Genomic DNA, 72,089 nt, shown 5'->3' with positions numbered 1-72,089 from the left:
CTTCGGGAACTCTCCTCTCCTGGTAAAAGTGGTAGCTTCTTTTACTTGACCAACGATGACCGCTACATGATAAAGACTATAAAAAAGGCAGAAACAAAAGTGAGTCGTACTGAGTTTTACCCACATATTTGTCGTTTGAAACACTGTTTTCCAGTTTTAATCCGGTGATTGATTTGCATAGGTGCTTTTAAGGATGCTTCCAGCTTATTATAACCATTTCCGGGCCTTTGAAAACACTCTAGTTACCAAATTTTATGGTCTGCATTGTGTAAAGTTAACGGGGCCTATCCAGAAGAAGGTAAAACTGCTAGTAGTCCCATAGCAACCTGTGCAATAAATTTGCATGAATGTGACAAAGCCATCAATTCCCATTTTTTCTTTCGATATCAAGTAATATGAGTATATGAACACTATTTTAGTAGCTCCATTAGCTCGTATGTGTTTGGTTCTGCATATCTAGTAAGAAAAAATACTTTTGACTCCATCACCACTTACTACATGTGCACAACTAATGTGATTGGTTATATAGGTACGGTTCATCATCATGGGGAATCTCATGTGTACTGAATATTCCATCCATAGACGCTACGACTTGAAGGGATCTTCCCTTGGCCGCACAACAGATAAGTCCGAGACAGAGATTGATGACACCACTATCCTTAAAGACCTTGATCTAAACTTCATATTCCGACTGCAGAAGTCATGGTTTCAGGAGTTTTGCAGGTGAATGTAGTAAGGCCCTTCAGTCTCTAATTGCTTTATTCAGTTTCCATCATGTCAACAACAACCATTGCCACCACATGTGGCACAATTTCCTTTTATTTTTTCATCATCTTTGTTGGCCTTTTTAAATGTACATTTTTTCTTGTAGGCAAATTGATAGGGATTGTGAATTTCTCGAGCAGGAGAGAATTATGGACTATAGTCTTTTGGTGGGTCTTCACTTCAAAGAAATATCACCTACTGGTGACCTGATTCCTTCCCAATCCCGGACTCCAACTATCGGTCATTTTTCACTCTTTCATATGATTATCCGCTTTATATTCATAATCTCACACATACGCTTTTCGCTTACAACAATGGAATGTTGTCTTCTTGCAGGTGACTCCCAGGATGAAGGAGCTCCAGCTCGTCTTTCACGAGCAGACATGGACCAGATTCTTCTTGATCCATCCAGGTGAAATTTCTATGCTAAATCATTAGTAATAGTCAATGTGTGAGATCTTCCCGATGTAAAAGCATAGTTCTACATGTCCATGATCTATATATATACTTTCAATCAGAAAACAAAACGATACGGATCGATCACAGACTGTAACAGGAGTTCAAGTAAAATGGACTAGTTTTTGAAGGATACGCCTTCTATGTATCAACAATGACGACTTTGATACAACTAAAAGACATTAAAACAGCACTAGATCGTTGTCCTTCAAACTACAGAAAGATGTTTTGATATAATGGTGTATCTGAGTATTGCAGATGGGCTAGTATCAAGCTTGGCTTGAACATGCCTGCACGGGTGGAAAAGACTGTGAGACAAAGTGGTTATGAATATCAGATCCTCGGAGAACCAACCGGGGAGTATTACGAGGTTGTAATGTTTTTTGGAATAATTGACATACTTCAAGACTACGACATCAGCAAGAAGATCGAGCATGCATACAAATCCATCCAATACGACCCCACCTCCATATCTGCTGTTGATCCAAGGCAATATTCAAGGCGCTTCCGGGATTTCATATTTCACATATTTGCCCAAGACACTTGAAACAAATCAATTTCAAGTAGTTTTGATTGGTTCTTTTTGTCCATTATATATGCTTGAATCCGTTTTATATACATCTACAGATAATATATAATTATATGTTTCAGCTAATTACAGATATGCTATATAAACAGGAGCGCCACAGGTGTATTCAATCTAATTGTAAAACTGCAACAGAATTTATTATCTTGATCAATTCTTTGGTCTAATGAGACAAACACGTGTATGTGATTTGTTTTTTCTGCTTTCAACTGAGAATTGTATTTGGGGCAGATGAACTTATTAATTATTTGTTCCATTGACATTGGTCCTCTCCTTTATTATTATTATTTTTTCTTCTTCCTTTTTTCGTGATAAAGATGAGCATAATAGAAAATCAAACTGCAGACAGAGCCGTAAACACGCCAACATAATAATACTGCTACTATGCTTCCTCAATTTGCTCCCTCATTTTAACATCTCATGCATTTAATTTTTTTTTTAATGGTTAAGGAAGTGACTATTAATGTATTGGTATTTTTATTATTTTTTAAAAATGATTGAAATAAAAAAAAAAAATACAATTTGCATTAAGGACACACCAAGTTGTCAAATTGAAGAGGCATGGTAGCACTATTCCTGCAAGTTGCTTTAGGTCAGAGATTTTGAAATTACGAAGATATTGCTTCGGCAAGACCTGCAATGTTAACTATTGTTATGTTCCTAGAAAGAGGAAAATTCGGAAAACTTCAAAATTATGTATCCTGTTCGACCGTAATTTGGAAGGATTTTATATAGTTGATGAAACTCCAACACAAGGCAGTAAGTTATTGAACAATGAAACCTAGACATCAACAGAAATACCAAATCCCACGTATTGCCATTAACAAATGCTCGAAAAATAGTGTTCCAATACCAACAACGCTCTAAAAACCAAATAGCTAAAAACCCCAAAATGCGTCTCTGCTCGCATAACATGCTTTATTTATCACATAACATCCCAAATCCGACTACATATTTAGCCAAACCCTATTTTCCACAAACCCTTTTGAATCTGATAGATGGAAGCTTTCAAGTAGCTCATGCAAAATTGCCTCAATAGCTTTCTATCAATCGGTTGCCTGCTACAGCAATGATGCACTCCTGAACTAGCTTTTTCCTCCAGAAAGTACATGGGATAAACTCATGCTTTCTTATTTTATGTCAATCCAAACATTGGGCGGTCCCACCCAGTGCCGGGGTACAAATTTTTGTGACCAACATCCAACCATCAGTTTTCTTCTGTAAATTTTCCATTTTTCCCAACTTGCTCCCTTTTCATCATTGCCTATCCAGTCCGGGAGCTCAGCACAAGCTGATCAAGAGACACAGAAAATTTATTTAGGACATGGATTAAGATCATTAGCAAAGTAATCTACTGCAATTCTCCAATCCCCTGTATAATATGGGGAGTGGGTTGGTTTGTGGCACAAAAAAATCAGACCTAGATTGCATCATAAATGCTCAGATGGCCACCAGTCTGTGCATTGCAAATAAACTAACAATTTTTTGGAAAAAAGAAATTGTACATTCTAACCAAAATTTCACCTTAGTTTCAATTGTCACTATACCTGCATCCCATGATATATGTACATTGTGAGCATGGCAGGCAAATTACTACATCATACAGAACATGCAACTATATGAAATGCACCTGCAATAGGGAAAAAAATTATGCAATTGCACATGGTAGAAAGGGAGAAAGAGACCTGTTCAAAAGTAGGCACTTGCAAAACTCCACGACATGCTCTCCAACAAAGCTTAATAAAAATGGCAGCAGGACTGCAAAAAGGTGACGCTGAATTAGTGTTGTGCCAGCCCACAGGATTGATCACAACAGTAGATTCTTCAAAACCTGAAAAAAGGAAATGAATCAGCAAATTCTGTCCAGTAAAAAATTTACAAATGTAATAGTGACAGTGATTTTTTTAAGAGTATAGAAACTCGGAAGCAAAAAGAAAAAAAAAAACATTGCAGATTAACAATTTACCATCTATGTTCTCATAATGACCTCACACAACGAAATGGCCATCCCACAAAGTTTGTCCTTCATGCTGCTTTGGCATGGGAATAGAGTCCTGATTTATTTTACTAAGTTGCTGCTGTTGCTGCCACCTCTGGTATATTTTTAGATAATCAGGAGCCTGGTATCCCTGCCAGTTTTTCTGGTTTTCCATTTGGACTTGCAAAGTTGGAACTTGTTTTCCAGGAAATGGAAAACATATCATACCCGTATTGCCCTTGCTTGCTTGATGATACGATTGTGCAGTGTGAGTGACAGGCTTGTCAAACACAGTGTCCTTAATTGGCAATGGCAACTGATATCCATCTAGCCAGCTATAATCATCCAGCTTCAAAGTCTCTTTCTCCAAAGTAGTCTTAGACAAGGACTCGCCCACGAGTTTTGGAGGAACAGGGCCAAATCCAGGTGGAGGACCAAAGTGCCTCAGCGGCCTGCTCATTCGATTCTTTCTTAAACTTGTTGGCAAGGTCATTGATGAGTTCAGAGAAAGACTATCAAAACTGGCTCCAGTAGACATAGTTGAATCAAACTTGGATGGTATCCTGGAGTCAGAAACCTGGGCAAAAAGCTCATTGCCAGCACTGATATCCAGAGTCTGTGGGAGGGCATATGAGAGTGCAGCAGGCTCCAAAACTTTAAAATGTTCTTGCAAACTAGGTTTCCCGACAAGCCTATTCTCTGTTAAGTTCAAACTGTTCAATCCATCGGCAAGACAAACTTGTTGCTCCAGCAGCAACTTTGAATTACATGGTTGTATTGATTGCAGATGTTGGGGCAGAATGGTAGTACGAGATATTGGAGCATTTGGGTTAATTGAATCAGTATCTAAAGTGCTCTCTGATATTTTACCATCAAGTGGGGCTGAAACAGATTCGATACAACATCCCTTGTCACCCAGGGAAGCATTGCCACCAGGGGCATGAAAATTATAAGAAAACTTGGGATCAATGACATCTGCATGATTATCAGTCACAGATGGTTGGAAAACAATAATCTCATCCTCTTCTTCTCCTTCTAAATATGGCTGTGCCTCTGGCTGCAAATTTCCCACATTCATTTTCTTCCCCGGTGGATGTCCCATACCATTCGAAACAGGCATCTCCCAAGAACTAGTAAGCACAAAATCATCACATATATGAGATTCATTGCCAATCACAAACTTCTTCAGCATTGGATCAAAAGATACATATTCTTGCCCAACCCAAACTATGCTAACAAGAGACTTTCCAGCTGCTATAATCCTTTGAAAGCGAGCTTTTCTCTCCTTATCACTATTATCACTTCCCAAAGATTGCTTCCTTGAAAAATCAAGAATCATATGTGCAGGAACAAGAGGGAGAAAACCTCTCAATTCGTAGTCCTCCCACAGTGCAAGCCAATTGGCAGTTTCACCTTCATCATACGTTGTCATATTAACAAAACAAGTTTCATCTTCATCCTCAATAACAGAAATTAATCCACTTGACAAGAGCTTGTTCAAGAATGAAACGCAATTACTCCAGAAAAATGACCTAGCAGCAGCTTCTTTCTCCTCAACTTCACTGCCAGCTGCAATTTCAGGATGACAGGCTAACCACTCCATAAAAATCAGCACTCCAGGCAGTAAATAGCTTTTCGATGGATCAAACAGTTGCATGCATCTCTCAAGTATGAGCCCCATAAACTCAAAGATGGCAGTATACGCATTCTGAAGCAAAACCGAACGTTGTAACATTTTAGCACATGACTGATTCTCATTTTCCCTACTAACAATGTGAGCTGTGGCTATAAGAATGGTTATAAGCCTAAGAATCGTCATTCCACTGTCTGCAGCATTTGAACCAAAATTGTATGCATCTTCCGGCCCAGAAGAAAGAAGCTCAAGCAAATCAACTCTAACCATAGAGAAAACATCTCCAAATGTTTCCAGACTGTAGAATATATTATATCAGAAAGTATTCATTTGATAGGTATATCTTAAATACACCAGAAATATAAATGTTGACAGTATATACCTTGTACGAGTGAAAAGAATACCATTAAGTCGAACAAACTTAATGCTGAAAGCTTTAAAAATATCAGATATACTGGATGCAGACTCCTTAACAGAACTCACATCTGTGTTTTCATGTTTCAAGAGAGGCATTGCTCCACCTCTTCCTCTTCTTTTCCCATGTATTCGCACACGTGCAGTCCTGATTGAGGAAGCTTTTCCATCAACAAGCAGCTGGGAAAAGCTTTGCCGATTCTGAGGAAAAACAATGTATGATGTAATTTGGCACCAATAAATATAAAAAAGCCATATATCTGACCCCCATCCTTTTTCTCCATTTTTATTAGTGAAAGTGCTTCATCTCATCTCATCTCATCATTACAACTTCCCCAAATTTCCACACAAAATATAATAAACAATTAAACTTTTTCAAATCCCAAAACAATAATCATATTAAAAAATAATATTCTAACAATATTTTATTCAACTTTCAACTTTCATCTAAAACCATCTCATCTCATCTCATCTCATCATCTAAACCGCACCTAAATGTTTTCTAGCCATAAAAAAATTCGTAGGTACGTATCAGTTTGTATAATGAGAATAGGTATTGTAACACATAATAACAAAATAAAAGCATATTTTCCACCGTACTTCTTCATTCATGAAAGAAAACCTCATTTTAGGCCAAAGAAACAATACCTTCTCAAATGCAATAATCAAATTATCTCTTGCAGTTGAAAATGGGTTATCAACTGCCAGACTCCGGAAATAGCGAAAGATTGTCACCAATTCATCCCCGGAATATGAAGCTAATAATGCAAGCTGAAATAAGCAGGTACAAATTAGCATGATAAGGAAATCAATTATGAAAAATAGGGGGCAGATGAGATAAAATCATGATAACAATGGATTAGAAGCAAAACCTGATGATGAGGGTTGCCACTTGAAGGCCAGATTGAAGAAGCTTGCATATAATAACTTGATGCCGCTGCATAATCTCTACTTTTGGAATCAGCATCCCCATATAAACCTTTATAACGTGATAGGTCACCCAGATAAATCAGACAGCGATGACAAGAAATCAAGCATTTCTTCATCTCAGCAGATTTATTTCCATCTTTAGACACTACGAACTGATTCTCTGGATCACCTGGAAAACAATTTAGGGGTAGACCATACTTTGCTCTGATTTTCAACATCAGATCATGATAAAATCCAGTTGCTTCAGAAAGGAATGTTTTAAACTGAGAGCGTATTTTTGAGATTCGATCAGGTCTTGAAGAAGATTTCCCATCCTGGATCGTGGCTGAACCATTTGAATCCAGAGAATCATTGAGGTGTGAACGAAGCTCCTCTATTCGCCTGTAATGCAACTGCCACAGACCAAACTCTACATCATGTTGTTCAGAGAAAGTATGATCCTCAAGTATAATTCCTTCGAAATTGTCTCGCATCTGCTGCCAAGCAGTGGGATCTGAGGGAATTCTTGCCCGGGCCAGTCTCCTGCGTTTATTCTCCAAGTCGACATTCTACAGCACAATACATGTCAGTAAAAAGATGTTCGTAATTCTTATTCAAAAAGAAAAATAATTGATGGTAAAAGTTGCTCATATTAAGCAATCAGCTAGAACAGCCTAACCAATTAGCTACCAAAAGTTTAATAACAGATGCCTTATGATAAATAACTGAGATGCTTAATTATAATGCCTCACGGAGAAAACATGATAAACTCAGTCTACTATACATCCTTTAATCTTTCTTTCCTATCACCATCTTGCCAATAATAATTAGCATTTTGTCCATGAAAGATGGCTAGGTTGTCAAGTGACAAACACTAAAATGTTGGATTACAAAAGAAGAAAAAGAAGAGGAATATATTTTTTATATATACATATATATATAAAGAGAGAGAGAGAGAGAGAGAGAGAGAGAGAGAGAGAGAGAGAGAGTGATGAAGCAAAAACATATGGACTAGAATATATCTATGAATGACTATGTAGACATTGTCATAAAATATGAAAAGAAAGAGTCCAGAATTTAACATTTATAAAAAAATTTAAAATAATACATTATCAACAAAGAAGTGGCATACCAATTTGTAAAGACGTTGAGCACGTTCCCTTGATGAAAGATCCAAAGAATTATCCATCAGAACCGCCATCATACATCAAAAAAGTTTCACGAAATTCAACTCGGAAAAATGCAGTTTTAGTAGCAATATACAACATCTAACCTGCAAAGAAGCTACAAGTCGATCAGAAAAAAAATCTCAAAATGAAACCAAAAGGGGACTCAAACTTAATGAATAAACAACCACACAGCAATTATAATCTTTAACATATGACATGCCATATCACATGTACAGCTTCAGACATGATATTTCAGAAGACGGATATACAAATGGAAAACGTGTCAAATATTTTGAGCAATATCCAATTACTTTCATATTATATGTTGACTCTTTATACAAGTATTACTAGTCCTCAGTTTGCAATTGCTATTTTTTAGTTGTCTAATAATAATGTGAATAAAGTTACATGCAAAGGAAAGTGAATAAACATCTAGCAGGTCATTCGAATGTGGTATTTCAGCACAAGAAAGTCCTCCCAGTCACACAATTACAATTGATTCACCAAAGCTTTTACCTCAAACTCTTATTTTGAGATGGGTAAATAATATTTTATTGATAAAAATAAAAGGTATAACCCAAGTATACAGGACGCTTTTACATCAAAATTCTTATCATTTGCATAAATAACTTTTGGTTCTTCCATCATTAATATAATTTTATCCGAATCATATAAAGAAATCTAGTAATAGACGCCCTTTATTTTATAACTTGCCCACAAGGACCACAGAGGACCTCAAAATCAGATAAACTTCCCCTCTAATAAATTAAACGCATCATATGCAATGTCTAAGAAGCAACTTTAAGTTTTAGGCTGCAAGGACCATCAGTTCTGATGTCTACAAGACGTAATGTCCCCGGTCTTGCCAGTAATAGAACGTCAAGGAAGAGATCATGTACAATTTTCTCTCAAGAGGGAAACAGCAATGTTCCCCTAAAATAAAAGCAAAATTGGTTAATCAGCACACTCCATCTCAGCCTACAAAACACCGTAAAACAGCAACCAATCTTTTTACAAAACAATAAAAATCGTCCAGAAACGATTGCTCACCAACTTCACCTTAAATGTTCCAAGTTCCCCAAAATTATCGACGTAATATTTAAGTTCTGATACATACGTCGGTACGCGGGAATAAATACATAATGTATATAACCACCGTCATAGTTTCAAAATAAAATACTTAAAAATAAAGTCCTCAAACATAAAGTCGACATCAGAAAACATTTCGAACCCTAACCCATCAAAATTGGGAAAATAGCCTAATGATCGCATCCAACAGACGGGATAAAATCCCTTTAACCAAGCATGCATTCAATTGAAATATTTAATTGGATCGAAATAAATAGACCAAAAAGAAATCGAGTTTAACGTTAACCTCTTTCTTGAAATCAGATCTGCGGAGATATCGTCTTCCATACACGAATCGCCCTCAATGATTTAAATTCAGCGATCGTGAGGGACGCATACTCCAGCACAATGTAAATTTGAGGAAGAACAATCTAGGTTTCCGTTATTTGGTGGGCTCTGAAACGTTACAAAACTTTCTTTTCTATTCTTTTCTTTTCCTTTCCCCTCCCTTCCTTTCCTTTCCTTTCCTTTCAAGCTTCTGTAGCTGTTTTCTTGGCGCTGCACCGAGTATTAATAGGCTGTACAGGTCGGCGGAGAGTTTTTTCTTTTTTAAAATTGTTACCTTAATTCATTTTATTATTTTCTCCTTTTCTTAACCAATTTTCATTCGGCTCAGATAAAATATCATTCTACTAAAGTTCCATGTCCTATGTTTAAAAAAGTCCACAGAGAAAACATAACATTTGACAAATAAACTTAATTAGCTTAATAAAAAAATATTTTTTATATTTTCGAAATTTTTTATAAAAATAGTCAAAATATTATTATATTTAAAAAATAAAAACTAATTGAGTAGTCAAATAATATGTATTAAATTTCTAATTTTTTTCCTCGGATTTCGGAATGGAAATAAATTATAAAATTATAAAATTAAAAACTAAAATTAAAATATTGCGATCCAAACTCAAAACCTAGCCAACATACCCTTCCGTCGCCTACACAGAACGATGAGGAACCCAACCAAACGGAGAAAAGATGCAATCCAAACTCGAAAATTCTGTAATTTTTACTAGCCACTAGAAATCACCATTGGAGACACTTTTGTCTCTTTGTTTTGGACCGAGACCGAGTTTTAAAAGTTGTCTTTATTATTATTTTTCTCCTGAGTTTCTAATATGAAAATTAATTGAGGGAGAAAAGGTGTCAATCTAATACAACCTCCTTTGCAAATTGTTACTCAGCGATAATATTTTACTGTGTTTTGCTTGAGGAACTGCATCGAAATTGGCATTCTCATGCTTTTTTGCAAGCTTCTTACATAGACGACGTCGGGAATTTTTTTTTTTTTTTTTTTGTTGCCATGCAGACTCAATGCGATGTCGATGCTGGAGTTTGGGAGCAGGTTGTTGAGGTTGGGGAACATAAAGGGGCTTTCGGGATTGTGAAATAAAGGATCCCGTGTTTTTTTTTCTTCTTCTTCTTCTTCTTCCTTTTCTCTATTCTTTTTAATAATTATAATAAACACGTGGTTGTCACGTGAAAAATGGGTCTGTAGAACTACCCTTTCGGAATAACCCATACGCTAAACAAACAATTCTCACTCATCAAATAGCTTTGGCGGTGTCACGAGTAGGGTGCAAAAATTTGAAAATCTAACTTTATACCAACTCTGCTCTAGTTTCGCTATTCTGATAAGCCAGATTTTTTTTAACAAAAAAAGTCGGCATCAGAGTCGGAATTGAAGTTGGAGGTGGTGATGTACCGACTCCGACTCTGATATTATACATATTTTATAAAAATATATGTATTTTTTAATATATTAATCATATATATATAACTATAAATTATATTGTTAATTAAATTTAATAATATGCTAGTATGAGCAAATTATTATAAAACAATATGCTTATAATATAATATAAATATAATAAATTGACTAATAATAGTTTAATATATATAAACACCATACTATTAAATGTTACTACTATGTAACACTAATGAATAATAACAACTAATGTATAAACGCTAATGTATAATAACACGTAATACTAATTATATAATAACTAATGCATAGTAATATTTAATACTAATGTATTATGTATAAACATAAATATATAAATTTATAATAACATATAATACTAATATATAATAACTAAAATATAATAACATGTACTAATAATGTATAATAATTAATGTATGATAAAATGTAATAATAATGTATAAACATTAACATATAATAGCATGTAATACTAACGCATATTAACATTAATTTGTCCAATGATTTATTTTTTCAGTTTTGATTAAGTTTTAATAAAATTGAAATTGAAAATATATTATTTTTAAAAACTGAAATCTAAAAGCCCAAATCTAACTATTGAGAGCTTAAAATTGTCAAATTAAAATTTTAAATAAATTAAGAAAAAGTCCAAATCCGACTCCACTCTGACAAGTCGGAGTCGGAGGTAGGGCACTCTGACTCCGACATTATCTGTGCTTAGCCGTACATTTTGTGTCACATGAAATCCAAAGCCAACCCAGGGGTCAAAGATGCCCATGTGTCCAAGATCACACCGTCTACACAGCTACACGTTGTCTAGATCTTTCTTTCATTTTATCTCATATTGTCTAATTAGTAATTGACTAATTAGTATGGACAGTGATGTGAAATGAAATGAGTTAATTTTAGATGAGTTGAATAAAATATTATTAGAATATTATGTTTTAATATTATTATTATTTTGAGATTTTCAAATTTTAAATTATTTATTATATTTTGTACGAGAATTTGATAAAATTATAATGATGAGATGAGATAGATTGAGAGTATTTTTGTATCCAAACGGGGCCTCACTCTAATATACTCATAAATATTTGTGCAATAATAACACATCCCAACATAAAGAAAAAATTTAGGATCTATTTGGGAATATAATTATTTTTATATATTTTCAAATTAATTCACTATTATTCAATGCTATTTATAAACTATTAATTACTATTTACAAATTATTTTAATACTGTATTCTTAATATATAAATGGATCTTTAAACACGTGACGGCTCTTTAAACGTGATATACAACTCTGAGCAAATTTGTAGGTTGATCCTTTTTTCCTGGAGTGGTAAGCAGTTTCTAACATATTTCTTAAGGAAAAACGTTATTTATTATTTTCTAAATTATCATATTTTCACCGACTTTTAAGCTTTTTTGTTTATTTAACTCATTTCAACATCATTACAATTTTTTTAAATTTTAATACAAAATATAATAAACAATTTAACTTTTTTAAATTTCAAAATAATAATAATATTAAAAAATAATATTTTAATAATATTTTATCATCTCAATTCAATTCAATTCATCTTAGTTTAACATCTAAACGCAGCCTTAAGATAACATGGAATACACGACAAGAATAGAAAACGACAGACTACCATTAACAAATAGTGATTTAAAAGATGATAAAATAATATATATTTTTACCAAAACTAAGACCTCGTTTGGATTCTCAACCCATCTCAACTTATCTCATTACTATTCATTATTATTCATCAACTTTAACTCACAAATTTTACTACTATTCACAACTTATCTCAACTCATATTCGAATCGCTTATGGCTGGTTTGGTTTAGTTATCTCATCTCATCTCATATAATTATTATAATCTTTTCAAATTCTTACACAAAATATAATAAATAATTTAATTTTTTCAAATCTTAAAATAAAAATTATATTATAATAATATTTTATTTAACTTTTAATAAAATATTTCATTTCATCTGAACTGTATAACCAAACGAGACCAACTATCATAATTTTACGAGAAAATAAGAGAAAGAAGTAGAACTAAAAGCAAAATGGAAGAATTTGAGGCGTAAGGTGCACAAACTTCAAAGACGGGGGCATGGAATGACTTCTCACTATTTCGTATTTATGTTTATAAATTATTGAGCATAGAAATTATTTTGGTAGCAAAATCTTATAACAACTAACATTTCCTATAATTACCAATCGGCATAGAGACATTTATAGCAAGGAAAATGCTAGATTGCCTTTGGGTTTGTCCTCTGGATTTGATTCATAGACTGATAGTGCATTTTAATTTCTTTTAATGTTTTAAAAAATTATTTTATGGGTGTCCCCGACCATGCAACATCATTACGAATCTTCATATTTTTCGGGCCAATAGTCGACTTTCCCGTCAGAAAGGATACCCGGGATCAAGGCCACGCAATGCTAGTATCAGCACTTGTAATATATTAATAAGGATGAGAAATGATATTTGAAGATAGACTGAGCAAGTATACTTAAAAAAATAAAAATAAATAATTTATATAAAATCAATAATTGGTTAATAATAAATTCTATTCTTTTTTAAAAAATATGTTGTATTTTTGCATTTTATAACTGTATTTAATATTATTTTAAAAAATAAAGATTCTGTTAGAGATGCAGACTTTAATCCTACAGAAACCAAGCAAATCCTACAAAATTCCAAGTGTTTCTCTTCCTCAAGCATCCACGTCAGTCAACTATCCAGGACCTACTACTTCAGGCAGACAAAACAGGCATTCTACTCGCGCGAGAAAGGATATTCCTCATGGTGACGGACGGATGTCCAGAAAACACCGGTCATTGTTCCCGCTAAAGAACCGATCGGCCTGAAACGACTCGACGCTGTGTTTAATTCAAGGCACAACTGAGTTGAAATATCCCTTTAAAGAATCGTGCTACACCGTCGGGGTTGATAAGATTAATGCTTGATTTGTATTCACAATTAATTTCAATTAATTTTATTATTATTTATTATTATTTATTAACTTTAACTTATAAATCTCATTACTATTCATAATTTATCTTAACTTATTTTTAAATCTAAACGATATCTAAAATAGTCATTGAATAGTGGGATAATTTTAAATATTTTATAAATAATAATAAAAAAATATTAAATAATATAGATAGTAATAACAAATAATGAAAGGTAAGTAAAAATTAATGATAAAATAATAAATAGTAAAGTATTCTCGTAACACTCTATTATCTAAACGGAGTCTTAAATGATATTTTATTTATTTTATTATTATTTTTACATATTTTTTTATATTCTTAATTTTTTTAAAAAAATATTTGCTTAATAATTAAATAAAAAATATATAATAATAATAATAAAATATCAATGGATGACTGCAAATTTGTAGTGCTGCAAAATAATAATTTTCTCCTTGCAAAATAAAGCTAACGACGACTTTATTATAATATTGTTGGGATTCAACTCGGGTTGAGTTCGACTCAATTTTCCCAAGCAGCAGTCCTCAGCTTGATTCTCCTGGAGCCCAACATACGCATTTCACTTCCAACTAATCATTATTAGAACATTGCATTGTTAAACTCTACAAAAATAGTCTCAACTCTCAGCTTAAAAATTCGACACTTAAAATTATAATGCTATTAACATTGTTAGCTTACCTATTTATTGTCTAAATTAGTAAAAAAAAAATAATGGTGCTATTTAATAAAAAGTGGCAATTTAAGAGTGCAACATCAAAAAGTGATCGGATATAAAATGAACAATAATTTTAAGAAGTGCAAAATATATTTTATTTACTCGGACTTTTGAGAAAAAAAAAATCGTTTTCCTATTTTATCTAATAATTTTGTTCTAATTTAGAAGTGACATTTGGAAATGGTATGAGGTTGACCATCTTATTAGTAGAGTATATAAATTAATTATACAATATACTTTCCACAAATAAGGTTAATTATACACATATCTAATATACACAAATTTCAATTTATTACGTTTTTGAACTTGATATAATCAAAATGAGAGAATATTAAAATTAAAAATGACAATATATTTATTTGAAATAAAATATATTAATATAAAATTTAAGAAAAATGATTTGTACAAGTTCCAAATAGATAAGTCCCATACAAACTTTTGTAAAAAAGTAGACCCTACTTTAAAAAAAAGTAAAAATAACTATTATTTATTAGTGAGACTCATTGTTTTATAAAAGACTTGTATGAAACTTATCTATTTGGAGCTTGTATCTAGCATTACTTAAAATTTAAATTATTTTTAATAAATAAGCATAATTATTATTTGACTGTAAAATAAGTTGTAAAATAATTATAAAAGAGTTGCAAGGATATCGAAATGTAATAAACCATCAGTCACATAGTAGAAGCGTGGGCCGCGACGCACTTGAGAGAAACTCTGAACTGAGAGGCAACATCAACTAAAAGAAAAACGGAAGAGAGACGAGAGGAGTAGACGCCAGAGGTGTGTGTGAGGCTGGTAGCTCCGGACCTCTCTCTCCCTTTTATCTTCTACCACATCCCCACATTTCCCACATTCCCTTCGCCACACGACCACACCCCGATCCTCTTTCACTCTCTCTTCCCCCCCACCCTCCCCCTTCTCTATGGCTCTGCGGTCAGTCCCTCCTGTTGCTCAGCTTTTCCACTCCAATGGTTGCTCCTTCTCTCGACCGCCTTCCATTGTCCAGTCAAATGATGGACGCTTGTTCGTTGATTTCGTCGGATTGTATTGCAAATCGAAGCGAACGAGGCGGAAATTCGTAGCGTCTTCGGGCGCGAGGAGTTTCCCGCATTTTGTGGCGACGAGGTCGTCGTCTGCCAAAGCCGTCCTCGATATTGGACGTGCAAGTACGGCCTTGCATGATCAACCGGATGCTGCTTCTGATTTAAAACCGAAGGTGCGGTTATGAATGAGACTGAGTTCTGAACGTTTGCTTTGATTGCTGCTTTTATTTAAGCGCTTGGAGAACGTGATGACTCGGAGAACGTGTTTGGGCTTCATTTCCATAAATGAGTTTTTTCAATGCTAAAAAAACTGAGATCCTCTTTTAATTTTTTGGTGAAATGGAATGGAATCAAGATTCACATATCAATTATCAATCGCTTGAAGAACCTTTTTTTTTTTTTTTCGTTGATGTGTCCGCAAAACATGTCGTTTTGAAGTGAGTTTCAGAGAGAAGTTCCGCGTCGTTTTCATTTGTTAGTTCGTGGAACTAAAAACTTTACTACAGTAATATAATTCACAATTTCTTTCGTATTGGATATAGATTGTCTCTTGAGATGCACTAAACCGCTGCATACTTGATATAGGTAACATATATAATGTTTTGGAAGTTCTTTTCTTGCTTTCTTAGAAGCTAAACTCAAGAGCGAGAACATTTGTGTTTGACACACACAGCTCAATTCTTTAGATAAATAGGGTCGATTTTTTGGATGCTTATCGACTAATTGGGAATGAGGATCAGTTATATGCAATCTGGGAGTAACTCATAGTCATTCAGTAGCAGCAAAAACACTAAAAAAAAAAAACTTTCCAAACAGTATCATGGGATGTTAATCATGATCGTGGGACACCGAGTAAATAGTTATAAGACACTCAGAAACTTCTAGTCTTACCAAAACACCCTTAATTTGCAGGAGATGTAAAAATTATAGATCTATCTGTATTACCCTGATTGAGTATAGGAAGTTAGTGAATGAAATCCCAACCTGGTAAGGAGGAAGAAGTTCTTGCCCTTCATAACGATTTCAAGAGACTCTAATTATAATATTGACTAGTCTTTTTGGAGTATGGGTCCACATGTGGCTTGGACCTTCCTTGACTTGCTACACTACTAATTATAAAATTAACCACCACTCATAAAAAGAAAAACCAAATGGAAAAGTTAATTAACTCCACAATCCTAATGACTTCAAAATCATGTAATACAGGTCTAAATCCAATGTTACACACGAATCATACACATGGAAAGCTTCAAGTCAAAACTGAAAACTACTTAAATATAGCAACTTGATCTTCTTCCATCGTTGCTTCAAGAGGTAAAACAAGACAAGTACCCTTTAATTACCCTATCATTTTTTTCTTCATGTGTTTGAGGACCTCATAATAGATAAAGATGCAATGATCTTGATATGCTAGAGGTTCTACACAGATTTTGTGTTTTCTGCCAATTGTTTCAGTCAAACTTGGAGTTGGCATTGCACTTTGATGTGCTGTGATATTACTTTGTTTTTCTTGTGAGATGAACTGCTGCATGTCTGTCTACATGACCTAGTTTCATGCTCGGCAGGTTGCAAAGTTGGATGATATAATATCAGAAAGAGGAGCTTGTGGAGTTGGATTCATTGCCAATTTGGACAACAAAGGATCCCATGGGATAATCAAGGATGCTCTCACAGCTCTTAGCTGCATGGAGCATCGTGGGGGATGTGGAGCAGATAATGACTCTGGTGATGGTTCAGGATTGATGACTTCTATTCCCTGGGATCTATTTAACAACTGGGCTAACGAGCAAGGGATTGCTTCCTTTGATAAGTTGCATACTGGTGTTGGAATGGTTTTCCTTCCCAAAGATGATGACCTATTGAAAGAAGCCAAAAAAGGTGTGTTTAAGTAGTTTGATACAAGGTTTTATTTATTTATTTATTTTTTATAGTTTGGATCAAGTGTGCTTGACTCATTTCATTTTGTTTTCTGATACAAGCACGTGTGTCTCTTCATGAATGTTGTTTATGGCTCTCTTTGCCTTTATATTTTCATATATACAAATAATAAGATAATATAATTGGAAATTGGTTGATTGATGAGGATTACATATATATTAGTCAATGGTTCTTGAGCCTTTGACATGCCTTGGAAGGATTGGTATGGGTATAGAGTCACATTACTTGAAACAAGAAGGGTGAGAGTTAAAAAGATCATGTTCTGCAACTCAGAAGTGGTCATTCTAAGTACACCACATAGTTAAGAGTCTTGCAATATAGCCTCTGCAGGTTTTGCAGTTTCCAGATGCTTTAATTTTTTTTATCAGTAAAAGATAGATATTATATATATGAATGAAATAGGCATAGCCCTTGTATATAAGAAGTATACATAAGAACTCCTAAATACATTCTAAAAGCGATAAAGACAAGAATTCCTGAACATTATCCCCATGCAATACAATAGTGGAAAACCAACACATTAGAGTGTGGAGAAAAAAATTCTTCAATTTGGTCATTGTGCGTTTCTTATCTTCAAAGCAACGCGCATTCCTTTCCCCCCAAATACACCACATAATACACAACGAAATCATCTTCCACACTGCTGCCGCTTGATGACAGCCTTGCATCTTTGACCAACAACCCAACAAATCCACCACCCTCATAGGCATAACCCAAGCAACATCAACCTTTAGAAAGATCTCATCCCACAACACTCTTGTTACCTCACAATGTAGTAAGAGATGGTCCGCAGATTCTCTATTCTTTTTGCACATGTAGCACCAATCCAACACTACATATCCTCTATTTCTCAAGTTGTCCGTGGTCAATATCTTCCCAAGAGCAGCACTCCAAACAAAAAAACTACTTTAGAAGGCACAAGAGACCTCCAAATATTCTTCCAAGGGAACAAAGTAATATCAAGTTGTGTTGTCAAGATGCTATAATACGCCTTAACTGTAATAACTTGCGGTTATTAGACCTCCACTTCAAACTATCTTGTTGTGCTATAGGAGTCTCCATGGAATATAGTAAGCTGAAAAATTCTGAAACAATAAGTAATTCCCAATCATGGAAATCCCTATTAAAAAGAATATTCCACTGGTGCGCACCATGAGAGAATAAACGCACGTCAGCCACTGAAGCCTCCCTATTAATTGCAATACGGTATAAGGCCGGAAAAGCCCTTTCCAATGCGTGGTCTCCACACCACACGTCCCGCCAAAATCTGATTCGAATGCGCTCACCAAGTACAAAGCGAATTTGATTTGCAAAACATGGCCACCCCTTCCATTTATACTTCCATAAACCCACACCATATCCCACGAATCAAGAATTTGTCTCCCACGAATAAATGCGTTCTGGGACTTGGAAATAATATGTTCCAACATCGGGCTAAGCCGGTTAACAAGAACCTTCGAGATAATCTTATATACGCTACTAACCAAACTTATAGGCCGAAAGTCTTCAATAGTCAAAGCCCCGTGTTTCTTGGGAATGAGAGCAATAAAGGTCGCATTAAGGGATTTTTCAAACTTTTGAAAAGAGTGAAATTCACTGAAAACCTGCATCACATTACATTTCACAAAGTCCTAACAAGTTTGAAAGAATCCCATTGAAAAACCATTATGCTCCGGCGCTTTATCCTTAGCCATGCCAGATATGACCTTGTAAATCTCTTTTTCAACAAAAGGTCTCTCCAAAACACTCACACTCTGCGAGTCAATTGCCTCAAAATGCAAGGCATCAAGCTTCAGTCTCCAAGGAACTGATTCTGTGAGAAGGGTCTCATAGTACTATACTATATGGTTTTCTAGCTCGGGAGGAGAAGATAGCACCTAAGAACCTAATTAAAGTGACTCGATAGCATTGTTACACCGATGTGAATTAGTCACTTTGTGAAAGAACTTCGTACACCTATCACCTTCTTTCAACCAAAGGTTCCTGGATTTTTGACGCCGTGAAGTCTCCTCTGACAACAAAACCCTTTCCAAGTTTGCCATAACCATGCCCTTCCTCAATAACACCTCCTCCGAATTATCTCCCAAGAACTTTTTATCCTCTAGGTCTTGCAGTTCCTCCAATAGTGTAATCTTCTGATTGTCAATGTGACCAAAAACCTCCAAATTCCACTTCTTCAAGTCTTGTTTCAGTGCCTTCAACTTGCCTACAAGAATGTAATTTGGAGTACCAATAAACTGATATGAAGACCACCAAGCACGCACCATCTCTACAAAACCCATCCCCGTTGTTAGCCACATGTTTTCAAACTTGAAATACCGGCGCCCCCAGTGAATACCCCCACAATTCAAAAGGATAGGCAAATGATCTGAATTGACTCGAGCTAGTCGTTTCTGACTTCCGGATATTTAGCATCCCACAAAGAAGATACATGGAATCTATCCAATCTCGACCAAACCCGCCCATTTGGCCAAGTGTACTCGCCCCCTACTAGAGGGAGATCCATGAGGTCCAGATAAAAAATGAACTTGCTGGATTCTTCCATGGCCATAGAATGTCGACAGTGCCCTGATTGCTCACTAGGAAAGTGAATAGTGTTAAAATCACCCCCTATGCACTACGGCACATCCCATAAGGAGTATATGCCCGCCAACTCCTCCCACAACCTTCTCCTGTCCCTATCTACGTTATGACCTTATGAGCCTGCAAATGCCCATTCCCATCCATCAACCACATTTTGAATAGAGTTGCAACCGAGAACTTTCCAAAACACTCCTCAATCGACTCAACCACTATTTTATCCCACATAAGTAACACTCCACCCGAGGCTTCCAAAGAGGCAAAATAAGTCCAACCCACATACAAGCACCCCTATAAACTTCTCACAATTTTCCTATCAATGAATTGCAACTTTGTTTCTTGAAAACACACCACATCATCCTTCCACATCCGCAACAATGATTTAATACGAAGATGTTTATTGCGATCATTAAGCCTCGTTCATTCCATGATAAAATCTTAGACTTCATAAAAAAACTATATTGCCCCTCCCTCTCGATCTATCCCTTTCGCCACTCCCTTCTTTCACATCATAATTAATGGAGTAAGTTAACTTTTTAAGTTTCCTATCCTGCTTTGAGGCTGACTTTGAATGGCTAGCCTCAAGTGCTACGAGGAGAGCCTTAAATTGTTCTTTGTAACCTCCAAACGAAATCCCAATGACAACTTGAATCTCTTCTACTTTTTTGAAAACCCACTTTGATGAACAACTCCCATAATTAGAACTGGGAGGGAGTGTAGACAAAGGAGTTAGAATGGCCCCTCCTCACCAGTACTGGCAGGAGTAAAAAAAGCCAATTCCGAGCCACACACTGAATCTGGTTCCCCATTGGCAGGAGCAAAAAATTTTAATTCTTCAAGCCCATCCCCAAACTTATTCTCCTCAAAAGAAACCATCTCCAATGATAGAGAGTCTATTGGAGACCTTAGTAACGAGAGGTCATGCTCCGACACATCTGAATGCACAGGAATCACCATTGGGCCTCCGTCCACCATGCACGACAGAGCCTGTGCATTCTCCAAAGATAGCCCATGAGGCGGCGACGAGAAATCAACCATAAACCCATCCTTTGCCGACGAGACTAAATGCGCATGAGCAACATTTGGGCCTTCGACCACCACGCACGACTGAGTCTGTGCACTCCCCAACAACAACCCACCTGACGACGATGGGGGATCAACCCTCAAGGTCTCAACCACTACCAGCTCCTCTGCCATCTCGCCGTCCTCCAAATCCTCCTGTCGGAGTGACTTTACCGGCTCACCATAGTGGTTGACCGCGATTGACGGTTCTTTTTGTGCCGGTGTGGAAACCGGCGAGGCACTTATCAGCGCCATCGGAGGATGACTCGGAACCTGGGCCGAAATATCGGTTGCCCGCTGCTTAGCCCTCCAGCCTTTCTTTGGGCCTACGGCCTGGCCCAATCCAGGGCCCATCACAAGCACCGGTGAGACTAACTGCTCCACATGACCTCTCCCTGCGCTCATCTCCCTTTGGCCCGAATCGCGGCTCAAGCCCCTCCCTTCAATAAAGCTTGAATCACGGCCCATGCCCATCTTCAGCACCTCGTTACCCTTAACGCAGCGTTTCAGCCAATCTATTTCATCTAATAAAGTCCCAACTTTTTCCTCCATATCATCTAGCACCCTTAGAATATTTTCCTCATTTGACCCCAACAGTACGCAGCCATCTCCCCCTCGTCTCTGCAGATCACTGAAATGGCCACGCCTGGCACCACAACACTCACGGCTGGAGATTGTACCTTCTGTGCTTTGAGTCAAATAAAGCGATTTGTTTACTTATATAGTTTTTTTTATAAGTAATGCAAATTTTATCAAGAGTGCAAAGGGGCACAACACAGGTATACAAAAGGATATACTCAACCATATCCAAAAGATCATAATTCAATTTCCATATATGCCATTTTGTTAATTTTATACAATATGTGTCTTTTAATACATTCATTTCTTAGTTTTCTGTGAAATATTCATTGCTCGTTTCCATTTATTTTAATATCTACTTATGTAACACCATCTGTTTGCCTATCTATTATCTATGTGCCAGTACACAAATGAAAAAATGAGTGTTTGTATTTGTTAGTTTGTACATGTAATCTGTTAATTGATGTTTAAACCTTATTGCTTCTGTAGTTATTGTAAATACTTTTAGACAAGAGGGTCTTGAGGTGCTTGGATGGAGGCCTGTCCCTGTGAATACTTCTGTAGTTGGTTACTATGCAAAAGAAACCATGCCCAACATACAGCAGGTATTTGTTAAAGTTGTGAAAGAAGAGAATGTTGATGACATTGAACGCGAACTGTACATCTGCCGAAAATTGATTGAAAGAGCAGTGGGCTCAGAAAGTTGGGGAAATGAGCTTTATTTTTGTTCTTTGTCCAATCAGACAATAGTTTACAAGGGAATGCTTCGCTCAGAAGTTCTTGGGTCATTTTATTATGACCTTCGAAATGATCTTTATACATCCCCTTTTGCTATTTATCATCGAAGGTACAGCACAAATACTAGTCCCAGATGGCCTCTTGCACAACCAATGAGATTACTTGGACATAATGGAGAAATCAATACCATACAGGTTTAAATTTCTTATCTATGGGAGTTTTGTTTCTAAGTTTTGCTACTCATTATCCTCACACGCCGCACTTATTTTTATTTTTTCTAATTTATTTTTTTTGGTTTTATTCTTCTTGCACTAATTGAATTCTTCTACTCATCATCCATATATCACACATTTGGTGAGAGAAAAAAAGAAAAAAAAGTGTGGTGTGTGGGGATGATGAATAGAATTTTTCTTTCTGTAAAATTACGCTGCAAACGCCATATATGATTTAGAATCAAGTTTATTTATTTTGACACTGGAATTTTTGTTTAGGGTAACTTGAACTGGATGCAATCTCGAGAGTCCTCATTGAAGTCACCAGTATGGCATGGACGTGAAAATGAAATTTGTCCATATGGAAACTCAAAGGCGTCAGACTCTGCAAATCTTGATAGTACAGCAGAAGTACGAGCCATCACATTTATCGTCATTTTAATAATATGTCATAGGAGCCCTTGTTTATTTAAAAGACAAAAGTATGAGAAGTTGAATTTTGTTTCAGAGGATATTCTCTTGGTGGAGTTTATTCCTGAAACCTTCAAGTTTGTAACTTATAATGACAGGCTGCCATCCTAGCAAGTAAGCATATAAAGTAAAAACTTTACCTATTTGTAGGCAATTAATAGTGAACGCTGTTACTTTGGGCTGTTAATTTAATACAATGGAAGGTGTTATGAAAATGGTGAACGCTCATTGGAGGGGATTAGAGACTCATTTTTCCAAACTCTGTTACTTTGGGCTAAGACTATTGTATTAGATGGGGGTAATTTTATTGACCTGCATTTAACGTTTTACCTATCAAAAAAATTTTAGTGACTTGCATGCATCTTTTTTTTCTTCGTAGGCTATAATTAGGTATTTTTCTCTTGTATACCACTTGTGTACTTGGGCTATGCCTAATTTTGAAGATCAATAAACTTTATTAATTATAAAAAAAAATAGTTGCAAAATTATGATACACCCCCCCCCCCCAAAAAAAAAAAAAAAAAAAAAAAAGAACTTTGCAAAATTGAAAGTTGCTTGTAATTTTGAAAGATTCCTATTCTTTTATACTGATTGCCAGCTTTTATTGGTGCCTGAAAGAGTGTGTTTTATTGATGATCCATGTTGAAGTGAATCTTTGATCTAAATATGTTTTTAATGATATTCTGGGACATTCATGAGCTTCTGGAGGATTTTCTCCCTATCCAATGTATTTTTTTCTTTGAAACATAAACTTCGTGGCCAACCTGATTATCTGTCAATGTCTGTCCTTTTGACATTCTTATTTATATCTGTTAAGTTTGACCAGTTTATTTTTCTTTGCCTGACAATAGTTCCTTCATTATGCTCTGTCCAGTTATTAATAAAGAGTGGCCGTACTCCTGAGGAAGCTCTAATGATTCTTGTTCCAGAGGCATACAAGAATCATCCAACACTTGCGATCAAGTATCCTGAGGTATTTGTGCTCACAATTTACATACCCTTGAGAGTGCGAACAAATAAAAAATCTTGTACTGCGATATCTATTTCTTTCCACTTTATACCATGATACAATGTCCCAGTTAGCAGCAATCTTATGGTGGTTGTGAAGTCTGTTCAAAATTTTCCCCCAATCTAAATTAAGTCAAATCACATGAATCTAGTCTCCAAATTTTTTTGACCAGTTACCTATCAAAAAGAGAGTTTTTTTTTTTACCAACATGTTTTTATGTAATTTTCTACTTCTTGATCACACTGAACTTTCTGTAATTTTAAATTGATATCACTCATGGAAAGTGGTGAAATTTTTATGTTTCCTTAGGTGGTTGATTTTTATGACTTCTACAAGGGTCAGATGGAGGCATGGGATGGACCTGCTTTACTCTTATTCAGGTAACACTTCCAAAGGCAATTTAAAGGACCTCAATTCTCTTGTTAGTGTCTCTTATAGTTCATGGTTTTGGGAAGTTTTCAGGTTATAAATTCCAGTAACTAAAATATGGACTCGTGCCACTGATATTGTTTGGTAAAAGGCCATGACTTATAAATTGAAGAATAAGGAAATATCTTACGTGCTCTAGTCTGTGTGAGGAGCCTTGGATCAATTTGGTATGCACCCTTTGGTAGTAATCCCTCATGACTACCTAGTGCATTAAGAATAGTATGGTCCTTTTTTAATGAAATGATAAATCATCAGTAAGACTTCTAGATCAACAAGCGTTTGAAGTGTACCTAAGTCTACTTTGATTGGCCATTTTTTTTTTCTGATAGGTAGAAGAGATTTTATTAATACTAACAGAGGAATAGCTGTATCCCAAGTACACGGGACATATACAACAACAAACACCTAGTTAGGATCTAGAAATAGACACAAGGAAATCGTGAAAGTTGAGCCACTGAAACAGATACAAGGAAGTCAATCGTAATTGATTGGCCAAAATGAGGATCTGAGGATTTGGAGATTAAATAATATGATGCAGGTGGGAGATTGGCTGATGCAATCAAAATTTGAATTGCTTCTACCGTTTATTTTATGTTTTAAGGAGCTTGCTGGAAATCTTAATCATGATTCGTAGGGATAGGGTTCAGATCTGTGGTAATCAATGAGTTTGGATGGCCTGAATAATTATAGGTAGCAGATCATGTTTATATTGCTATAAACAGATATAATTTAACCACAGGGATTTTTGAACTGAAGTATATAGGAACTTCTCTCTCCTTACACCTTTCTCACCAATGATGGTTCCTGGTGCTTAACGACGAGTTTTCAAGTTTTGATTAGTAGGGTATTGATAAAAAAAAAGTTTTGATTAGTAGGGAGTTGCAATTTTTAATGATCGGATTCTTGAAACAGCTTCTTATTGAGTCTAAAGTGTTTGCATTATCGGCGGAAGGCAGTAGTTCGATTCTTATAACAGAGAGAAGTTGGAAGGTTCTGAAGGAGATGATCTTGGGGATGTACACGGTGAACTGATTCACTAAAATGGTGGAGGAATACTCGATTGGCAAGAAGAAGGAATTCTTTGCAATCTCATGGGTAGTAGAAGTTTTATTGGTTAGAGATGTTATAATGCTCACGGTTGATACATGGCACTAGTGGAGTATGGAGGTGGTGGCAGATGAAATATCATCTTCATACCCGAAGAAATGGAGGGGAAGGGGTGGAAGAAAATGGCAGTTGCACTGCAAGAAGTTGGCGGCAGTTTGGAGATTGGAGGAAAAGCCAGTCATAACAGAGGGAGGTTGGGTTTCGGTCAAATGGAGGAGCCTTCTGGAGGTAGCATTGTGGGAACCATCTTCCATACCACTAGAATCTCTATCGCCAGATGATAATCCTAGTTGACAAAATGAAGAAGAGGAAATGCTGAACCTTTTTTTTTTATGAGTAAAATGAAAGAGGAAATGCTGAACTGAGAAGTTTAATAATATGGGGGAATGTAGCTCTAGTGGAGCATTGCCAAATATAGCACTATTGATTTGGCCAAATGCTGCTATATCACTGCTGTCAACTAGGATACAGAATTCTGGAAGTCTCGGTTGAAGCCACTTTGGTCCACAGCACCATAATATACCTGATCATTTTAGGGTGCCAGTTTTAGTTTCATTTTTTTTATAAGTGGTTCCGAAAATTATAGTCCCAGTATAAGATAATATGCTATCATGGACTTTCTGTAACTGAGGTGAAACATCAGTTGTTTCATGCTCAAATTATGTGGCAGAAAGCCTTTGTGAAATCAAGAATAGAAGTTCTCCATCAATGCCTTTGTCGCAGAGTAGTAGGAATTAGGATTGCATTACCAACCTGTATTTATGTGGATTTGATCCCACCAAATTGAGGCACGACCCATCTAAGCAATTCAGCCATTTGCTCGTCACTGCTCTATGATTATTACCTATTATGTCCTGGATCTTAAAAAAGGAATATATATTGTTAATTTCCATTTTCTTTCACATTCTGTTTTATTTTTTTGATAAGTAAGAAAATTTATTAATCGACATTAATAGACATAGCTCAAGTACAAAGGAAGTATACAAGAGAAAACACCTAATTGCAAAACTAAAGCCAGAAAAACAGCACTAAAGTCATTAAGGCTAGTCCCATCCAATACAATAACCAAAGCCCAAAGCAACAACATATGAAAGAAAAAATCTCGAATCCCTCCCAATTGAACGTTCTCTATTGTCAAAACAGCGCCCATTTCTCTCATTCCAAATACACCACATAAGGCATAGAGGTACCATCTTCCAAACAGCCGGAATTTGTCGATTGCCTTGAATAACTCTCCAACAAGCCAAAGGATTCGCCACTCTCTTGGGCATCACCCAAGCAATGCCAAGCCTAACCAAAACCTCATCCCATAAGGCCTTTGGCACATCACAATGGTGAAGAAGGTGATCCGCTGGTTCTCCACACTTTTTGCACATAAAGCACCAATCCATTACAACTATACCACGCTTTCTCAGCTTATCAATAGTAAGAATTTTCCCATGAGAAGCCAACCAAACAAAGAAAGCCACCTTGAGAGGCACTTTGCTTCTCCAAATGTTCTTCCAAGGAAAAAAATCAGGAGAATGTATCACCATGACCTTGTACAGAGATCTAACCGAGAATTTCTTATTTTCAGGATGAATCCAAAAGCAATCTATCATCCCCTCCTGACTTTATGTTTAGAGCATAGAGCAAGCTGTAAAAATCTGTAATGTTCCCCACCTCCCAATCCTGGATGTCTCTAATAAATCTCACTGACCACTGAATAAAACCAGGAGAATTATCCATATAATCAGACAGAAGCACCTTTATCAAAGGCAATCCTAAAAAGAGAAGGGAAAAGATTCTTCAAGACATCATCTCCACACTAGAAGCCATGCCAAAAACTGATCCGGTTACCCCTACCCACCTCAAATCTGAAATTTCTGGAGAAAGCCCCCCATCCATTTCAAATGAATTTCCATACTCCCACACCGTATGCCCCTCTTAGTTTATTTGAGCACCAAACTCCCCAAATACTCCCATATTTGGCATCAATAATGGTCCTCCAAAGGGCATCCCCTTCTTGATGGTACCTCCACAACCATTTCCCTAAAAGTGCCGCCATATTAAAAGATTTCAACTCTCTAACCCCCAAACCTCCCAAAGATAAAGGAGTGCAAATCTTGTCCCACTTAAGCAAGTGGAATATTTTCTCATCCTCCAATCTTCTCCACAAAAAAGCACGAAAGATCCTTTCCATTCTATTAGCCACTCCTACAGGCAAAGGATATAGAGATAGGAAATAAGTTGCTATCTCTTAGTTATGTATTTTTTTTTTCAAACTTTCCATTCTTCTTGCTGATGTTGTTTTCCTATTTCATACTGTGCAGCGATGGAAAAACAGTCGGGGCATGTCTTGATCGGAATGGACTTCGCCCAGCTAGGTATTGGCGGACTTCAGACAATATTGTCTATGTTGCATCTGAGGTGTGTTCTGTGTTTTATTTGATTTGATTGTTTTTTTGTATTATTTGGACGGTAAAAGGGAAATCCAGTCGATGTTTTCATGTTCAGGCTTAGGCATGACTTGGGCCTGGGAGCAACTAAAAAAGCTTGGTTTCTCTGTTTATAACTAAAAATCGATCTACTATCAAAAGGATTAGGGACAATTGGAACATAGCCCTGGCTTGTATTTTGATGGGGTCAGCATTTAGTTTGGAGCTTAGAATTCCTTGGCTTCCTAGACACCAATATACTCAGATTTGGCTCTTTTTAGGGGTCATCTGTCAGCTATGGACATCAAGGGATTGTCTTATAAACTACAGTGTTATAAGTCACACAACAAGCCATGTTGTTCACTGTTGCTTTTATTGTTAATGGTAGTATGTCTCAACTTCTCTGAAAAAAGGCCAGTATGTTTCATCAATGTTTTTTTAAGATATTAACCTTTTTTTTGTTCTTATTCAGGTTGGTGTCCTACCGATGGATGAGTCAAAAGTTACAATGAAAGGCCGTCTAGGTCCAGGGATGATGATAACTGTTGATTTACACAGTGGCCAGGTTTGTTCATAACTATATTTTGAATTTTCTTAGTGCCTTAAGGCTTATCATACATCTTAAACATTTTTAATTGCAGGTTTATGAGAATACGGAGGTGAAAAGCCGAGTAGCCTTGTCAAATCCATATGGAAAGTGGGTCAAGGAAAACTTGCGATCCTTGAATCCTGTGAACTTCTTGTCAACAACAGGAATGGAGAATGATGCAATATTAAGACACCAACAGTGAGTATTCAATTCCATTAATGGTTAGGAGATGCCTCTGATATTATAGCATTGTGGTGTAATAGATGTTGGACATGTTTCGTTCTTAAATGCTATTAAACATATTTTGCTCTGCCTATAACATTTCTGAAATCTAATCAAAGTTCTATGATTCATGATCAATGCATCTCAAAGGACTGCATTTTGGTTCCAATTATACCAATGGTGTTTTGCTTATGAATGCTTATATATTCTTCCTTTGAAGGAAGGCATTCATCTTAGTTTCTAAAATTGTGGAAGCTAAATACATTGCATTCAGTACACCGGATGGACTGATTTTCCATGTAAAGTATAATGTTGCTGTTGTATATATTGATGTTGATTGTGTTACTGAATTAATTCATCACAACGGGAGTACTAAAGGTTTTTTATTTCGTCAAAGTTTTTGATCGGTAAACAAAATTTTATTGATCATAAGGATAGACAAAAACTCAAGTATAGGCGACATATACAAGAACATCGCCCGTGTGTGCTGGTCAAAGTAACATTTATCTTTAGTAATTTGGGGGTGCCTAAGTAACATTTATCTTTATTTTTCAATACTTTACTTCATTGGTCGATTATAATTGATTTTAATGGCATGTTTTTTCATGACCTCCTTGTATTGCTAAACTAGCACGCATAGGCGATGCTCTTTTATATGTCCCGTATACTTGGGCCTTTGTGTATTTCATGCTCAATAAAATTTAGTTTATCAATAAAAAAAAATGGTGGTGGCCAAGAATTTATTTTGAATATATTCTTTCAACAGTCACCATCTTGAATGGAGCTTATTGTTATGTATATAATTTAGGTCTTTCTATATTTAGATTGTATAGCAGAGAATTAGGCTAACTATAAATAGACTTAACTTGTATAGACACTTAACGTGTTACAGAGAAATCGGTAGAAGAAATATCTAGCAAGTTGTAACTCTTTTCTATAAATAATGAAAGAAACCTAATGGAAGAGGTATTCAGACCAATCTTGACATGGTATCAGAGCCCCTACACTGATATTCATCTCTGTGGTCTTAATCCTTGAGTGTTGGCGTGTTGCGACGGGAGGAATTTTTTTTCTCTCTGTTTCCGCAATTTTCTCTTGTTTTTTGGTATTCTTGTTTGGGAGTCGAAGCTGTCTGTGGTGTTTTCACTTGTGGGCTCGAGTATTTGGTGGCTGTCGGAGTTATTTTGGGTGTTGCGAACACTGTTTTGCCTTGTGGGCTCCTTCTTTTGGTGCCTTCTCGTGGTGGTTGGGCAGCTGTGGGGCAGTCAGCCATTTCTGTGGTAGACGGCAGTTTTTGTGGTGGTCGACTCCTTCTGTGGTGGTTTGCCGTGATCCTGTTATGGGCAGTGCAGTTTGATGCTTGTTGGCAGTTTCTGGGTAATTTCTGGTGGCCGAAGACGTGCGAGTGTCACCTTTGGTGAGTATCGGCAATTTTTGTGGAGGTTTTTTGTGGTGGTCTGAAAGTTTCTGGGTGGCTGTGTTGAAGTCAGGTCTCTCTGCTGGTTTCCGTAATTTTTTGGGCAGGTATCGAAGTATTTCTCCTTTGGTCTGTAAGGTATTTCTCTCCAAAAACTGATTTTGGGCCCTTGTTTCGTGAAGTGCCTTTTATTCTCTTGACTTTGGGCCCTTTATTTTCAGTCTGGGCCTTTTATTTTGGGCGTGGAATTATTTAGGACTTTGGGGCCCCCCTTGTTACCGTGACTTTGGGTTTGGCTTATTTTGATCCTAATTTGAGTTAGGCTTGCCGCTTATTTGATTGACTACTTGAGCATATTTCTCTAAGTATTTTCATCATGTCTATTGAAAATACTATAGTTCACTTTACTGGAAAGAATTTTCCTACATGGGAATTTCAGTTTAAGATGTTTTTAAAAGGAAAAATTATCAAATCATATTGATAATTTTACTAAAGTTCCCACTGATGAAAAAGAATTTGCTCAATGGGAGGTCAAGGATGCCAAGGTAATCTCTTGGCTATTGGGGACGATTGAGTCCCACCTTGTGACCAATTTTCATTGTTTTACTACGGCTCAGGCTATGTGGGATTATCTTCACCGTATTTACCACCAAGATCATAGTGCTCGGAAGTTCCAATTAGAATTGGAAATTAGCACTTATAGTCAAGGCAATTTACCTATCGCACAATTTTATTTTGGTTTTATTAACATTTGGTGCGAGTATTCTGCCATTGTTCATGCTAAGGTTCCCACTACGGCACTTGCGGCTCTTCAAGCAATTCATGCTGAGAGTCAATGCGATCAGTTTTTAATGAAGCTTCGACCCAAATTTGAGCCCGTTCGAGCTGGTTTGTTGAACCGTAATCCAGTTCCTTCTTTGGATATTTGTTTGGGAGATTTGTTGCTTGAAGAACAACGGTTATCCACTCAGATGGGTATGACTTCTGAGAAGATCTTTTCTGAGACTGTGAATGTAGCCTATGCAGCACAAGGGAGAGGGAGGAACAAGTTGCAATGCTTCAATTGCAAGGAATTTGGTCATATCGCTCGCAACTGTCCTAAGAAAGTTTGCAACTACTGCAAGAAAGAGGGCCATCTCATCAAAGATTGTCGAGTACGGCCTCAGAATCGCCAATCCCAAGCTTTTGAGGCTGCTGTATAGTCTTCTTCTTCATCTTCTGCGCCGCCTACTGTAAGCTCTGATTCATCTGTTCTCACACCAGCAATGGTCCAACAGATTGTGTCTTCTTTTACGGCTTTAGGCCTGCAAGGTCGCTGATGGCAGTACTCTTCCTATTGCTGTCGTTGGTAATTTGGGCTCTTCATTTCGCGATGTTTTTGTCTCTCCTGGATTGTCTACCAATTTGATTTCTGTTGGACAATTGGTAGGTAATAATTGTGATGTTCACTTTTCTCGTGATGGTTGTCTTGTGTAGGATCAGGTGTCGGGGACGGTGATCGGGAAGGGGCCTAAAATAGGACGTTTATTTCCCTTACAGTTTTCTATTCCTAATGTTGTTTCTCTTGCTTGTACGGCTACTGCCAATACTAATGAAGTCTGGCATAAGAAATTAGGTCATCCTAATTCTGTTGTCTTGACTCATCTTATGAAGCATGGTTTTTTGGGCAATAAAGATTCATTTTCTTCTTCTGTATCTTTTGATTGTGCTACTTGTCGTCTTGGTAAAAGTAAAACTTTACCTTTTCCTGCGTATGGTAGTCGTGCTTCTAACTGTTTTGAGATCGTGCATACTGACGTTTGGGGTGTGAGTCCTGTTATTTCTCATGGTTAGTATCGTTATTTTGTGACGTTTATCGATGGTTATAGTCGATTCACCTGGATGTATTTTCTCTGTTCTAAAGCTGACGTGTTTTCTGTCTTTCAAAAATTTGTTGCGCTTGTTGAGACACAGTTCAATACTTGTATCAAAGCTTTACGCTTTGACTCAGGGGGGGAGTACATGTCTCATTCTTTTCAAACTTTTCTTCAGCAAAAGGGAATCATTTCCCAGTGTTCTTGTCCTTATACTCCTCAACAAAATGGAGTCGCTGAGCGTAAGAATTTTCATCTCTTAGATGTCGTCCGTACTTTGTTGATTGACTCTTCTGTACCTTCTAAGTTCTGGGTAGAAGCTTTATCTACTGCTGTCTATTTGATCAATCGTTTGCCTACTGCTACTCTAGATTATGATTCTCCCTATTTTCTACTATTTGGCATATCTCCTGAGTATCAATCATTTCATACCTTTGGGTGTGTTTGTTTTGTTCATCTGCCACCTGTTGAGCATCACAAGCTTGCTGCACAATCTGTCACATGTGCCTTTATGGGATATAGTCCTACTCAGAAAGGATTTGTTTGTTATGATGCTCATGCAAATAAATCCCGAATCTCACGGAATGTGATTTTCTTTGAAAATTAATATTTCTTTCAGTCTCAGGTTATTTCTGATCCTCCTATTACTCTTCTTTCCGCTTTTGATGATGTGTTTTCTTCTATTAAGCTTTTTCAACCTGGTATGGTGTATCATCGATGTTTTTCCCCCTTCTTCAACGCCCCTTCCAGACATTGATCCATCATCTGATTCTGCGGTTCCTATACCTCGGCACTCCATCTGGGTTACACATCCACCGGATAGGTATGGTTTTCCTCACATATCGCTTACTGCCACTCTTGACACTATTTCTGTTCCTCACTTTTATACCCAGGCATCCACCCAAGCGTGTTGGCAGCAGGCTATGCAAGAGGAAATTCAAGCTCTTCAAGACAATCATACTTGGGATCTTGTAATTTGTCCCTCTGATGTCAAACCTATTGGTTGTAAATGGGTGTACTCAGTCAAGTTTCGAGCTGATGGCTCACTGGACAGATTTAAGGCCCGTCTCGTGGTTTTTGGGAACAGACAGGAGTATGGTATTGATTATGAAGAGACATTTGCACCTGTTGCGAAAATGACTACTGTTCGGACTATCTTGGCACTTGCTGCATCGCAAGGGTGGTCTCTCCAGCAGATGGATGTGAAGAATGCTTTTCTACATGGGGATTTGAAGGAAGAAATCTATATGTCCCACCTCCCGGCATGTTTGCTACACCTTCCTCAGAGGTTTGTCAGCTACGCCAATCCTTGTATGGACTGAAACAGGCTCCACGTGCATGGTTTGAAAAAATTTGCTCTAACCTGCTTGCTTTTCATTTTCCTCAAAGTCAGTTTGATTCCTCCCTTTTTCTTCGCAAGACTTCGTCGGGAATTGTATTGCTTCTCGTATATGTCAATGACATTGTGATTACTGGCTCAAATACTGAGTTAATTAAGCAATTACAACAGCATCTCAAGGCCTCCTTTCACATGAAAGATCTTGGTCCCCTGCAGTACTTTCTTGGCCTTGAGGTGCAGCTTACTCCAACTGGTATGTTGTTACAGCAGCACAAATACATGCAGGACGTTATTTCATTGGGTGGTCTCCAATCGGGTAACTCTGTTTTTACTCCCTTGAAGGTAAATCTTAAGCTTCGTCAGGAAGAAGGAGAGTTTCTATCAGATCCATCCTTGTATCGGCAACTTGTTGGGAGTTTGAACTACTTGACGATTATTCGTCCTGACATTTCTTTTGCTGTGCAGCAAGTCAGTCAATTTATACAGGCTCCCCGTCATCTTCATTTAGCCTCTGTCCGCCGGATTCTCCGATATCTGAAGGGCACCTCTACACGCGGGTTGTTCTTTCATAAATAATCTTCCTTACAGTTGGTGGGGTATAGTGATGCTGATTGGGCCGGATGTGTAGATACTCGTCGCTCCGTTACCGGCTGGTGCATGTTCTTAGGCAATGCACTCATTTCTTGGAAGAGTAAGAAGCAAGATAGAGTTTCCAAGTCCTCTACTGAGTCTGAGTATCGTGCTATGTCTTCTGCATGCTCTGAGATTACATGGCTTCGTGGGTTATTAGGTGAACTTGGTTTTCCTCAACTGCACCCCACTCCTCTTCATGCTGATAATACCAGTTCTATTCAGATCGCCGCTAATCCTGTCTTCCATGAGCGTACAAAACATATTGAAGTCGATTGTCATTCCATACGTGAATCTTTTGACAAACATGTGATTACTCTCCCTCACATTTCCACTCAACGTCAAACTACAGACATATTCACTAAAGCTCTTTCTCGGCACCGGCATCAGTTCTTGGTTGACAAATTGATGCTTTTCGATCCACCAGCATCAATTTGAGAGGGGCGTTATGTATATAATTTAGGTCTTTCTATATTTAGATTGTATAGCAGAGAATTAGGCTAACTATAAATAGACTTAACTTGTATAGACACTTAACGTGTTACAGAGAAATCGGTAGAAGAAATATCTAGCAAGTTGTAACTCTTTTCTATAAATAATGAAAGAAACCTAATGAAAAAGGTATTCAGACCAATCTTGACACTTATTATCCTGTATTTGATGGAACCAGGGCATTTGGCTACTCAAGCGAAGATGTTCAAATGGTTATTGAAACTATGGCTGCACAAGGGAAGGAGCCTACGTTTTGCATGGGCGATGATATTCCATTGGCAATATTGTCTCAGAAGCCACACATGCTTTATGATTATTTCAAGCAACGGTTTGCACAGGTTTGCTGTAATTTATCTGAGTCTGGATGAACTTGTACTTTATTATTGGAGTTTGCTATGTGCGCACATGGGTGCGTGCATGTGAGTGCTACTTTGCTTTTTTTTTTTAACCTCTTTCCCTCAGCATATGATAAAATGTTAAATTGAAGTTTTAGTCGTAGCCCCCTTCAATTTTCTTGCCAGTGCACCTGAAAATCTGTCTGAAACTTCCTTTCACATGCGTATGCTCTTGTTCAATTTATCACCACTCTAGAGTTGTGCTTATATAATGCTTGACCAATTTTAGGGCATTACGGCCTGGAAAGATCATAGAGCCCAGCATTTGAATGATTTGTGATGGGCATTGTGTGCGCATGTTGTGCCTTTCATTCTACAGCTGGTGTGACTCCATTGGATGTGGTGATTTAAGATATATGCAGTTCTGCAACTTGCCACTTGCTGTTCAATCCCCCACCGACCCCCACCCCCCCCCCCCCCCCCCCCCCCCCCCCCCCCCCCCCCCAAAAAAAACCCAACCCAACCTAAACCAAACAAGCCTTCTCTAGAAGGCTACCTAGTTGAGAGACTATTTAGACTGTTTTTATTCAATGAATACGTTTTTCTTGAACTTCTTTGCTAGTGAATTGTTCTTATGGACACAAGTATAACATATGTGGGATAATATGATAAAAACCATTCTAAAAATTATGGTGTTTCTTTGCTGTTTAAGTATTTTAGTTTGAAATTAACTTTTTGACAAAATCTTGATATTTTACTTTGTAGGAGATTAGATTGTTCTTTATGAAAACTTGATTCCTTTGGGCAAATGCTGTAGATTTTAATGGCCTAGAACTAGGTGTAAACTCTTGTATACCCCCTGTGTACTTGCACTATGCCTATTCTTATTAATATAATCTATTACTTATAAAAAAGATCATATTCATTTTTTCTCAGTAACTCATTTGTGTACTTTTCAGGTTACAAATCCAGCTATTGACCCTCTTAGGGAAGGATTAGTCATGTCTCTTGAAGTCAATATTGGGAAGCGAGGAAATATATTGGAGGTTGGACCTGAAAATGCTAAGCAGGTCTGTTAGCACATCTCTTTCTTCATCACTGCCATTTTAATGATATTTGTAATATTTATTTTGAAATTAGTTTTATTTAGTATTTTTTAATAGATTCTTTGTAATACTTTTTGTATTTTTGACTGTGCTTAATTAGTTTATTGCCTTGGGGCAGGTAATTTTGTCTAGTCCTGTCTTGAATGAAGGGGAGCTCGAGTTGTTGCTGAGGGATCCCTATTTAAAATGCCAAGTGCTGCCAACATTTTTTGATATCCATAAAGGGGTTGATGGTTCCTTAGAAAAGACGCTATATAAACTTTGTGAAGCTGCTGATGAAGCTGTTCGAAATGGTTCCCAACTGCTTGTTCTCTCTGACCGTGCTGATGTGCTTGTAAGTAGCATTGCATCTGCCCTCTACAATATCGTTCCTATATAAACTTATTTTTTGTCAGCACTCTTTTTCTATGGGCCACAGCTGTGGATTTTTTGTGGCCTCAATTTTCATGAATTTCTAGTTTTCTATTTCCTCTTCCTAAATAGGTGTTACCTTTTGTATACCATCTTGTGTACTTGGCTATGCCTATTCATATCAATAATATCGTTTACTTATAAAAAAAAAATAAAACTCAGCCTGACACTTTATACCTAGTTATTCGAAAAAAATTCAGAACATATTTAATCAAGTGATCATTGAATATCAACTTTCTGGGTTCACTGCTTGTGTTATTGATAATCAACCTTTTTACATTCTGATTGTTGTTCCGTCGGGCATTTTTTGTTGATTAAGTTTATGTGGCTTTATAATCAGCAGTGGAAGTTGTATAAACAAGTCCCATTTTGACATACATAGGAGTTCATTAATCTCTCTCTCATTCGTACTTGTGATTATATATCTGTCCCGAAGATGGGTGTGCTTATTTAGGTAGCTTGTGGTTGCAAAGTTATTGTTTCTTCTTGGGGATGTTTGTAGTACTTTCTTTCATCTTCTCCTTCTTTAGGCATCCAAGACAACCGTTTTGAAGATTGATTTGGTTATTCTGAGTAACACAGTCTTTGCCTTTTCTTCCAGGAAGCAACTCGTCCTGCAGTTCCAATACTTCTTGCTGTTGGTGCTGTTCATCAGCATCTTATTCAGAATGGCTTGCGAATGTCAGCATCTATTATAGTGGACACTGCTCAGTGCTTCAGCACCCATCAGTTTGCCTGTTTAATTGGATATGGTGCAAGGTCATTTTTCCTTCGATATTTTTCTATATAGTGGCTTTTTTACATTTTATAATGTTTCTGTTTATGCTGAAAAATATTGAAACTAATTTTCATGAGGAAATATTTTGTTTGATCTGGTGCCAATTACTTCGGAATGTTTATCTTCTCTTTCACAAGAGAATAAAATAAGATATTTACTGATATAGGCTCATTCACCTTCTATTTTGTTTCAATTAGATAAATGACATTACGTAGGAAGCAAAAGAAGTCCTTTTGTATTATATATCAATTGTTGGAAATTTGAACCAGGTCCATAAAAATGAAGTGGTGTATTTTCAACAGATGTAGGAACAGTTCCTTGAAAGTAAATCTATGTGATAAAGGGACAAGATTAGATTTCAGCATGTCTAGTAACTAATTTGATTCCCCATTATCGTAGAATATTGTACTTTTAAAAGGCTTCAAAATAGACTGTTGTATCATCAACTGTTGCTGTTTTACATGCATATCAGTAAGGATGTGTTGATGCTTGCCAAGAATTCTCATATTCCATCCACTAAAAACTTGACAATAGCTGTTTTATTGAGGCACCTTGGAGGGTTCTGCTTCTATCTGTATTAGAATTCTTACGTTGCTTGTGCTCTTGAATGGCTTGTTGCTTGTGCTGAACTTTATCGTCCTGAAAATGCTCAACTCTGTAGCTCTGAAATTAATTTTTCAGTGCCATATGTCCGTATTTGGCATTGGAGACTTGCCGGCAGTGGCGTCTGAGTAATAAAACAGTAAACTTGATGAGGAATGGAAAGATGCCTACTGTAACGATTGAGCAGGCTCAAAAGAACTTTTGCAAGGTCAGTACGCCAATATTTGAAGTAATATTTTTGGATCTACACCATCATGAGCAATGGCAAGATGGCTATTGTAACAAGAAAAGTTTATTCATCATCCCCACACACCACATACCACACTTTTATTTTTTTATTTTTTTCCCTTAACAAATGTGTGATATATAGATGATGAGTAGAATAATTCAATTAGTTTAAGAAGAATAAAACCAAATTTTTTAGAAAAAAAAATAAAAAAAATAAAGAAGTGTGGTGTGTGGGGATGATGAATGGCAAAGCTCTTGTAATAATTAGAAGGAATACTTGGTGTATCATACATCCAGATTGTGTTTGTGGCCAAATTTAATTCAGGCACTCATGTTAACCGTGTACAAAAAATGTGAGAAGAAATATTTAGTTAATTCTTGTAAAACCCATCACAGTATTGGTTCTTATGCTGTTTATATTGGTTTTTTTAAATATATTTTTGGTACAAATCTAATATGATGAGAGAAACCTTTTAAATAAAATTACCTGGGTTTGCAAGGAGAACTAGGTAATCGCTGCGTCTTTCCTATGTATGTGAGTTGCACCCCAACACTCTTTTACTAATATTTTGTTGTCTTTATGTATCAAAAAGTGAAAAACAAGAAGGTAAAATACTTTGGTGAATCAAGACTGAAAGGATAATGCACTATGAGTTTGAAATGAGTTATGATTGTGTAGAAAAACCTGTTCGTTAGGTATTGGTTGAAATTGGTTTCACATAATAATGCAAGTTTAGATCTAACATTAAAATTTATCAGATTAACGGATGTGGAAAGCTATAGTCAAAATTGAGGGTTTTTCAGAGGAGGATATACAAGTTATTGAATGTACACAATTACTAAAGCAATCTGGAACATAAGGAACCTGTTTGTTCTCCAGCATATTAATACATAAGATGAAGATTACATATGTTATGGTACAATTTAAAATTTTACAATTATCAAACTAATATACGGACTGAGAAGATAGTAGTCGCTTACATGCACACCGATGCTACACGGTTGAAAAATGTAAAGAAGACTCTGAATATCTGGCATATTTATTGTGGGTTTTGACAGAAAATGTAATCAACATCCCTTCTTTTGACTATAAAGTTTCTAGGAATGGGGAAGTTTGACGGTTCTTTTAAGACCATTATGTAATGACTTATCTTAAGACTTATCCACTAGTTTATCCATGGTTATAATGGGAAACATTAAATTCTTGGTCTATCCTATTCATTAGTAATTTATATTGACTGCTTTGTACCATTTTAGGCTGTTAAATCCGGTCTTCTCAAAATTCTTTCCAAAATGGGCATCTCATTGCTCTCAAGGTATGAACCGCTTCTTCACTACTGTTGTTTTTAGAATAAGTTTTATCGTTTCTGTATGAATTATTATATGGTTACATTGTTTTCCACATCCTTTTTCTAATAGGCCCCTTTATGTTTTGCATTTGTTATTTATGTTTTCTGATCATGGTGACAATCTAATTACCAGTTTCCGGTATCTAGTTATTGTGGTGCACAGATATTTGAGATTTATGGACTGGGGAAGGAGATTGTTGATCTTGCGTTTTGTGGGAGCGTTTCCAGTATTGGTGGATTAACTTTTGATGAGGTAAGAAACCCAGCTTATATGAAGCACTTGGCCTTGAAATTCAACATATTTTTTTGGGGGGATTAGTAACTTCAACAGTAGACAAAATTCAACATATATACCAGTACAGAAAGGGGTATATAGTACAAGTGTCCAGGAAATTTATTTTTAAATCATTTTTCTAGAACCATTTAAATCACGAAAAGGTATTCTCTTCAGCAAAAACAAATGAATTCACTGCAGAATTAGATGAGTTTCACCGCAGTGAAAGATAAAATTGTATTGCTGTGAGTTTGGGCTTGAGCAAAGACTGCATTGCGAGCATATCTAATTCTCTTTGAAACCAGTGAATAGGGAAACTGGATTGTTGAGGAGGTGATGAACTAGTACAATTACTGTTAGAGAGTAGGTAGCTATAAGTTTCACAAAATAGCAATATACAACTACTGTGAGTTTGCATGTGAGCATAAAGACTGAACTTAAAGCTATATTTCTGGGAACTCACTTTCTTTGGAATTGGAGAACTGTAATAACTTTTTATTACTGCTATCAATTTGTTTTTAGTGTGTTAATTTGGGGCTTTATTTCTTATGGCTACATGCCATTGTCACCTATAGAGTTTCTCAATTGGTTCGCCTAAGTTTCACACAGTGGTAGGTTTGTACTGTTCAATTTCCTGAACTAATTATAATCTTTGAACTTATACATGATGGTGCATTTACTGATGGTGTCTTTGTCAATTAAATTCCATTTTTTGAAATCCTCCTTTTTTGCAGCTAGCAAGGGAGACTTTATCTTTTTGGGTAAAGGCTTTCTCTGAGGATACGGCTAAAAGACTAGAAAATTTTGGATTTATACAATTCAGACCAGGAGGTATAGCTTATTATCACTTTAATTGAACATGTTATACCATTCCAGAACTGATTCTAACCATGCTATAATTAATACATGACCAAGTAAATGATAAGTAATACATAACCAAAATTTTTTGAAAATTTTGGGTTTGTTTAGGTTAGGTTTGAATAGTGAGTTGAGATGAGATGAGTTGAGACGAAAGTTGAAAGTTGAATAAAATATTGTTAGAATATTATTTTTTAATATTATTATTGTTTTGGGATTTGAAAAAGCTGAATTGTTTATTGTATTTTATGTGAAAATTTGTAAAAGTTGTAATGATGAGATGAGATGGGTTGAGAGTGTTTCTCAATCCAAATTGAGCCTTTTTTTTTTTTTTATTGGTAATCAAGAAGTTTTATTCATAATAATAGGCAAAGTCCAAGTACACAAGGAGTATACATGAAAAGTACCTAACTAGAGTTTACAACTGAAAGTAGAAAGTCATGGACATTTAGTCCGTTACAAACAATGGCATGAAAACCATGTTTTAAAGAAAAAAAATTTCAGCTCCTCTATTGTTCTCTCGTGGTTTTCGAAGCTTCTATCATTTCGCTCCCACCAAATACATCAACACCTACATATGGAGACCATTTTCCAGATTGCTGCAACTTGTGTATTTCCTCAGAGACCTCTCCAACATGCTAGAAACTCCACCAATCTACGGGGCATGATCCATGATAATTCAAATCTTGTAAAAAAATCAGCCCACATGGTCCTGGCCACCTCACAATGTAGAAACAGATGGTCAACTGATTCACCATCTTTCTTACACATGCAACACCAGTCCAACACCATTATTCGACGTCTCCTTAGGTTATTTGTTGTGAGAATTTTGCCCAATGCTGATGTCCAAACAAAAAAAACTGCTTTTGAAGGGACTTTCGTCTACTGGATGCTCTTCCATGGGAATGTGGGCATGCTTGGGGTCGTTAAAACTTTGTGAAATGATCTAACCATGAATTTACCTTTCTTGGAAGAGCTCCAAAACATCCTTTCTATAGTACCCTTGATCATATGCACGGAATACAGTGCCACATAGAACTCTGTGATAACCTCCAACTCCCAGTCTTGGGCTTGCCTAGTGAAATCAACATTCCAGTGAGGGAGCCACTAGAAAAGGCCAAGAGATCCGCTATTGATGCATCCTTTGCTCGTGCAATCTCAAATATGGCGGGGGAAGTGTCTTGGAGACTTCGTTCATTGCACCATTTATCGTGCCAAAATCTAACACGAGAGCCATCACCCTTTGCAATATGTGTATGTCTCCTTAAGGTCTCCCAACCCTTCCTAATGTATTTCCACAAACCCACCTCATGTGGGCCTCATACCTTATTCGAGCACCAACCAGTCCATGCTTCCCCAACCTGCGCATCAATGACAGACTTCCATAGGGCCCCCTTTTCGTGTTGGTACCGCCACAACCATTTACACAATAGAACTTGGTTGAACTTCATCAAGTTACGAATCCCCAATTCACTCTAGGGGTGGCAATATGTGACACGACACGATAAAAGCGGATTAGGGTTTAGCCTTAACGGGTTCGGGTCAAAACGGGTTGACCCGTTAAGACACGATTGCTTAACGGGTCAACCCGTTATGACCCATTAAGAAAATTAAATTTACCTTTATACCCTTAGACCTAAAGGGCAAGGAGGACGCTCCACTTCCTTCTTCAATTTCTAAATTTGTTTAGATCTATGTTTTAAATTTTTTATTATATTTGGAATTGTAACATTAATATATTTACATTGTATGTATTGTTTATTATATTTGGGATGTAATTTTAATAATGAATATTATTACAAATTGTGTGGATCATATTTATTTGGATTGTAATTTTAGACTTGTAGTTAGTTTTTTATTTTTTATAGATATTATTTATATTTAAATATTTATATAAAATCAATTAAGTCAAACGGGTCGTGTCGTGTCGTATCGTGTCTGTTCAACTCATTAACGTAAACGGGTTGAAATGGAACGGGTCGTGTCGTGTCATTTTGTGTCAATTTATTTATTATTCATTAACGGGTCATAACGGGTTGTGTCGTGTCAACCCGTTATCTTATCGTGTCGTGTTCGGGTTTGAAATTTTGACACGAAATCCTTAACGGGTCGTGTTCGTGTTGACCCGTTAAGTGTAATGTACATACCTTGACACGACACGACACGACACGACACGAACACGACCCGTTAACACGATTTGACACCCCTAATTCACTCCTGGAAAATGGAGTGCAAACCATGGACCAATTGACCATATGGAACTTGAACTCATCCCCCAAACCACTCTACAAAAAATCCCGTTGTAGCTTCTCAATACGGTTGGAAATTTTAGCTAGGAGCGGGAATAATGACAAAAAATAGGTGGGGAGGTTAGAAAGAGTACTTTTAATCAACGCGAGCCTACCTCCTTTCGATAGATACAACCTCTTCCAAGATGCCAACCTGCCCTCCACTTTTTCAATCACAACATCCCAAATCTGCTCTGATTTAAAGGAAATCACCCAAGGGTAAGCCAAGATACTGAAGAGGTAGAGAAGATACCTTACTTCCCAAGAGAGGCTAAAGCTACCGCTTCAGGAACATTCCCCACCGATACCAATTCAGACTTTGAGAGATTAGCTCTCAAACCCGAAACAGTTTCAAAACAAAGAAGAAGAGCCCTCAAAGATTGGATATACCCGAGGTCTACTCCACAGAATATGAGAGTGTCATCAGTAAACAACAAGTGAGAAAGATGAAAAGAGTTACCATTCCCCACCGAGAAACTGTAGAGAAAACCACCTTCCACAAGGCCCACAATCATCTTATTGAGAGCTTCCATGACAAATAGAAAGAGCAGGGGAGAGAGCAGATATCTCTGTCTCAAACCACGGGAAGAGTCAAAGAAACCTACCAGTGAACCATTCACCAAGATAGAGAAACAGACTGTTGAGATGCAAAACTCTACCCATTTCATCCATTGCTCTCCAAAACCGCATCTTGCAAGTAAATAAAGCAAGAATTTCCAATTAACATGATCTTAAGTTTTTCCCATATCTAGTTTGCAAAGTAGCTGAGGTTGCGATTTGAGTCGTCCGTCCAGCACTTCATTTGCAATTAGAACCAAATCTAGAATTTTTCTACCTTCGACAAATGCGTTTTGTGGCTTCGAGATTAACTTCTCCATCACCGTACTCAATCAATTCGCTAGCACTTTTGAAAGAATCTTGTAGACCCCATTCACAAGGCTAATGGGATGATAGTCGCGAACATCCACTGACCTCACATTTTTGGGAATGAGTGCTAGGTAGGTAGCATTGAGACTTTTTTCAAAGCTAGCATATGTATGGAACTCTTGAAATACCCGCATAAGGTCACCCTTGATCACTTTCCAACAGGTTTGGAAAAACCCATGGTAAAACCATCAGGGTTTGGGGCCTTGTCACTAGCCATGCCTTGAACAACTTTGCATGTCTCTTCTTCTTCAAAGGGTCTCTCGAGCCACCCTGCACGTTGCTGATCTAGTATTGAGAAAGTCAACCCATCTACTGTCGGTCTCCATGGTTGTTGTTTAGCTAGGAGATGTTCGTAATACTGTACAATGTGGTCCTTGATACCTGACTGATCTGAAGAAACTGCTTCATCTACCATCAAGGTATCAATAACGTTGTTCCTCCAATGCGAATTAGCTACCCTATGAAAGAACTTTGTACACTTGTCTCCTTTCTTGAGCCATCGTGCCCTTGATTTCTGTCTCCAAGAGATTCCAAGAGATCTCTTCAATCAATAATACTCGTTCAAGTTTAGCGACTACCTGATTCTTGTGAGTTTTTTCAGATTAAGAGATAGTTCTTGCCTCCTCCTCACCCTCCAAACCCTGTAACTCCTCCAGAAGGGAGCGTTGCTATAGTAGCACATTGCCAAACACTTGTTCATTCCATTGTTTCAAATCGTGTTTCAGCGCCTTCAACTGTCTTGCCAATATGAAGCTTGGAGCTTGGAAATTATAAGGGGACCACCATTGCCTCACCCTATCTTACAAAACCATCAAATTTAAGCTACATATTTTCGAATTTAAAATACCTTCTGCTTCCTTGGATGCCTCCACAATCCAAGAGGATAGGAAAATGATCAGAGCATACTCTAGGAAGTCGTCTTTGAGTTACATCAGGAATATGTAACTCCCATTTTGGAGTTAGCAAAAATCTATCAGACCAAGATGGGAGTTCTCGAGTGTTGGACCTAGTAAACGTGCCTCCCGTTAGTGGGATATTCATAAGCGCATGTTTTGAAATGAAATAAAAAAATTCCCTCATAGCGGGTGTGATGTGGGACGTACCTGACCTTTCACTCGGGAAGCGAGATACATTGAAATCACCCCCTATACAACTTGGTAACTCCCACCAACTAAGAAGTCCCACCAATTCTTCCCACAATGATCTTCTTTCCGCGTCAATATTAGGGCCGTAAACTCCTGCAAGTGCTCATCGGAACCCATCTTCTCTATTTACAAAGGAGCAAACCATAGTGAAATCACCCACACATTCCTCTAATCTTTCCACCACCCTTTTATCGAATATGATAAGGACACCACCCGATGCTCCTTTAGAAGACAGATACGACCACTCGACATGATGCCCTCTCCACAAACTTGGAACTATTTGACTTGTAATTAATTCTAACTTGGTCTCCTGTAAACAAATGATATCACCTTGCCATTGTTGAAGTAAGTTCCTGACTTGGAGCAGTTTGGCCTCCTCGTTCAACCCCCTTATGTTCCAAGATATAATTTTTGGCTTCATATCAGAACCGTCGTTGCCCTTTCCTTAAGACGCTCCCGGCTAGAGCTCTGCTCCCCTCCCTCATCGTTCATTACCCATGTAAGCCTCTTGAGTCCTTGTTCTCTTTTTTTATCCAAATTAAGAGATGGATTAGCTTTGGCTTCTGCATGTCCAGCTTCAATAGCTGTGAGTAATGCCAAAAATTCATCTTCAAAACCCTGGCATGTAATCCCAACACAATGTTTGATCTCCATGGCTTTTTGAATTACCCAATTTGACACCCTCGGATGAAACAAGTTCAATGGAGTAGGTTCTATCCCTCAACAGAGAACCTGCCCCTCGCTGCATCCTCTCTATTTGTAGACTCAAATACTATCAGAGCCCCTTTCGTAGCAACCTCCTCTGAGTTATCCAGGCTTCCTGCACTGTCAGGGTCAACAGATAGGGATTTTTGAGCAACTAAAGAGGATCCCGGCACCTTTATCGGTTTCTGGGCAGTCGAGGAAAGTTTCGTCAGCCCAAAGGTCGCTGCTAGCATGTTCTGTGACTTCTCATAGTGTTGCAACCCTCCCATCTTCTCCTTTTCAGAACCCTGTGGTAACTCAACAGTCGCCGGCGCCGGTGACGTCGCTTTCACGATCGTGATGGTGGGAGGCAACCCAGACAGGTCCATTGCACCCTTTTGTGCCTCTCCATTGACCATTGGCCCTCCCAATGACACGGGATCTAGCTGCGTAGCCTCCTTAGGTCGCAAACTCACTTCCAACTCAAGATTTCTGGTGCAGAGGTTACTGGAGTTAGCCCCTAAAGTCGCCGGCGACGAGCCATTGGTGTTGGGCCGTTGCTGGCGACAAAATAGTCCCTCGCTGGCTGTTGTTGGGCTGTTGCCATTGTTGGCCAACGTCGCACTGGGCCTAGCTAAGGATGTGGAGCCCTTCTCAAGGAAGGCCCAGTCCTTTTGAGACGCTAGCTCATTTTGGGTTGGGCTTGGCGTGTCCAGCCCACGCCCATCTTCGTTTTACCTTTATCCAACCTTAATTTCGGCCTAATCATAGTCCACACTGCCTATAAGTGCTTCGACAACCTTCTTCAAACAACAGAGCTCCTCCTTCAAACCAAAGAGTACCTTCTGACCTTCACTTTCTCCTGCTCAGGCATCGAACAGACCACCTCCAACTATTTCAGGTATAGAGTTTCGACCAACCCTCCCTGCTAGAGAACGCTCCCCTGTGACCCATTTCTTTTTGTCCTTTTCTCCATTTTGTGACACCATAGCCTGTCCTGTACCACCATGCGCCACCCCCTACTTCCTACTCCACCACCCAATGCAACCTCCGCGTATGTCCTAGTTTGACCACCCACCTCTTTCCCCTTCCCACCACCCTAAACCACCACTAGAACCTTGGAGAGGGAAGATAGAGCATGCTTCATCTCCATGGACAGATTTTTCCAGCCCGTCCTTCCATCCCTGCCGGGAACACAAGCAGGCCTCGACGCTCACTACCACCATATTCCGTGACTTCCAAGTAGCGTCCAAAGGCATTAGAATGCCGGTGAGCAACTATTGCCAAAGACCCAACCCGAAAAGTCTTGAAAAAATCCTTCCTTCCCTCCGAAAGGGAGCATTCTTCCACGGTGTTTGCCAGCCAATGAGCGCTAGAAAGGCTGAATACCAACTCCTTGGTAACCTTCTTGCCTCTTTCAATAATACGGAAGAAATTTCCCTCCTCTAATGATAATACAAAAACCTTGGTTTCTTTTTTTTTTGGTAAGTAGAAGATAAACTTTATTGATGTGAATGAAATCAAAAACCTTGGTTTCTATTAATAAGTGCTTTAAATAGCCCATCTTAAACCAGAAATATTGCAGACCCAGTAAAAGCTAATGGGATGATGATTCCAGTGTAGATCACCAGAAGGGTTCACCAATGGTAGATGTACGGAGAGAATAAAAAATGTGAGAGAGAGATCAAAAAAGTTCTGAAGCCTATTTGCTCTTACTTCTTTTTCTTTTATTTTTTTATTTTTGTTAGGGAGTATCATGGAAACAACCCTGAGATGTCAAAGTTACTCCACAAAGCTGTTCGCCAAAAGAGTGAAAGTTCCTTTTCAGTTTATCAGCAACATTTGGCCAACCGACCTGTCAATGTGAGTGCTGCCTTGTCATCTATTGTTTTCTCATCTTCTGATATTTTAGATTTTTATTTTTTATTTTTTAAATCAACATTCTGTTATCATATAAAGTCTACTGGTCTTGTTTGGCATAGGTTCTTCGTGATCTTCTCGAGTTCAAAAGTGATCGCACCCCAATTCCTGTGGGAAAGGTTGAACCTGCTGTATCTATTGTTCAGCGGTTTTGCACTGGCGGGATGTCACTTGGAGCAATTTCAAGAGAAACTCATGAAGCAATTGCCATTGCAATGAATAGATTAGGTGGAAGATCAAACTCTGGAGAAGGTGGTGAGGTAGTTTTCTCTTTCTATAAGTTGGTTGTAATGCATAACCATTTTTTAATTTTTTATATCCCCTCTTAGTTCCATCTGTCAAGTTGAGACATATTTTGGAGATTGTGATATGCTCGGTATATTTGACATCTAGGATCCCATACGCTGGAGACCACTTACAGATGTTGTTGATGGGTATTCACCAACACTGCCTCATCTCAAGGGTCTTCAAAATGGGGATACAGCTACAAGTGCTATCAAGCAGGTCACTTCATTAAACTTCTGCTTCAGAAAAATTTCATAACTTCTTGTTTTCCACAATCTCTAACTATATTATTCAGTGTTTAGCACTGTTGCATAATTGTGTTTATTCAATGATTGGAGATGAAAGTGATGATCTTTTAATCATAATCATAAGGCTGTTCTATTTGTTAGGAGTTTAGCTTCCAACTAAGCATTTAAATATTGTTGCTCTACTGAAGTCACTACATCATTTTCAGGTTGCTTCAGGACGTTTTGGGGTCACTCCAACATTCTTGGTCAATGCTGATCAATTAGAAATCAAAATTGCACAAGGTGCGAAGCCTGGTGAAGGTGGTCAACTGCCGGGGAAGAAAGTTAGTGCATATATTGCAAGGTTGAGAAATTCTAAACCTGGGGTACCGCTGATTTCTCCACCACCACACCATGACATTTATTCTATAGAGGATCTTGCACAATTGATCTTTGACCTTCATCAGGTGATTATCAGTTGCATAAATCTGAATATTTTGTAAGAATGAGATACTTAGCACTCCGATCAAAATGATAACTAATCTATGCTGAATAAATAGGTTAATCCTAAGGCTAAGGTTTCAGTAAAGCTAGTGGCAGAAGCTGGAATTGGCACTGTTGCTTCTGGGGTTTCAAAGGGTAATGCTGATATTATACAGGTATATAGCTTGTCATCTTTGCATTTGAAGCAGTGAGCTATCTTACATTTCTGCAGCATAGTTTCTCCATTCTATATCTCATTATGGAGACGTCAGAAACTTGTGTGTTCCATCAGACTATGTTACAGATGGTATGCTAGTATAGCATGGTAACCCAGTAGCATATGAGAGCTGAATTTGTAAAGGGCGTTCTATATTGATCTTTAATTTCTTTTTGAACTAAATGTTATATATTGGTCTATGGCTTCTTATTTTGTTAACTAAGAAAACCATGCTCTAGTATTCTTTTGCTTGTTTCCTTTGGTTCGCCACCTCTCCCTCAAATGCTTGAAAGCTAATGGGTAACTGCCCCATTCTAAATTTTTCCTCTCTAATGTATGTATAGAATACTGATAAAAAAAATGTATGTATGTATAGAACCGTCAAAGGAAAATAATAATGAGAAGAAAAAGAGAAATAATATTACCTCTTGATCATCATAACGAGACAGTTTGCGAAAATGTGCTACCTACATCACAATGAAGTAAGAGATGATCTCTTTGCTAAATATTATAATGGGATCTAATCAGTCTTGCAACTTATGTTTTGAATTTAAGCATCTTAGGGTATGCTTGGGTAATGAGACGAGATGAGCAATTCTCAAAACTTCTCACAATTTTCTTTCCAAACATCACTTCAACACAAACACTTTTCAATTTCAAATATTCGACTTTTTCATCTAATCATTACCTAACTATTATAACTTTTACATACTTAAAAACAAAACACAGAAATCAATACAACTTTTTCAAACTTCAAAACAAAAATAATATTCAAACAATTTTTTAAATTTATAATATTTTTATTCAAAATTTTCTCTCATTTTCCAAAACACAATAAAATATCTTAACTCAAACCATTTTACTACTATTCACATAATTATGAGATACTAGTGTCCAATTAGCCCTTAGGCTTTTTACCACGAGTAACTAGAAATCCGTTAGTTTGGAATAAGCCTTCTAACTAAATGCACATATTCGTTTGCATATGAAACCATTTATTTATTATGCTGGATAGCATCTTGTATGTTTTTGTTTACATTTTCTGAAAGTATGTTCCTGGAGATGTTGAAAGAAGTTTAATTTTACTTTCTAGCTGAAAATCCTATCTTCTTTGTCCAATGAAAATTCAAAGGTCACGGTTAATATTTCTTACCTTTTCTTTCCCTATTTTGGTATTTTACCGACAACTCTCATTTGCCTTGCAGATATCAGGGCATGATGGTGGAACTGGAGCCAGCCCCATAAGTTCCATCAAGCATGCTGGTGGTCCTTGGGAACTTGGACTTACAGAATCTCACCAGGTCAGTATTTGACACGCATGAGACATGTAGAGGCAGTTACTTCTTTTGATTTTCTTTGTAGAGACTGTATATGCTATTTAATTATTGATATCCTCTCCAGACACTCATCCAAAATGGGCTCAGGGAAAGGGTTATTCTCAGAGTTGATGGTGGCTTCAAAAGTGGAGTTGATGTCCTACTGGCTGCAGCTATGGGTGCTGATGAGTATGGGTTTGGTTCTGTGGCAATGATTGCTACTGGATGTGTGATGGCTCGCATTTGCCACACAAATAACTGCCCAGTTGGTGTTGCTAGTCAGGTAAGGCTAATTTGTTAATTTCATTTCATTATTTCCTGCGATCTTTCCAAATAGAGTTTGGTTTGCATTTGTTTTGTCCATTCTTTTAACACACGTTTTACTTCAGAGAGAAGAATTACGTGCTAGGTTCCCTGGTGTGCCTGGTGATCTTGTCAACTTCTTTTTATATGTTGCTGAAGAGGTAATCCATCTGCCTTTTCATTTTTCCCCTGATGAGATTTGTTTTCCATCTTTATGGTCCTCGTGGATCCATTCTTTATCACTGTAGAATCCTCACTATTGTGACAACCATTATTTTTGTTAAATCCATCGAGGTCGATTTCTTCTAGCTTTTTTCATGTACTTTTTCCTTTTAAAAAATGGCCAGGTAAGAGGCATGTTGGCACAGTTGGGATATGAGAAGTTGGACGATATAATTGGTCGGACAGATTTATTAAGACCACGAGATATCTCTCTGATGAAAACTCAGCATCTGGATCTCAGTGTTATTCTCTCTGTATGTATAGATTTAATGACTTATTTTCTTACCATGTGTGGTTTCTATCATTTGAAAATAAGAGTACTTTATCATTTGTCTTCAGAATGTTGGGTTGCCAAAATGGAGCAGTACCGAAATCAGGAATCAGGGTGTTCATAGTAATGGTCCTGTTCTGGATGATATTTTACTAGCAGATCCAGAGGTAACGACTATTGATGTTAATGGTACTTTCAACACAACACATTTAGTGTTTGTTTATTGGTATTATTGCTACTTATTTTTTAAATCGAACTTCTATTAGGAAAAAATGGCGAAGTAGGACTCGAGAAAAATTTCTTGGAATATACTTTTGCTATAACTTGGGAGTCAAATTGAGGGATTGGACATTAAAGCACAGGAGATTCACAATGGACCATCAGTTGATATACAATGGAGGTTGTATATCAACTGTCCTACTTCTATGAAAAAATGTAGATAAAATCATTGCTAAAACTAAACTTACCTATTCGAGACCTTATTTTTCTAAAATAAGAAATTAAAGCAGCAAACATATTATAGATAAATATTAGTTTAGGCTTAATCATACTCATTTTCCTACATATGAAATTAAAGCCGCAAACTTATTAGAGAAAATTAGTAATTTAGACTCAAAATCATCAGAAGCCTAATCCTTCAAACATGATTTGTTGAAGAAGTTTAATTTGGTGTACTCACATGTATACTTCCGGTATACCTGGGCTATGCCTATCTTTATATCAATCAAATTTCTTCTTAATTATAAAAAAAAAAAAAAAAATGATTTGTTCAAGTTGATGGTTGATTCAGATTTTGTTCCATTTGACTCTTTTGAGGTGAAGGAGCTTGATAGCTGTTGATTCTTAAGAATATGAAACAAAAATGACATGTTGGTTAATGCCAATTTAGCAAAAAACATTAATTCTGTGTTTTGCTACCTATGGCCACAAAAATAAGATTTTTTTTATGCGCAGATATCTGATGCAATTGAGAATGAAAAAGTGGTAAATAAGACCATAAAGATATACAATGTTGATCGTGCTGTTTGTGGGCGCATAGCAGGGGTAATTGCAAAGAAGTATGGTGACACTGGCTTTGCTGGGCAATTGAACATTACGTAAGTTTTTTTTAATAGTTAATTGAACATAGAGTAGGTTGTGGGATTGACATAGCAAGTATTAATAACTGAAAGGGTGCATATGGCAATCTCTTTTGTTGAAAAGCTGGCTAATCAGTTTTCTTCTATATATTCAGATTTACAGGGAGTGCGGGCCAGTCATTTGCATGCTTTTTGACTCCTGGAATGAATATTCGGCTGGTGGGAGAGGCTAATGATTATGTGGGGAAGGTTGGTTGACCAAATCTTTGCCTCCGTTACTGTTTGAGAAGTTGAAGGTTTTACTTGAAACCCAATCAAATGACATGGTTGAGTAATTATTTTTTGAGACTTTTAGTTCATGACTTGAGCAATATTGTAATCCAATTGCTTATAAAAAGAAAATATTGTAATCCAATTGAGTTTGGGTTACGTTTTACTTGCCAAAAAAATGTTAACTGGGCTACATCGACATGGCAGTTAGTTTGCTATTCTTGAAGTGACAGTTCATTAGACAGCCAACAAATTGTTTTTCACCCAAAAAGTTGTACTTACCTTCTCTTTCTTCTACTTAAGTTTGGGATAATATTAGAGCTAAGCATAATATAATACCGAGTTGAGCTATTTCAAATTTGGCTGATTTGCTGTACTAACTCTGTTGGCCCAATGAGTCACAAAATCTGACACTCTAATATATATGTTACAAGGGTATTGCTGGAGGTGAGTTGGTTGTAACTCCTGTCGATAATACTGGGTTCTGCCCTGAAGATGCGACCATTGTAGGGAATACTTGTTTGTATGGGGCAACTGGTGGTCAGGTCTTTGTTAGGGGGAAAGCTGGAGAGCGATTTGCTGTTAGAAACTCTCTTGCTCAAGCAGTAGTGGAGGGCACTGGAGACCATTGTTGTGAGTACATGACGGGTGGTTGTGTGGTTGTTCTTGGAAAGTGAGTAACGCCTCTATAGCTGGCATATTTTTCTTTATACCGAAGCAAATTGAAGATAATGGGATTTGAATCTAAATTTAACTTGTGACAGAGTGGGTAGAAATGTAGCTGCTGGAATGACTGGGGGTTTGGCATACATTCTTGATGAGGACAACACTCTCCTCCCCAAGGTTTGTGTTTTTTTATTGCAGCGCTTCATGGGAATCACTGTGCAGTTAAAAAATTGTCGAGTTGCCTTTTTTTTTATTATTATTTTTTTCTCTTGCTGCTAGCAGTTCAATTTTCATCCTAATTTATTGTGTGTGTGCTGAGCCAATTATCTAATAATGGTGAATTGACTATTTGGGACTTGGCCCCCGGAAAAATAAAATGATCTCTGGAGGATTTGCATATCTATTAAAAGGTCATACTTCAATTAGGCAGAGATTCCCACTTATAATTTGCCATCTTTTTGGTGCCTAGAGAAGTCAGCAATGCATTGTTAGGCATTAATCAACACCTAAAAATGACATAAAATTACATGTCATTTTTAATTAATTATGGTACTGGGTTCTCTTAACTTATAATGACATGGCATGCATATGAAAGGTGATCAGTTTACTAATTTAATTCCTACTCAAGTTTTTCCGGGGTGTTTATTTCATCCTTCATTACTTATCGAGAAAATATTGTAACTTTCCGAGCTTGTGTGAGGGTGCTACACCTCATATTACTTTGACACTGTTATATATGGAACCGGTAGGTGGCTATAGTTAATAAAAATCCCTTTTCTTTCCCTTCGTCTCTTAACAAGGTGCTTTGGTGTACTATTTTTTTTTTAAAAAAAAAAAGTAATAATTCTCTCCGTTTGCCCCCCTTTTCCCTCTTAAGACCATTATGATTATTTCACTGACAGGTGAATAAAGAAATTGTGAAGATCCAAAGATTGACTGCTCCCGTGGGGCAAATGCAGCTGAAGAGCCTTATTGAGGCCCATGTTGTAAGTGCACTTAATGAACTCCAAGCTAGCATGCACCCACACAACACACCGCAGAGGCGCGCACTGTAATGAAAAAGTTTCAATAGTTTCATATCTTTACATTTATGCCTGAGACTTGCCTCTCAAGGTTATGTTGGCACACTAGCTGGGAGATCTTCATGATATCTTGGGTTGATTACAAAATTAGTCCATGGGTTTTATCCTGTTTGTAAATCACTCCATCGATTTCAACGGGAGATGGGCGGAAGGTGAGGTTGCCACGTGGCATTATAGAGCCCTGTGTCGAGTCTAATTGGTTGTCATATATTGACTCCGCTGTTAGATGACATAACGGGAGATGGGCGGAAGGATTTAATTGCAAAGTTTGGATACCTAGGAGTAAATTGTAAAAATTGAAATCGAGGTAATGATTTGCAAGCGGGTTAAAACTCAGGAACTAATTTTGTAATTAATCCTAGTATCTTTTTATAAAGGTGCACATTGAATTACTTATCTTTTCCTTTCAAGACCCCGTGTGGAGCTCTGTCACTAGATGCATTTTTTATTTAATTACTGAAACTTGATCTTTTAATTTTAACTAATCTGTGAAGGAAAAAACCGGGAGCAGTAAAGGCTCGGCTATTCTGAAGGAGTGGGACACATATCTGCCACTCTTTTGGCAGCTGGTTCCGCCTAGTGAAGAAGACAGCCCAGAGGCTTGTGCCGACTACGAGAAAACAACTCCCGGGCAAGTGAGTCTGCAATCTGCGTAGGATAATGATTCAACAATACACTGAAGCCCGCACTTCGATCTATGGAAAGATGGAAACTGCTTCTAGCCTGTACAGCTCTCAAATAGGAGATGGATGTTTAAGTTGGAAATCGGTACTAATTTCTGGGATAGAGGAATGCCTCACCATAACCTTGGGTGGAATTTCTTTCTTTAAAAATAATAAATAAAAAATCGCAGATTAGTATTTCCTCAAGTTGCCAGTTGGATACCCTGATCACATTGAGAAGCATTCACCTTTGATCAATGGTATAAGTTGTATAGCGATTCTGAAAATTGTCATAAATTCAAAGCCTGATTGTCATGGGTTGCTATTGCCGATCATATCTATTTGTTTAATTAAATTACCTTTTTATGATTGTTCTCATTTTTTGAGAAATACTATTCTAAAGCCTCTACACCACATATCATATACATTTCATAATTTGAATTCTAAAATTTATCTTTTAAATCAGATTATGTCATGCAGTTGGTCAGACCTTAGAATAGAGTTATTTATTTATTTTCTTAAAAGAGGCTGAATAAGACTTGTTATTGATCTTAATTTCAACTCTTCTCTAGGAAGGCATAGAATGATGTCATGCTTCCTGGTGTCTAATGGTCAACAAAAACGCCCCAAAGATTCAGAATAATCTAGTTTAGTCGTGTGTTCCTATCTTAAACTACTTATCGGAGAGGTGGCGGCTACGAAGTGGTTGTATTTCTTGGTTTAACCAAATTCCTAGTCCTTCATTTGGTCTCGTCCAATTTGGTTAATTTGCAGGGAATTTTCCCCTCTTCTTCCAAGAATAATCACCCTTGAATTTTCAAAAAATATGCATGAATTATCAACGCTTGATCTATTTGACAGTACTATATTCCCTTTTATTTCATGGATTTAATGCAAAGAATAAAAGTACCAATTGCGACCCCTTCAACGATACATACACCGCGTGGTTCTTTGTAGAGATTCAACCCACGTTTATTGAAGAATTCAGGCGGAAGCCTGACGCAGCGTGGGAAAGAATGGTTATGATGTCGTACGTACGTACGTAATTGGGTCCCAATTCGATACACTAAAATTGACATTTCTTCACAAAGTCAAAATTAATTTTAAACCGAGACTATATATATATATATATATATATATATATATATACTACTCTCAATTAATTAGGATGGAACTTGGAAGAAAAAAAATTCTATATAATTATTCTTTGTAGAGGACCCGCGCCAACCACAAATTCCAATACCACTAGTAGTAGTGTGAGGAGTTTCGTGCGTGAGGGAAATGTGTAAAACGCAGTAGTGATTGATCAAGGTCGAATAGGCTGCACCCATACACGAAACGTCTCTTTTCAACTTTAAAGCATTAAGGAGATCATCGATGAAAGGCTTCCCCATCCACGACTTCGAGAATATATATAATATTATTTTATTATATAGACAATATAAATTGCTTCTCGCGCAGTAGGTTCAACGAGCTGCCCCCACCAAGCAATTTAATTGTCCAATGCACTTGGCCGTAATGCCACTCGTTGGTAACAAATTTCTCATTGTTTGTCGGGGGAAAAGATAATCTTTTACATATATATATATATATATATATATATATATATACACACACTAACGCTACAGATCATCTTTGAGAGCTGGATGCATGCATGGTGAATGATAATTAATTCAGTAAATGATCGAGATCCCATATCATGATCTGATGAAGAAGATAATTAATTTTTTTTTATTTATAATGGATTTAAGCGACTAATCAATTACTTAGTTTGACTTAATTTGCTTGAATCTTTATATATATACCGCACATTATAATGGTGATTTCATGCATTAATTATTATTTTTTTTCTCGGCAAATAAAGTATTTATAGATAAATTAACGGATACAAAACACAAGTTTAGTGAGGTGGTAGTCCTTTGTGTACTGCAATGTGTTGGTCTGGACTGGCTGGAAGGAACTGTCACATCCACTTTCACTCGATCATTGGTTAGGAAAAGCGGGAACATAGTGTAGCAACCGAAAACTGTGACGAATAGCAGGCGAGGGGGCGTTACTAGTGGTGGCGGCGCGTGCAAGCCACACGCCACAGTTGGAGTGAAGAGAATAGTCGGATCTAGAAGATTTGAAGTCGTAGATCTTAAAACTGTCGCACGTGGTGTCAGAGTGCTCTCTGAGGCATGGCGACGCGTGAAGATCACGTGTAGCATAAGCCACGCGTGAAGCGAATGCATTGCACAAATAGGCAGATTTCTTCTGCTAGTTTGACAATCGGCACTTGGAGAAGCTGAAGAAGGGGCGCGTGTCCACCCTAGGTCGTCAGAAAGCAGCAAATTTAATAGTGCTACCAGGAAACTAAAAAAAAAAAGAAAAAAAAAATATAGATAAATAGAAATAAAGGCCATGGCCAGTGAAGAGAGAAAATAGGTGGAGCCAAAATATCAACCCTCTCCTCCTGTGAACAAAAAGACTTTATGGGAGAGGCGATGGCCACGTTGGAGAGAAACGGCTGAGAGAGAGAGAGTTTTAATTAATTATTTATTTATAGAAAGAGAGAGGGAATTAATTGAGTTTATTCAGTCTTATTAACTGCTTTAATTATCACGTTTCTTTCATAAAGATGATTTGCTTTCTTTGTCTGTCTGTCGATTTTTCAAACAGGTGTGTATCATATGAGTCAATGATCTTTTGGTCTTTTTCCAAGATTAATATAAAGTCCAGTCCAGTGGCACTACTTCAGAATTGTATGTTTCTTTTTTCCATATTGTACGTCGTTGCATTTATATTTAAAGAAAGGGATCATTAATATTATTTTGATCAGTTCCATTATTCTAAACAACTTTTTTCTGTTGCTTTACTTTCATTTACATTAATAATGATACCTCTTTATGGAAGATTAATTGTGATCAACACATTCAAACGATTTGACTTTTCGACCCAAAAATCCAAGTCCGTTCGTAATTCCCATAATGCTCACATCCAAATGCAACACTACTAATAAAGATCTTTTTTCTTGCCACCACATTATCACTACCAACAGTCCACCGCCAATCTTGCTCAATAGTTAAATGACATGATGAGCTAGCAAAAGCTTGCAGGATAAAGGTCATTTCAAAAAGAGGAAAAAAATAAAAAATAAAAACCATGAAACAGTATGGCTTTTCTTTCAGTTATTATATGTAAATTAATTAGCAATGCCCAAAAAGAATAAAAAAAAAAAAAAAAGTGGGTAATCAGAGTTCCTTTGACTAAAGTACATAACAGTATTAATGCATGTAAGCTGCAAAGTCGACATGGCAGGGTAGGGCAGGCCATTAGATCAGATGAAGTAGTAGTAGTACGAAGCCGCTGGCATATTAATTAGCTGGATGTAGTACTAAAACAGCTAGCCGGAAAACCGCCGAAAGCTGGCCATAACTATTGCTGTCTGTTAATCCAGGTACATCTGTATCTATAGCCCATAGTTATTACCTATTACTCTTATCTTCAAAACCAAAAACTTAGCCAAAAAGCACCGGTTGCCAGCATGCATGACCCTGAGCACCACGTGTTACCATGTCGGACTGAGGAACAAACCAACAAATTAGAGTGAGAGAGAGAAGAATTCCTAAGGGGCTGTTTCCCTGTTTCCTCGCGTCATCAGTCATTCAACTTCCATCCTTCCCTTCGTTTTACAGCCTTTTTTTTTTTTTTTTTTTTTTTTTGTTTTGCTTGTTCCTCCTCACTTCCCATTTTGTACTCCAAGTTTCAACATAGGACGCGACGTTTGTCGTTTGGTTGATGGACCAGTGCTCTAGATTCGCGCTAGTTGCATGGCGAAGCTACCAAACTAATATATATATATATATATATATATATAAAGCGTACTTATTTCTAATCACTTGTTAATTACACCATTAATTCCACAATTAATTAATTTATATACGATTTATGATCACCAATATTATTATACCCACGTTTTTTTTTCTTTTTTTTTTCTGAACATTATACCCACGTATTGGATCGACAGGATTTAAAATGCACCACTTGAAAAATGAGTTTAGTGAATCATGATCACCAGACCAGATAGCTAGCTTGGTGTGTGTGTGTGTATATATATATATGTAATATACAGTAGGTGAGGAGCTATTGAAATAAAACTTGTGATCACCATATATATATATATATGTATATACTTGCTGATTACAAATACACGTACATTAGTAAAATATACGACCGTTTCTACTGGGTTTCCTGTCACTGCATGCCTCTTAATCCTGGAGTACTCTCATGCATGTACGGTCCCTCGATCGCCTTCTTGAAAGTGGTCAGCTGAAAACGGTGGATCCTTACCTACTTTCCATCCTCATAAAAAAGAAAACAAGAATTCTCGATCTCTCCTTACAAGAAAATAGAAAAGAGTGCCAAGATTTTCATGAAACCTGAATATCCAAGGGGTAACAAGACGAGAATTAAATAGAGTTCGCTTCAAATAGCTAGGTTCTTGGAACAGATCGGCAGAGGGAATTAGCAAGACTTGCACACATAGAGATCAGTACTAGTACTACATGAAGTTCCATCACCTCAGGCGCTTTGATTCCCAACATACTGGCCTGCCGACCGGCAAACCCAAATTAAAGTGATCGAATCAAACAAAAGGGTCGGTGATATCAGGCGTTTGGGAAGGAGATAAGGCCAAGACAACGAGGAGGGACATGATCAAGACCGGCACGAACAAAAGCAACAGCGGCGGCGGCGGCAGAGGGGGCACTACCAGCGGCAGAACCATAAGCGAAACAGTCAGAACCACCATGACCACGATCCACCACACGCTATAGTACCTGAACATATATCGTACGTGCCTAGACTATAACATATTCTACATGATATATGCTGATCTCCTGGTAGAAATACCGAGCTCATGCATCGTAGAACTCATCCACTTCCAATGGCGCAACGGCATTAGAAAGAGGAGAAGAGAAAGTAGTCCCTTGCCTTGATCTTCTAACGAAATATGGGATGCGGTGGCCGGCAGGAGATCATAAAAAGAGAAGAAGAATTTAAAGGAAGTAGTGAAGGTGGGATATATCGGCGCAGCTAGGAAAGAGGGAGATGATCATGATATTGAATATTGATGAAGAGGGGCTTCGAAAAGGACTCGTGGGATAAGCAATATCTGTCTCTGGTTCAACTAACCGATCGAAATCTACATATATACTTAAAATACAAGGACCAGGAGTAATTTTATATATTTTTATTAATGTGATTAATTGTAATATTTTTTTTAATATAAAATAATTATTTTAATCCATCACACCAATAAAATATATAAAAAAATATGTAAAAATACCGGTGACTAATATTGCTAATTAATGCTACCAATGAATCTGGGCTTCTCATCACTGCATTGGCGGAGCCATGGGCCCTTGAGTCAGCGCCTTGCTTACCTGGGTTCAATTTTAGAGTCTCAACATTTACAAAAATAATATTAAATATAAGTATACCCTGAAAGTAATTATAAGCTTTGAAGTTTATAAGAGATTTGTCTAAACTAAATTCATATAAATTATTTTTTAATTAAAATAATATGTGTATTGTTAAAAAGTATACCTATTTTTTTTTTGTTAAAAAGGTATTAGGTTTATAAATACATCTTGTAAAAATAAAATTTTATAAATTAATGTGATTTGATTAGACATGATATATCAAATATTCTTTACGAATTAACGCATTACGTCAATTATGATATTTATTTTTATTAGAATTTTTGTTTTCGAAACATTTCTATCTTTTTCTTCGCCGATAAACTCACCACAAATTAAGTCATGGAAGAAAAAACTCTAAACATTTATTTTTGAGAGAATTTAATTGGAAATAGAAACTTAAAATGGGAGCAAAGAATTCATTGGCTGAAGTATCTTGGGACATAGGATCACTCTTTTTAAATATTAACAAATAGAATTATGCTACAAATTAAAAATAATGTAGCCAATCACATCACCATAATGCGTAAAGAATAAGTAAAAGTGACTATACATATAACTTTTGTAATAGATTTTATCTTTCTGTGCGAGAACAAAAGTACTTTTTTAATGGTTAAAAATATAAAAATGGTTTTTTTCGGTAACTTTAAGAAGGATTTTTGTATAGTTGACCTCATTAATATTATCTCTATGGCTTCAACTATAGAAAGATTATCGTGCTCTTTAAATATTTAACGTAAAAATAAGGTCGAATAATTCTAAGACTCCAGTGGCAAACACCGGCTCCTCCACTGAAGCTTGTCATGAGGTGAGGTGATTCATGTGTAGGCAATTTCTTTTGTGTCTCTCTCTGTTGTTCCAGGAAACAAGGAGATCAAAAAGATCAAATCTGTCGAAGATTTCAACTCAAACGCAAGTCACATTGCTTATTAATAATGAGTTGGCCCATTTTTATTTACTAAATTCCCGGAAAATTTTCTGGGTTAATCAAACAGATCTCAGCTTATTTTTGAAATTTTTTGAAGATTTTTAATTTACAAATTGACGAAAACGAAGAGATATTGGCACTACAACATAAACGCTCTTTAGGGATGAAAAAATTTATCCCAAATTATAATCATTTCGTCTCCGTACTAAAAAATATCTTTTAAGACGAATTTGAAGGAAACCGTTCGAGAGGAAAATTTTTTTTGTCACAATTAAAATTCATCTCAGAATGTTCGAACGGTTACAATTTTTCTTTCAAATTGGATTAATTTATTTAATCGATTGCAAAATACGTTCGAATAAAAATAAATTATACACACGTTCAAATGGTATAAATTTAACTTTTCATTCGAATGTTAAAGAGACAAATCGAACTGTATAAGCGTTCGAACGGAAAAAGTTATGTTTGAATGCTATGAAAATAAATAGCGTTCAAACGTTATGTGATCGTTCGAACGATTTAAATTAATTTCTCGATATAATAATTTTACTTAACGTGTCAAAATGTACATTCGAACAATTAAATTTAACTGTCCAACTGTTAAAACATTCAAACGGTTTCATTATTAGGGATAAAATATTTCATTTCCAACTATACTATTCAAATGTATAGTTCTTCTGTCATTTTTTTGGTACAAAATATGAAATTCATCATTAAATCTCACTTTTTGGAATGATTTTTATTTGGTTCTAAAATAAAATCATCCCAAAAAGTTTTTTTGTTGTAGTGTGGTGACTTTTATTACTCTTTTTTTTTTTTGTACGTACGTAATTTTCAAAATTTTCGAGATTATTGGATGGCTTTTAACTCATCCTCATTAACTTTTTTTTATTATTTCCGGGAGTTTCTAATATTAATTGATAGTTTACTTCTTTAAAAATATGTAAGGACGAAGAAAGTGAGTCATGTAGTGGGACGGGAAAACTGGGAATAATACATCCATCAATAAAGTTGGAAGAGACCAGGCCATTTTATTACAACGTGTGTAGTTGATTTTGTACAAGAGTTGAGGTGGAATTTTCCAGTCTCAAAACTAAAAAAGAATTGATTACTCGAGTTTTGTCAATTTAGGCTCCTTGAGTTGAGGTGAGGGGAGGTGAAATGAGGTGATTTTAGATAAAAGTTAAAAGTTGAATAAAATATTATTAAAATATTATTTTTATTTTAAATTTTAAAAAAATTGAATTATTTATTATATTTTATGTGAAATTTAAAAAAATTATAATGATGAGATGAAATGAAATTATTTTTTAATCCAAACGGGATCTTAGTATGAGAAATAATATTTACAATTTTAAAGTATGTAAGTCCTGTATATTCATTTTAAAATAAATAAATAAATATGAGATTTATATAAAAAAATTATTTTTCTAATAATAAACCTTTTTTTTTTTTATCAAAATAATCGGCATTACGGCATTACTAGTCTTCCCAAGAAGATTTAAGGAAATTAGGCAGCTTGTTGATTTAAGAGTTCACATGTAACGAGATTAATAATGAGTTGTTGTCATTCTATACCATCCCTTATTCGTCAATTATTATTCGAGTTTGTAGTTTGACGCAAAAAGATAAAGATCATGAATTGGCAACCATTCTATTGACCCTGATTGTCACAATCTGCACCCCACATTAATCAAGATTGTCTTTCGGTACATATATTTTTACTTGGAAATCAGGCCGGCCGGCGTATAATATATATATATATATATATATATATATATTTTTTTTTTTGTTTTCTCAACGATAATATTTAAGTTTTTTTTTTTAACTTTTCAATTCATCTTATCTTATATAATTATTATAATTTTTTTAAATTCTCACATAATATAAAATAAACAATTCAACGTTTTAAATTTTAAAATAAAAATAATTTTAAAAAAATAAATTTTAATAATATTGTATTCAATTTTTAACTTTCATCTCAATTTATTTCATTTACGAAAACAAACAAAACTTTAATAAAATAAAAAAGGTGAATCAAGTTCATATAAATATTAATATACTTATATACAGTTTCAAATTCGTAATTTCCAAATCATGGGGATATATAGTAGACTAGTAGTACGTATTTTCGAAACAAAAGTTAAGGGAGTTCATGTCTATTTTCTCACTTTTTTTTTTTGTTCTTTTTCACAACATTGAATTATTAAGATCCAAGTTGATAATTAATGATGCTCTTTGGTTGTACGTAGTTAAATTGCTGGTTTGAACAGATTGAAATTCTCTTGATCAGTTCTTTATTTCCGAGGGCTCGGATCGAGGGTGATAAGAATTTGATGTTAAATTTTGCTATATTTCCTTATTTATTGCACAGCTTTCAATAATTTTCCAGGGATTCTTTTATTCAGTGGAGTTAAATGACATGACATAAATGGAATACGTAGGACCACTGCCAAGGAAGATGTTGAGAAACAAATGGAGTTCCATTAGCTTTTGGTTGGCTTTGTCGGCTAACTCGGTTTCCTAAGTGCCCCCCTCCCCACCTCTGGCAATAATATATATGAAAAAACAACGTAAGCTGATTAATCGTCCAAATTCAATCGCAATGAATTTGGACAACCTGTTCGAGTCAAAACTTAGGTAGTCGCAACTTTTTGCCGGAAATCATTGTCAGAACACTATTTATGAGAGATGCTTGGCTATTTGCCATCGGTTTCGTTTCTTTCTTCGTCCATGAATTTCACTACATCCAGAGAAGATTGGCTTTTTAATTATGTAATGACATGTTTCAAAGGAACAACCATAATTCCCAGTTTCAAGACTCTATGGTGCAAAATGCATATATATAATGTCAAAAGGACGAAAGGATGGCACTTGGGGGCAAAGATACCGATCATGTTCATGCATGTCATCGACTCCTGACTGCATCATCGGTACCACTAAAAAGGGCCCAAAACTTTAATCAAGTACCCCATTTTAAAACATTGCTTGGAAAACTAAAAACAACCCCACCACACACCACACACACATGTACACGTACACACTCTCCTCCTTCCCTTTAATTGCAGAGACAGGCAACTTGGACAGGATGTAGGGAGCAGATAGTGGTGAAGTTTGCTAACAATAATAATTAAAGTTACTAAAGTTGGTGACCATAGCCTATGTACACAATAGTGATGATCATATACCACGATCGATGGTTGTGGCGGGACAGACCATGCAGCATGCCCAACCTTGATTTTTATTTTGTCTTTTTTATGGTCGTTCTTGCTTGGTTCATGAGCTAGCTATATAATCTACAATCTTAATGATGTTGATAGTGATGATCATGACAGTTTTTTTTGGATGCATGCAGGCGCGCGTGCCAAATATGATTACAAACTGATGTGTGTTTGTTTTCATGAAACATGCAGTTTATCACACAATTTGGGAATATATAGAAAATTACTATTATACTCGAATAATAATTAATTACGTACGTCACCCTAGATAAAATACAAAAGATAAGGGTGGGAAGCTCAATGAGATTGGAGACTCCTCGCATGTCCTATTTTCAATATCATTTATGAAGGATGTACGTAAGAATAGGTTTTCTTGTAGATAGGTAATTAAAAGACGATGCCCTAGAATGGCACACTAATGACTGGCAGCTCACGGCCGGTGAATTTGGAGGCAGGCAGTAGTGTCGACGTACCGGCCACCGGCAGATCAGGGATATATACGTGTATATATAGGAGAGATAGATGGGCGATAAAAAACAGAGAAAAAAATCCGGAGCTAGCTAGGGAATCGGGATGGCTAGACAGACAAGGGGATATAAGAAAAATATTTTAAAATATTTTGACACCCAAATCATGTTGACACAGTCACACAGAACATCCATCCTATATTTTATTGTAAATAGAGTTTCAAATCAAGGTATATATTTGGTAGTTTGATAATAATTATTACATTAATCTAAAAACAAGTACTATATAATGATTCCCAGACCAACCAAGTATAATTTCTTCTTTCTAATAACTTAACTTCGATATATAATATGGTAAATTTAAATTCAAATTGTGTAAAAGGCCCTTTTGGAGGGAGTGAAGTTGTGCAAAAGGCTGCGCTACGTCGATATCATATTGAAAGTGACTCTAAAGTTGTAGTGGAGTGGTTCTGATCAGGGAGATATTCTCTGTGGTACTTATGAGATTTTTGGAATGAGTTAATCTCAGAGATAGAGGGGCTTAATGTTAGAGTGATCCATCAATTTCGAGAAGCGAATCAAGCTTCAGATTTTCTGGCTAAGTAAGGAGAATTGGAAAGAAATATTATTTATGAGGCCAGCTAACAAATTACTCCATTTTTAAAATGTATTGTTCGGGTCGATAAGGCGGGTCTTCCCGCCATTCGTTTATAATTTTTTTAGGCCTGTTTAACATGTTTTATTTATCTACTTAGGCCTGTTAGATTTACCTGTGTTTCTTCTTATAGGCTTGTTTAGACTTTTTGGAGCTTTATTTTTTCGTGTTTTACTTTTGTTAGTTTGTATTTGAGAGGACTTTATTGTTCTTACCTGTAATCTCACAGATGCTTAGCTTGTAATTATGGTATTCCTCCGTCACAAGTGAGAGCTTATCAATAAACTTGGGACGGGGCTACTATTGGACATGTGGATACCAGCTCTTTAAAAAAAAAAATTAAATTCAAATTGCATAGGATATATATATATATATATATATCTACATATATAAGTGCGAATGAAGCATGAACAGTGTAAGAATAGTGTTTTTGTCTAACAATCTTATTTCCTATTTTGCCCCTTTGCTTTTGCTATTTTCCGTTTCAATCCCTCAGTTTTCCTTTCATTTGTTACGCTTCGAAAGTTCCATTTTAAACCGAAGGTTTGTATTTACACTTCGAAATCTTCTTTTTTTTTTTCTTTTTTTATACAGTGTTTTAGATATGTAAGCATGTGGGAAAGGATTAGGGTCTGTTTTGGGTTTGTTTTTAAATGTGAATTTTTTTTAATTATTTCGGTCTGTTATATGCTGTTATTTTGCTAAATCTACTATTTTTTCTAGTCTTGATTTGCTTTTTGCGACTGGGTTTTTGTTCTCTATGTTGATTTTGGGTTTATTTTGATGTCAATATTTGAATGGAGTAATCTTTGTATAGTTTTTTTATGGGTTAGATATGGATTTGTGAGACCTAGAAGGGAGAAGAGTGAAAATATCCATAACCACAAAGTCTCCTAATAAGATCTGGATCTGGGTTTGTGAGATCTAGATCGTGTGCATAAGTTTTAGATGATTTTGAACCCATTTTTTTATAACAGATTTGATGCTAAACTCGTATGTACTTTTATTTAAAATCATGATAACTCTTCCAATCAATAATAAAGCTTTATAGTAGAAATTGGTAATCCTTTCCAAGTTCTATCCTCTATTGTTTTAAAAATATTGGAGTTATTAGAAGGTGAAGATTTTAAAATGCCCACCATAACAGCTCCTTTTGGTTTCAATTACCTATTCAACGATTGTTTCAACTAAATATAATATCAACTTAGCTATAAAAAAAATGATACTTCTGTAACTTGATAGACAACATAAGTACTGACATATTGTTGCTCTGCTGATGGTTTAGATATATATTGGACATCATTTTAAGCTAGGCTAATCTTTCATAAAGCTTTTGTTTGTTGTCTTGCAATATATTGGACACAATCTCAATTAAAACAAGAAAGAAAATTGTGGCTAAGAAAACATGAGGTTTTATACTCTGTGAATTAAATGCATTTACTTGGTCAATTCTGAATAGAGAGAGCAAGAAGTTATCTTATACTAAATTTTGCTTAATTTGGATTTCTGTTTCTCTGCATATAATTAATGTTGTAAAAAATTGTGAAGATCGAGGTGATCTTTCAATTGGTCCTAGTAAAAGGTAGCCTTCTCAAACATTTGTCCATGTCTATTGTTGATTATATTATTTATCTATAATGGCTTTTCTTTGCTTTGATTGGATGGTGCAGCATGTGGATTGGAGAGAAATGACTAGCTTTGCAACATTTCAAATCTCTCTTCACAAAAGAGGTCAAGTGCAAGTTGATGAAGATATAACTGAATTATCCACATGTCTAATACAAGTAGTGATAATTTTTTAAAGTCAGTTTTCCTTACTAGCTAAGAAGCCAATTATATCTAATTTTAGGTCATTGATGTTATCACAACCAGCAAAAGTGATATGGGGCCCTTGTTGGAAGCTACTTGTTAGGGAATATAATTTGTATAATTGAGGGTGTAAATTAAAAACGGTCGAAGTTAGAGGGTGTAAAATATAGTTTACCCAAATAGTTTTCTCAATGGGAGATGTAACTATTGTGGGAATCATTTGGAAATTTTTAGATATGGAATAATTCTGGACAAACTTAGTAAGATAAGACATTGCCTTTCTGTTGTTGCTGTTTTCTTTATATAAATGCACTGTGACTGTCTATTATTTGCAACCTAAAATATTTTTATTGTATAATTTGTTGACATTATACTGCTAAAGTTGTCAAAAGTGCAGCTTTTGAGGTATGCAGCACTTTCTCTATTTCTTTCATTTGGCATATATTATATGGAGTAATGGAGTCTTCTACTCTTAATGCTTTGTTACTCTATATGTTAAGGAATTTAAAAGCACGAGTGATGAAGAAGTTGCAATTTTGGCTGCTTCCAGAGCTGCATCCACTATTTTTTATGCTTCTAATTCAATTGAAGTTTCAAGGTACGTACTTTCGTATCTAAGCATGTGATACAAATATTGAATAACAATGTGCTTTTTATGAATGTTAGCATTATTTGTTAGTTTGACAATAGTCTAATAATACTTCCATGTGATGATTTCATGAGTTCTAGTAGCATCAATGATGAAACAATAAATCTACGATGTAAATAATGGAACAAGGAGTATGAAAAAATAGAAGACCAAGCTTTGTAGTTTATTGTTGTGTATTGGAATTTTATTAAAGCAATGTATGTGTTTTGTAATATTTTTAGCAAATTAATTCAAACAATGTAATATGTAGTGGATTGCATCATGAATGTCTTATGCATTTGATTTGATTTCATTTTATAAAATCATTCTCATGCTACATATCATATAAACAATATATATAGGCTTTTATGTTTTTTTTTTTTTTAAAAAGGGTTCAACGGAACATGAATCTATTATATGAACAATATATATAAGCTTTTATGTAAGGAAAAAAAAAAGAGTTTAATCCAGAACCCAAAAATCCATATTCATCCGAGTTCCAGCCCTGGTCTGATCCGGGCTAACCCGGTCCTGGTTCCTGTCCAAGTTTGAAACCTAAGTTCCTATCTGGGTATACCCAGATTCCTGAGTCGAAACCCGAATGAATAGTTCTAATTGCCTAGCTCGCTCTTTGTTTCTTTTCATCTAACAGAATGTGGAAACACTATTAATATGAGTATTTTTACAAAAAAAAAAAAAAAAAAAAAAAAAAAAAAAAAAAAAAGAAAAAAGAAAAACCCAAACAAGATCAGCGTTTGATTACTGAATTTGTGAATTTGTACTTATTTTGCAAGCTCCCTGGAAAATTTTCCTCCCCTTTCTCAAAAACCTTTCGGTGGCGGTTTCCATTAGGGGTAGGGGTGTAAATTCAAACCGGAAAACCGGTCCGGACCGGACTGGTTTTACCGGTTTTGAATCGGTCCGGTCTGGGACCGGTTCTTAGAATGTGAAAACCGGCTGGTTCCGGTTTTAGGATTTTTCGAACCGGCCAGAACCGGACCAGATCGGTTGATAAAAAATATATATAAAAAATAATATTTGCATTATTATATATATAAGTTTTATAAAAAATATTATATATATATTAATATATATAAGTTTTATATATTATGTATAATTATAAATTTTTATGTGAAATTTTTATATATAATATATATAATTATATATATTTATATATGAAATAATTTCTTATTATAATTTATAAATTATTACATAAAATGTTAATACTAAATCAGTAAAAGTTTATAACTAATACTAATAGTCTAATATAGACTAATGACTATAATTATACTTATAATTAATACTACAAGTTTTACTAAAAGTTTATAACTAATACTAATATATAACTTATAACTATACCAATAGTCTAATATTAATATTATTATATAGTCTAATATATTAATAAAAATATAAAACAGATTTTTTTAAATCAGTTTTTTTTTTTTTTTATAAACAAATTTTTAATGACAAATTATGAAACTAATATTTTAAAAAAGCTGAAAAACCGGACCGGACCGGACAGGAAACCGGTAAAACCAGAAGTACAGGTTTAGAAGGATAACCGGTGCGTAATTAATTTTGAAAAATACAAAACCGATACATACCAGTTCGATCCTAGATTTTGTCCAAAATTAGACCGGACCAGACCGGTTGCACCCCTAATTAGGGGTGTAATTTCAAACCAGAAAACCGGTCCGAACCAGAAAATCGGAAAACTGGACCAGTTTTACCTGTTTGAACCGGTCCGGTCCGGGACCGGTTCTTATAACGTAAAAACCGGCCGATTCCAGTTTCGAGATTTTTTGGCCCGGACCGAACTGGTTGCTTAAAAATATATAATAAAAAATAATATTTTACAAAGTATTATATATATATTAATAATTAATATATATAAGTTTGATATATTATGTATAATTATAAATTTTTATGTGAAATTTTTATATATAATATATGTAATTATATATATGAAATAATATCATATATGAAATAATTTGTTATTATAATTTATAAATTATTGTATAAAATGTTAATACTAAATCACTAAAAATGTATAACTAATACTAATAGTCTAATATAGACTAATGACTATAGTTATACTTATAATTAATACTACAAGTTTTTACTAAAAGTTTATAACTAATACTAATATTAAATATATAGTTTATAACTAATACTAATATATAAATTTATAACTTATAACTTATAACTATACCAATAGTCTAATATTAATACTATTATATAGTCTAATATATTATTTATCTATACTAATATATAAGTCTATAACTAATAGTTATAGACTATTTAACTAATACTAATAGTCTAATATAAACTATAGATTATAGTTATACTTATAATTAATACTAAAAGTTTATAACTAATACTAATATATAACTATACTAATAGGCTAATATTAATACTATTATATAGTCTAATATATTATATAGCTATACTAATATACAAGTCTATAACTATTTAACTAATAGTCTAATACTAGTAGTTTAATATAGACATATAGACTATAGTTATACTTATACTAATATAGTTATACTAAATCACTATAACTAGTACTAATATATAACTATGCTAATATGCTAATATTAATATTATTATATTGTCTAATATATTATATAGCTATACTAATTTATAAGTCTATAGCTATTTAACTAATATTAATAGTTTAATATAGACTGTAGTTATTGTTATACTAATATAGTTATACTAAATCACCATAACTAATACTAATATATAAGTTTATAACTATACTAGTAGGCTAACATTAATACTATTACACTAGTCTAATATATTATATAGCTATACTAATATATAAGTCTATAGACTATAACTATTTAACAAATATTAATAGTTTAATATAGACTATAGTTATAGTTATACTAATATAGTTCTACTAAATCACCATAACTAATACTAATATATAACTATACTAATAGGCTAATATTAATACTATTAGACTAGTCTAATATATTATATAGCTATACTAATATATAAGTCTATAGGTATTTAACTAATACTAATAGTTTAATGTAGACTATAGTTATATTTATACTAATATAGTTATACTAAATCGTTATAACTAATACTATTATACTAATATATAACTTATAACTATACCAATAGTCTAATATTAATACTATTATATAGTCTAATATATTATTTAGCTATGCTAATATATAAGTATATAACTAGTAGTTATAGACTATTTAACTATTTAACTAATACTAATAGTCTAATGTAGACTATAGATTATAGTTATACTTATTATTAATACTAATAGTTTTAACTATTTAACTAATATTAATAGTTTAATATATTATATAGTTATAATTATACTAATATATAAGTCTATAACTATTTAACTAATACTATTAGTTTAATATAGACTATAGACTATAGTTATACTTATACTAATATAGTTATACTAAATCACTATAACTAATACTAATATATAATTATAGTAAATCAGTAATATGCTAATTTTAATACTATTAGACTATGGTATATTAAATGTATTACAAATATATATATATATATAGTTATATTAAATCACTATAATCACTATAATCTATTAAATGTATTACAAATATGAAATATATATATATAAATTTTAATTATCATTTAAAATAAAAACACATTGAAAAGAATTAAACTTGAATTAAATAGGAAAGGGCCAAAGGCCAAACGGCGCCGTTTTCATCTATTTGATAATCCTAAATCAGTAAATCTGAAAACTTCATCTCCTTCTTTCACTTTTCCGCTGCTCATCTCTCACTTCTCAGCCCTCTGCTCTCACAGCCTCGCCTCTCACAGTCGCAGCTCGCTCTCTTCGTCTCTCGTCCCGTCTCTCACTCTCAACTCTCCCGCCTCTCAGCCGCTCGTCTCTCACTTCTCAGCCCTCTGCTTTCGCAGCCTCGCCCCTTGCCTCTTGCAGCTTGCCCTCTCTGTCTCTCGTCCCTTCTTTCACTCTCTCGTCTCTCACTCTCAACTCTCCCGCCTCTTACTCTCTCGTCTCTTAACTCTCCCGCATCTCAATCTCTCTTCTCTCAACTCTCTCGGCCCCTATCTCAGTCTCTTTGTCGATCTGCCCCCACGGTAAGTATTTTTTTTTTTTGAAATTACATACTAGCCTACTATGATTTTTGTGATTGGGTTTTGTGATTTCATCTATTTGTGATTGGGTTTTGTGATATTGAGAATTTTTGTGAATATATGATTGCTGATTGGATTGATTGGGTTTTGTGATATTAGGGTAGGGTTTTTGAATCTGAAATTTATTATTGTGTTTAATGTTTATTATTGC

General features: G+C 35.8%; 3 protein-coding genes across 4 annotated transcripts in view; 2 read left to right on the top strand and 1 right to left on the bottom strand.

The window, feature by feature from the left end:
• Window positions 1–2,060, top strand: part of LOC121265167 (phosphatidylinositol 4-phosphate 5-kinase 4) — a 4,714-nt gene extending 2,654 nt beyond the window's left edge. Inside the window, exons 3-8 of the mRNA XM_041168668.1 lie at window positions 1–99; window positions 182–298; window positions 530–723; window positions 872–1,005; window positions 1,102–1,177; window positions 1,480–2,060. The exon at window positions 1–99 is cut by the window's left edge and continues 67 nt beyond it. Of these exons, the coding sequence (XP_041024602.1) occupies window positions 1–99; window positions 182–298; window positions 530–723; window positions 872–1,005; window positions 1,102–1,177; window positions 1,480–1,768 (909 nt within the window). The 3' untranslated portion in view covers window positions 1,769–2,060. The remainder of the gene's footprint in view (window positions 100–181; window positions 299–529; window positions 724–871; window positions 1,006–1,101; window positions 1,178–1,479) is intronic.
• Window positions 2,061–2,686: 626 nt separating this feature from the next.
• Window positions 2,687–9,474, bottom strand: LOC121265166 (protein SMG7-like). The gene is made up of 8 exons (XM_041168666.1): window positions 9,286–9,474; window positions 7,874–8,014; window positions 6,705–7,310; window positions 6,481–6,603; window positions 5,801–6,033; window positions 3,774–5,716; window positions 3,493–3,638; window positions 2,687–3,098 (listed from the first exon to the last, which is right to left on the bottom strand). The coding sequence occupies exons 2-6, from the start codon at window positions 7,943–7,945 to the stop codon at window positions 3,796–3,798; spliced, it is 2,955 nt and encodes a 984-aa protein (XP_041024600.1). The 5' UTR covers window positions 7,946–8,014; window positions 9,286–9,474; the 3' UTR covers window positions 2,687–3,098; window positions 3,493–3,638; window positions 3,774–3,795.
• A 5,778-nt stretch (window positions 9,475–15,252) lies between these two features.
• On the top strand, window positions 15,253–54,939 carry LOC121265165 (ferredoxin-dependent glutamate synthase, chloroplastic). 2 transcript variants are annotated; one of them, XM_041168664.1, is made up of 33 exons: window positions 15,253–15,704; window positions 17,097–17,409; window positions 22,180–22,622; window positions 22,920–23,051; window positions 23,986–24,084; window positions 24,430–24,500; window positions 27,969–28,065; window positions 28,546–28,638; window positions 28,715–28,860; window positions 34,794–34,953; window positions 35,910–36,020; window positions 36,175–36,390; window positions 37,069–37,226; window positions 37,927–38,056; window positions 39,334–39,392; window positions 39,573–39,678; window positions 40,434–40,530; window positions 47,349–47,464; window positions 47,584–47,781; window positions 47,915–48,025; window positions 48,261–48,500; window positions 48,594–48,692; window positions 49,939–50,034; window positions 50,135–50,332; window positions 50,439–50,513; window positions 50,700–50,828; window positions 50,914–51,012; window positions 51,800–51,942; window positions 52,080–52,173; window positions 52,629–52,867; window positions 52,959–53,037; window positions 53,763–53,846; window positions 54,437–54,939. In XM_041168664.1, the coding sequence occupies exons 1-33, from the start codon at window positions 15,411–15,413 to the stop codon at window positions 54,596–54,598; spliced, it is 4,887 nt and encodes a 1,628-aa protein (XP_041024598.1). In that variant the 5' UTR covers window positions 15,253–15,410; the 3' UTR covers window positions 54,599–54,939. The 2 variants fall into 2 exon arrangements, with proteins under 2 accessions (XP_041024598.1, XP_041024599.1); XM_041168665.1 differs by lacking the exon at window positions 15,253–15,704 and having other exon boundaries at window positions 17,286–17,408; window positions 22,178–22,622.
• The last annotated feature ends 17,150 nt before the right edge of the window (window positions 54,940–72,089 follow it).

This window comes from Juglans microcarpa x Juglans regia, chromosome 5D (assembly GCF_004785595.1).
Source record: "Juglans microcarpa x Juglans regia isolate MS1-56 chromosome 5D, Jm3101_v1.0, whole genome shotgun sequence".
Taxonomy (NCBI): Eukaryota; Viridiplantae; Streptophyta; class Magnoliopsida; order Fagales; family Juglandaceae; genus Juglans; species Juglans microcarpa x Juglans regia.
Note: the sequence above shows the minus strand (reverse complement) of the source record. Positions and strands in the feature narration are given on the sequence as shown.

Excerpts from the sequence above, each read along its gene's own strand:
- LOC121265166 (XM_041168666.1), bottom strand. The coding sequence starts at position 7,945 with ATGATGGCGGTTCTGATGGATAATTCTTTGGATCTTTCATCAAGGGAA. Across the intron at positions 6,604-6,704 it reads GTGGCAACCCTCATCATCAG|CTTGCATTATTAGCTTCATA; the intron begins GTTTTGCTTCTA and ends TGCTTATTTCAG. Across the intron at positions 6,034-6,480 it reads TGATTATTGCATTTGAGAAG|AATCGGCAAAGCTTTTCCCA; the intron begins GTATTGTTTCTT and ends GTTTTTCCTCAG.
- LOC121265165 (XM_041168664.1), top strand. The coding sequence starts at position 15,411 with ATGGCTCTGCGGTCAGTCCCTCCTGTTGCTCAGCTTTTCCACTCCAAT. Across the intron at positions 17,410-22,179 it reads ATTGAAAGAAGCCAAAAAAG|TTATTGTAAATACTTTTAGA; the intron begins GTGTGTTTAAGT and ends TTGCTTCTGTAG. Across the intron at positions 23,052-23,985 it reads ATCTTGATAGTACAGCAGAA|TTATTAATAAAGAGTGGCCG; the intron begins GTACGAGCCATC and ends TGCTCTGTCCAG.